Source organism: Eleutherodactylus coqui, chromosome 8 (genome assembly GCF_035609145.1).
Source record: "Eleutherodactylus coqui strain aEleCoq1 chromosome 8, aEleCoq1.hap1, whole genome shotgun sequence".
Taxonomy (NCBI): domain Eukaryota; kingdom Metazoa; phylum Chordata; class Amphibia; order Anura; family Eleutherodactylidae; genus Eleutherodactylus; species Eleutherodactylus coqui.
In genome coordinates, this window is record NC_089844.1 from 62,740,636 (window position 1) to 62,812,724 (window position 72,089).

The 72,089-nt window shown below is 43.4% G+C and overlaps 1 protein-coding gene and 1 long non-coding RNA gene across 4 annotated transcripts; one reads left to right on the forward strand and one right to left on the reverse strand.

Moving 5' to 3' along the window:
- Window positions 1-292: 292 nt before the first annotated feature.
- LOC136576453 (uncharacterized) lies at window positions 293-8,706 on the forward strand. Of its 2 annotated transcripts, XR_010786375.1 has the most exons (5): window positions 312-414; window positions 1,096-1,173; window positions 2,104-2,134; window positions 4,341-4,555; window positions 5,324-8,706. It is a non-coding gene; the product is annotated as an uncharacterized lncRNA (long non-coding RNA). The 2 variants fall into 2 exon arrangements; XR_010786374.1 differs by lacking the exon at window positions 1,096-1,173 and having other exon boundaries at window positions 293-414.
- Window positions 8,707-11,496: 2,790 nt separating this feature from the next.
- COL6A2 (collagen type VI alpha 2 chain) lies at window positions 11,497-52,278 on the reverse strand. Of its 2 annotated transcripts, none has more exons than XM_066575732.1 (28): window positions 52,105-52,276; window positions 47,162-47,256; window positions 45,318-45,943; window positions 41,416-41,436; window positions 40,111-40,176; window positions 39,030-39,083; window positions 38,903-38,947; window positions 38,778-38,804; window positions 38,667-38,693; window positions 38,535-38,579; window positions 36,960-37,013; window positions 33,917-33,979; window positions 31,869-31,931; window positions 30,476-30,565; window positions 30,222-30,284; window positions 30,066-30,128; window positions 26,959-27,021; window positions 23,922-23,984; window positions 23,651-23,701; window positions 23,280-23,315; window positions 22,139-22,201; window positions 21,923-21,985; window positions 21,579-21,614; window positions 21,255-21,300; window positions 20,150-20,302; window positions 17,901-18,353; window positions 16,564-16,602; window positions 11,497-12,902 (listed from the first exon to the last, which is right to left on the reverse strand). In XM_066575732.1, exons 2-28 carry the CDS (start codon window positions 47,247-47,249, stop codon window positions 12,304-12,306), a joined length of 3,060 nt encoding a protein of 1,019 aa, XP_066431829.1. In that variant the 5' UTR covers window positions 47,250-47,256; window positions 52,105-52,276; the 3' UTR covers window positions 11,497-12,303. The 2 variants fall into 2 exon arrangements, with proteins under 2 accessions (XP_066431829.1, XP_066431831.1); XM_066575734.1 differs by lacking the exon at window positions 11,497-12,902 and adding an exon at window positions 14,033-15,949 and having other exon boundaries at window positions 52,105-52,278.
- Window positions 52,279-72,089: the final 19,811 nt, after the last annotated feature.

Here is a 72,089-nt window from a genome sequence, read left to right on the forward strand (position 1 = left end):
GTATACGCATTTCTATAGCTGCACTCATAGGGTTTAATGTTCATTTGTTGCTTAGGTCTACATATATATGGGAAGTATGGCTCATGCCATGTCTTAGCTCCACGAACCAGTTATACATGATATAGAACTGTTTACACAACAATTATTAGAATTGCACCCCTGAACTGTGTTTATTTCATCATATTTGTACGGTGGGACTTGTATCATAGCGAGTTTTAGGGAGTGTCTCATCAGGGTGTGGGCTGTTGCTGAAATAATGGCCAGCTTGATGTCAGTGGAAACCTACAACCTGTATGTTTTCTTTAAGGTATTCCATTTTTACCGTCACCTGACATATTCTCTAGCTCTTCTACTCAACTATAACTTCAGCAGATCATCCCCGAGCAGTCACCGATCTCCCTACACCGGTGGAAGGTATGTGCTATGCTGTGGGCCTATGTTATATGTTCTGGAAGCCTCATTCCATTCTGAGTTCAATATTTCCCTCATATATAAAGAGATTGGTTATAATACGTTAGAACTTATTTTAAAGCAATCTTTACATTAATTATGTAAAATACAAAATAGGTAAATTCTAAAAGAGAAGAGGCATGTACAGCAGTATAAATGGGCTAAAATGTGTGTGTGTGTATATATATATATATACACACACACACACCCTGTTTCCCCCAAAAATAAGACTTATATTAGTGTGTCTTATATTAGTTTTTGCTCTAAAAGATTTCACTTTTTTACTTGTACAACTGCCTGGACACTATTTAAATTTCCTTTTTTATTAACTGTAACTAGGGCTTATTTCTCAAAAATCCTGAAAAAGCATTCTACATTCTCAAAAATCGTGAAAAATCATGCTATGGATTATTTTAGGGGTAGGTTTTATTTTCAGGGAAACAGGGTATAGACATATGTATATATGTATACACATTTTAGCCCATTTACACTGCTAAATATATATATATATATATATATATATATATATATATATATATGTAATTTGCATGCTTTTCATATTTTCTTATGTGCTCCAGTAGATCAAAGAATATCTGATGGTGTAAAATTCCCATAATATTAAATGTTTTTCTCACCACTTTGCAGTTGCAAGGAAAAGTAAGTGAACCCTTTACAATTAGGGTCCATTTTCACCAAGTTCGCTCAGGCAGCCTGTTTATACAGGTACTTACATTTCTTTGTTGAAACAAGAAATCGCTCACTAACTGTTTAAGTGAATGAGAACGACTGAACAACCGGTATTTAAACTGAAAGATTAGTGAACGAGCCAACGATGATTTTTATGCCTGCATGGAATGAATGATGAATGAAAAGTGAACGGGTTATTGTTTATTGTTTGATCATTGGCTGTGTTTACACATAACAATTATCATTCCTATTTGCTCGTTTTGAACAATAATTGTTCCATGTAAAAGCCCCCTAACTGGACTTCTCCATTGGTTACTAACAAAATATATGATTGTGTTTGTCTACAATTGTAACTTAGATAACAATCTAACTAAACTGATAACACACACAGGTGCATTCATGTCTTTTATGGAGCACATTGAGTAATATCCACAGTGCAGGGAGAAAAGTAAGTGGACCTTTCAATTAAATAGCCAGCAGATCCTCCTTTAGCAGCAATTTAGCAGCCTTTGTTTAGTGAACAAGGCACTGGTGAAAGGGAAGGACACATGGTGCGGTCAGGATGTGGGGGGAACTTGCTTGAGATTTTCATTACCAAGTTTCTGCAGTTGCAATCTGTTTTTTAACTTTGTATTTAAAGACCAAATTAACCCTTTCTAATCCACTGTCTGACGTCTGAAGACATTATGATTTAAGGCTGTACAGCTCCGATGTTGGAAGACATCCGTCGGGGTTCTCTTACTGCATATTGCCAGCCTCTCTGTTGTCAGAGCCTATCCAACATGTCACCTCATGCAGTACTGGCTTTAGCCAGCATATAGTGCCATTGTATAACGGCAGTAAAAGAGTACGCCCCCTAGGAAAACCAGGATACAAATTGGATTGGAAAGGGTTAATGATTCATACAGTTCCTATGAGTGGCAGAAACACAAGTGTATGGCTCATTGTTTTTTTTCTTTTTTGCAGAATCCAGTCATAATGGGAAATTCAAACCAAGGTTAGGATCACTAAATATTTGGGTTCATGTGATTTATCTACTGTATTTTCTTACCTACGATTGCTAGACTTTCACTACAAGCTTGGCTCGCAACTCTTCAACAATGAAAAGAGGGACATTTTTTGCATTGTATTATGCTATTCTTTTCTGTTGAGTCATGCCCCCTTTACCCCAAGACATGCCTTTTGTGTCTCCTCACAGTAATGTTGCCCATTAGTGATGTTGTCCCTAAGTGAGTAATGGTGTCCCTAAGTGAACTCTTCACAGTAATGGCATCCTTAAGTGACCCCGTCACATTAATGGTGTACCTAAGTGACCCCTTCACAGTACTGGTGTCCATAAGTGACCCCTCACAGTAATGGTATCCCTAAGTGACCCCTCACAGTAATGGTATCCCTAAGTGACCCCTCACAGTACTGGTGTCCATAAGTGACCCCTCACAGTAATGGTATCCCTAAGTGACCTCCTCATAATAGGGATGCCCCTTTTATGCAGTAAAATTTTAAAAAACAGCATTCTTTTACCACTTTTTCTCCCTCTATTTTTGTTTGTGCCTCTCTATTCCCCCTCTCAATTCTGGGTAGCACGATCATGTGAATGCCGCATCCAACCCCCAGCCTCAGCATTAGTACAGCTGAGGCCAGTGATTGGCTCCAGGCATCATGTGCTAGATGGCATGTAATTATGCTACATGGAAATGAGCTGAGGATCAAAGCGGTGTGGACCGAGCAGTGGTGAGTATAGGCTGTATTTTCTTTTAGTTTCCTGCATTCCCGACTGCCTCTACAGGACATGTTTCCTATCTCACGGGATGGAGAGCTGCCCCCAAAATCCAAGACTGTCCTGTTGAATCAGAAACAGCTGAGAGATATGCAAGAACAAATATTCTCTTACTTCAGGATTTGCTAACACCTTCTGGTTTAGGCCTTTCTGACATCTGTTATAATACTTGTGTATGTGTATACACAAGTGCAGAACTACCAGGCTATCGGGCACAGTAGGTTCTATGGGGCTCAGCAAGTAAGGCAGCCTTATTCACACGACCGTATATGCGCAGCTAGTTAGCTGCATCCAAAAATCGGGCAAAAATCATGACCATCTGAAGCATTGGATTCCAATGTATTCATTCAGATAAGCAGATCATTTTTAGCTGCGTAAAAAAATTGCGTCGGCAAAAATAGAATATTGGCGTCCGTTTTCGGTCTTTGATTTTATATGCTACGTTCAAAGATAGGTCTTGTTCTATCTTTGGCTGAAAAATGCTGGAAGCTCCCATAGACTCCTATGGGAGCTGAAAAAAAAGAGAGGGGGAGGGACTCTAGCTGCGTCCAATACTGGGAAAAGGAAACAGCTGCCAATCAAGAGATTTCCGCGCTGCAGTGTATTTATTTGCCGATATGCTTCAGCCGCCCATGTGAATGGCAGAAAATATGCGGCTAAAGATAGGGACTTGATCGTGGCTATTCTTCATTCATGCAATTTTTCAGCACGTACAGCCAACGTAAAAACTCATACGGTTATATAAAAGAGGCCTCGGATGAATTTATGGTTGATTGAAATGGAACTTTGAAAGTGTAATGCAGATGACATTATTGCTGTATTGTTACATCACTATATATGTTATTGATTCTGTAATTTGTGCATGCTCCTTGTACTAGGACTAGAGATGAGCGAGCATACTCGCTAAGGGCAATTACTCAAGCGAGTAAGAAAAGATTCGGGTGCCGGCGGGGGCCGGGAAGCGGCGGGGGAGAGCAGGGGGGAACGGAGGGGAGATCTCTCTCTCCCTCTCTCCCCCCCGCTCCCCCTGCTCACTCACGCAACTCACCGCTCACCCCCTCCAGTACCCAAATCTTTTCTTCCGAGCGGGCAGGTACTTGCTAAGGGCAATACTCGCTCGAGTAATTGTCCTTAGCGAGTATGCTCGCTCACCTCTAACTATAACATCACTTCATGGCTCTTGAAGCTGTAACTTTGTGGAGTCGAATAGCACTGTATCGTGATACTGCTGGGTTCATTATTTCTAGGCTGTGACATCACTGTTTTATCCCTGTACTATGACGTATCTGTGACCTAACGTGACATCACATACTGAGTGAAATATCAGTATTTTCTGGACCACCTGTTTGCTCTCTATAAATGTTAACATTAGAAATGCTTGTGCATTATTTTGTAATTTAACATCATATTGATTGACTTGTTTCAGGTCAGAGCAACTCACAAGAACATCCCCAACATCACTTTCATCCCCACCCAGAAAATCCTTCCCATCCACAAAAAGACCATGACCACCATGGACACAGTGGACCACAAGTACACCCTGGTCCACATGGACACAAAGTACATGATGAACATAAGGAACATCATGGGCATCAAAGCCATCATAGCAAACATTAAGCTTGTCTAGCTAGCTATGGCAAGGTGAGTCTTATTTATGGAATATTTGTTCTGATAACGGAACTGAAGCAAACTGAAAAGTTTCTGTTTTTTTGAAAACCCATTGAAATCAATAGAGGAAAAACAAAACTGTTTAATTCCACTTTAAATTTGTGTCTCTGCTCCGAAAATGGAACAGAAATGGAAAGCTTGAACCCTGGTGCTTACATCTTATATTGTTTGATAAGTTAGAACATTTAGGACTTTTTGACTGTAGATAAATTATGAAAGTGTGGGGCAGATGTACCAAAACAAGTAAAATGGAAAGACTGAGGAGTAATCCATGATAACTAATTAGTGCTTTCACTTAGCAAAAACCCTCCAAAAATAAGAGGTGGAATTTGATAGGTTTTGAATAGAGATGAGCGAGCACGCTCGGATAAAGCAGTTACTCGAGTGAGCATCGCTCTTCTCGAGTAACTGCTTACTGGTCCAAGCAGGCTCGGGGGGGCGGCGGGGGTAGCAAGGGGGAGAGTGAGAGAGATCTTTCTCTCTCTACCCCCCGCTAACACCTACCGCCCCCCCCCCCCCCCCACCCGAGCCTGCTCGGACCAGTAAGCAGTTACTCGAGAAGAGCGATCATCGCTCGAGTAACTGCTTTATCCCAGTGTGCTCGCTCATCTCTAGTTTTGAAGCATGCCTAGAAGTGTATTTCGTGGGTATTTTATCTCTATGTGTGTAATAATAGATATAATTTACATAATTCATGATATTACATATGTTGTGGACTGATTTGAATTTTTGTATTTGCAGAATTGAAGTAAATGAAAAATGATTCCTGCTGACGGCTTTCAAGAAGATTGTTAGGCTACATTTATATCACTATATAAACAGACAAATATACAGTACTGTACAAACGTTTTAGGCAGGTGTGGAAAAAATGCTGCAAACTAAGAACGTTTTCAAAAATGGAGGGCAACTGTTTGTCCCCACATTTAGGCCTTATTCACACGAGCCTTTTTACGTGGGTATTTAGCCGCGTAAATACATCGGCCAAAAATCGCGACCATCAGAGGCATTGGTTCCCAATGTATACATTCAGATGACCAATTTTTAGCCGCATAAAAACATCATGCCGAAAAAAATAGAGCATAGACAACTGAAATCGGCAACTGAAAGAGATAGGTCTTGCCCTATCTTTTGGCCGAGATACACTGGAAGCTCCCATATACTCATATGGAAGCTGGAAATAAAGGGAGGGGAGGGAGTTTAGCAGCGTCTAGTGCTGGGGAAAAGAAGACAGCTGCTTCTATTTAATCATTAGAAGTCATTCCGAGGATTTCTGCCAACCAAGGCATTTTCGGGCAGCACAGTATTGTTTTGTCATGATGATGCTGAATGGACTCTGCTTAATATCGGGACTCGATCGCGGCTTTTCTTTATTCACGTGATTTTACAGCATGTGCGGGTGACTGTAAAAACACATACGCTCGTGTGAATGAGCCCTTATTCTGTGGCAGTACAGCAACCCCAAACATACAGCCAATGTCATTAAGAACTATCTTCAGTGTAAAGAAGAACAAGGAGTCCTGGAAGTGATGATATGGCCCCACAGAGCCCTGATCTCAACATCATCCAGTCTGTCTGCAGCTATATGAAGAGATAATGATTTGAGCAAGTCAACATCCACAGAAGATCTGTGGTTAGTTCTCCAAGATGTTTGGAACAACCTCCCTGCTCACTTCCTTCAAAAACTGTGTGCAAGTGTATCTAGAAGAATTGATGCTGGTTAGATGGCAAAAGGTGGTCACACCAAATATTGATTTGATTTAGATTTCTTTTCTGTTCATTCATTCTACATTTTGTTCATTGACCAAAAAACTATTAACACTTCTACTTTTGAAAGCATTCTTACTTTGCGACATTTTTCCACCCCTGCCTGAACTGTCTGCACAGTACGGTACAACTTAATAATTCACTGATATATTGACTGCATTATTGCTATGTGAAATAACAGCTAACGTTGTGATTGATTAACTTATTGATTATATGCAGATTAATTCCATTTGCACTGGAGGGTTTGTTCAGATCCAACACACAATCTCAAACAAAATGGTGCAGCATGGGAAAATGACAAGCAGCATGTGAGAAGCTGCATGGACCCCAATATGCTCACTGGGGTCCGTCTAGCGCCATTTGAATCCCACATGTACCCCATCTAGCATGTCTTGTATTTTTGCTGTTTGGCTCTTATAACAGAGCCAAACAATGGAAATCATACCAGATCTCGAAAGAAAATGTGACTGTGAGCTAAGGCTGGATTCACACATTGTGGCAACACTGCAGCTGGGGTGCACCCAAAATCACTGCAACTGAAAGCTGTTTCATTGTTAATGGCCATGCAGTTATGCAGTTAATGGCAGTTCCCCATGCTGCCATTAACAATGAAACTGACTTTAGCTGCACCTCAATTTGAAAGCTGTACCAGTCTCTGTGTTGGCACAGTTTCAGGGTCAGTATGGGTGCACCTCAGCCTCAGGGCTTATTCACACGAGCGTATATCAGCCACTGTTTTCTTGGCCGGCCGATATACACTACCATCTGATGCATTGGATTCCAATGCATCAGATCACTGAGGCGTACCCCTGCGGCATAAAAACGCCTGGCCGGGCGTTTTTACGCTTGGCAGGAAGGATAGCCCTTGGAAATATCTTCCTGGCCGGACCACGGCCGCTGCCATAGACTCCTATGGGAGTTATCCTCTCTGCCCCTTGCCGCTGTTTGCAATGGGAGAGGTCGAGACAGGGCAGAGCTAAGCTCTGCCCGCCCATTACTGGCTGTGGACAAGGGTGGGAACTTAACCCCGCCCCCTCCAATTGCAAACATCCAGAGGGGAGGAGAGAGGAGGTGAGCCGAGGAGGGAAGTGGTAGACAGCTTAGCGCAGAGGTAAGCTGCCTTCCCATGCCCGACGCCATATACTCCGTGCATTACATGGTAGCGTATATTGACTGGCCTTGAAAACACCGACCGATTTATGCTCATGTGAATAAGCCCTAAAGAAAATTCATATGTATCACTTTTGTGTTTTTTCAGCCATACAAAAAAAACCAGCAGCACAATAGAACACGGCTCATGACTTGCCTACTTTTGACAGGCTTACAGTCATTTGGATGCACTTATTTCCCTTTCGTATCTTCCACTAACCATTATCTCCAGATACCTCTAGTTTTGCAATTCTCCTTTTTGCAACACCAGTAATGGCGGCAGAACGGTGTCCTGTATGGTACCTTATCTTGGTGCCTCCCCTGTATGCTGTCATATAATATACAAATAACCCCTCAGTATGGTGCTCAAATAGCAGTGCCATGCATTGGCTGAATAACGCTCCCATACTGTTACCTATATAATGTTATGCAGTACCGCCACCAGCGTACACTACAAAAATGATGCACTTTAAAGAGCCCAAATAGTAGTGCCACACAATGTAATGGGGCAGTTTACCAAGGGGATAATTGCTTTGGTCACACACACCTAAGGCTGGCTCTAGGAAGAGTTCTGTATCTACACTTCATGGTTATGCACCACTGTTTGCAATGTATTGCCTATGATGTAATTCTAATTTTTCTAATACTTAAAGGGGCATTCCAGGGATTCAAAGTGAAAGTTATACGCTTTATAAAATAGCATGTAATTTTGCAATATAGTGTTATAACCTGTTTTACAGCGCTGCAGAGATATTGCGTTTCCTTTGGCCTCCACTAGCTTTGTTCTCCATTGGTACCCAATGATCACGACCTGTATACTCTGCTGTTTTACTGGTCAGGCATGCTCAATGCCTTCAGATTTTGTAATGATGACCGTTTGTACAGTTGTGCCACTAGTCAGTAACTGGCAGCAAGGCATTGTGGGAGATGTAGTTTTTGCACTCCCTGGCAGCCATTTTAAATAACAATGTGGAAATCTGATGCTGGCTGGAAAGCAGCGGTGGTGCAGGTTGTTACAGGAGTTCATATTGATGATTTAGACGAACGCTCACAATAATGGTAGTAGTAAGTGAAAACATTAGAGAGATTTTGAAAAAATCTGGAATACCCCTTTAACTGTTCTGTAATTATTTATTGCTTGCTTTACTGGTCTGTTGTCTATGGATCGCACACCATGTCCTTCTAAGAATAAAACTGATCAAAATAAAAAATTGCATAGTAGTGTATGTAAAAGAAAGGGTATCCGTAGCAATGTTCAAAATGGGCCCTTCATTTTGGTGCCAGGATTTTATCACCCAAGAAGTGTTTTTTTTTTGCCCTTTCCATGATTCTGGGGATAGTTCTCTACCCAAATACAGTTCTTCTGGAGAGGAAAGTCACCGCCAAAGAGAATGGAACCAACTAAAACCAGTCCACCTCTCTCCGAGATCCAGAGGCGTAACTTGAAGCTCCTGGACCCCAGTGCAAAGCCTAGAATGGGGCCCACAACTATAGTGCTTTATTCATATTACTGAGCCTTATGGGCCCCCCAAGGCTCCTGGGCCCGAGTGCAACCGCATTCCCTGCATCCTCTATAGTTACGCCCCTGCTGAGATCCCCAGAACATTGGTATAGTTGGCCTCTATGATCTCTATGAGGGCATCCTCTATAGGAAATATGTTTTTTCACAGTAACATAGGAGATTCTTTACTGAGACTATGGAACTCTCTGCCAGAGAATGTGGTGAAGGTGACGTCACTGAAAGAGTTCAAGAGGAGCCTGGATGCCTTTCTTAAGTGTAATAATATTACAGGTCAAGTCTGCTAGATTTCAGAAAAAGGGTTGTTGATCCAGGGATTTATTCTGATTGACAGATTTGGAGTTGAGAAGGAATTTTTTTTCCCCTAACATGAGGAAACTTGGCATATTTCTCTCTGAACTCAGAAGGTCTCTGAACCGATGTGGGTCATTTGCATAAAGTTTCAGTGAGGCAGTTAAATTAAATTCATTATTTTATGGCGTTGATAGATATTGTGCACATTGGAAATCATCAATATGCCTTATTCCTCTTCATAGCCTATTTTCCATAAAGACATTGGGGCATATTTAGGAATGTGCTAGAAGAGTAAAAATAGTAGTTAGGTCGCATGCACACGACCAGGTCAGATTACGCATGTGGCCTAACTAGCTGTCCAAATTCTTAATTCTCAATCTCAATCGATTTCCGCTTGTGTAGAGGAAATTGTGTTTTGCCATAGCATGCTATAGCAGGCATTTGCTGCGGAATCTGGAGGCAGATACTCTCTCCGGATTCCGCAATGCAAATCTGGCCGTGTGCATTCGGCCTTAGAAAAACCACTAACAGACTTTCATTGGGCAACAGTGTAGGATCCTGGATAGTGTACAGATGGTTGCATTGCACTTACCTGGTGGTGTTGTGATCAGGGCACAACATCCATAAATCACATATTGTAAATATAGGAAGTTGGGACATCAAAGCATTCTGGTGTCTGATACCTTTTGTGATAGATACACTTGGCTATCTGCTGAAGAACTTTGCGAAGGCATCTATGATTTGACACTTTATGTACTGTGGCAAGTTGAGGTCACTTGCCTGTGGATCGCTGACCTCTCAGACAGAAAAATGGGCCACCACACGTGTAGAAATGCTTCATGAGACGTGGATTCTCTTTAAGACTGGCACCTGCCAGTATTTATTTTACAGCAAACAGCATACACAAACAAAGTCCATGTGCAATCCTTGGTTCACCACCCACTGGGTCACCGTCACTACCCCGCCCGGGGTGTCTAGAGGGCGTCTTCCTCTATCAGACGTGCGACTGACACAAAACTGGTCCGCACGGATCAGGCTCCCAGTTCCTGACACGGCATCTCCATCGCTTCCACTGGTCCACACTGGACCTCAGGCTTTCAGCCCTTCCAGCTCACCTGAGCTGTAACTTCCCCCTTACTTCTGGCAGGAACTGGCTTTTATGCAACCAATTCCTGCTACACTCATCGGGTGTTAACCCTATCTTTTACTTTTGCAGGTATCAGACTGCCTGACTAGCACCCTCTGCAGGCTAGTCTGACACTGCTCTGCTACAATACACAGAGATTTATTAATGACAGAGATGTATTGAGCCATCTGTGACAGATCCACTGAAGAAAAGGCATCTTGTTGGTTGGTCCTTTGGTCAGCACAGCATGCTGACACTCTGGGGCAAGTAACAGCACCTAGTATATGTTTTGTACTATCACTTATTTTTGATCTCAGCTCTAATTGGCCATATCAGCTGCTCCCAAAAAGATGCTGGGGTGTACAAAAGCACATTCTTCATTATGCTTGTAATAATCTAATTTTGTTTTGAAGTGCACCTCTAGTCATCAAATACATTATTTCTTACCATAAAATATTTGGAGGTGATACAATTTTTCATTGACTTCCCTGCAATCCTTCAACAGACTGCAGATTGTTTGCATAAAGAATTCTACAAATTACAATTTGATGCTCTTCTTAAGTATATTATACAGCTTACCTCTGAACTGAAGTACATTTTATTTCCCATATGCCCCCTAACACTTCTAAAGGGGTTGGGTCAAGTTCTAAAGTTATACCCTATCCACACGATAGGGAATTACTTTATGATTGGTGGGGATCCAACTGCCCGTTGACAAGTTAGCCCCTGAGTAAGTAGAGCTACATGACCTCTCCATTCACTTCAATGACATCACAGAAGACTATGGAGTTCAAACACTTTGGTAATCTCTGGCGATGTAATTTGAAGTGAATGGAGTGGTAGCCTGCCTGAACGACCTCCACTCCATTGACTTAGAGACCGACTGGACTCCTGTTCTCGGTATTGGTGAGAGTCCTAGATGTCGGACCATCACCGATCATAAAGTTATCCCCTATTCTGTGGCTACGGGTAACTTTATAACTTGGCATAGCCCTTTTAAGAAAGGTTGCTTATTGAGTGCATTTATTTCCTAGTACCCCATGAATAAATGAAGACACAATATGGCAGGAGAACATTTTATTGTCTTTACAGCAGGATATTTTAGGACAAAGAGAAGTTATTCTCCTAATTCCTAGGTTACTGTATCACTTGACAAACTGTTGTAAGGGCGACATTTCCTTTTACAGATGTACAAAAATACATTTCTATGTGACCAACCCTGTGCCCTATTCCATCTCCTGCCACAGGTTTAATATTCAGGACACGACTTGTGACCTGCAGTTAGCACCGCCTGAATGTGACATTGACCATGCCTGATCATGAGACAACGCATAGTGCACACCCAAGAATGTTTTCCTGTTGTTACACAGTTGCAACACAAAAAGATTCCAATTTTAGAAACAATATTAATTATACCCTTTAACCGGCAATCGAATGTAGATGTATATGTGTGTACAATTCCCAACCACCATGTCATGTGTTCACGATTATCGTTTTTCACTATTCACTTTGGAAGAAATATACCCCCAATTTTTTTTGAAAATCTGTCTGTTTGTGTATCAGTGTATATGTATGTGTTTCTAGTGGCTTTATGTGCGAAATCTGCATTGTAGGGCACAATTTATCGAGACATGAGAAAATATTTTGCCGTTACTATTTGCATGTTTCTAGAAATTTTGATTTAGAAGGAAAATAGTCATTGTAGCCTTTCTTCCAGCATGGGGTCAAGTTACAGACTACACAAGGCTCATAAATACTGATATTTTCCTATTAAAGAAACTGTCAAACTCAAGAGCAATGTGTAGTGGTTAAGATAGTCATGTAGGAAGATCCATATTTTCTCATTTCTTGATAAATCTAGGCTTCTGTTTAACAAACCCAACGCACAAATCTGTCCATAAATGCGCTTTCAGCGAGTCTGCCATAATCACCCTCTTTAAAGATGGCTGCGTTCTCTCCTAAACTGAGCTTCTTTAGCACCTGTGTATCAAGGTCTGATCCAACAGACACCAAAGTAGACACAACGTTGTGCTTTTTCATGGCAGTCACCGCCTCCTCCAGACCCTCCTGACCAGTAACTCCATCAGTGATAAGGATAAATGAGGCTTCTGCAAATTTCCTTGAACCTTTGGCACTGTCCCCAAGAATATTATTGATGGCATACACTATGGCACTTCCAATATTAGAGGATGAGTCATAGTAAGTAAGGCGTGATAGACCTTGGTAAATCTCTGTTAGATTATGGGTAAGTGGGAATACCACAGCTTGCTCATCCTTTCCACCATACTGTAATAGAGCCACACGAGCATTGTTAGTGTCATCATCTTTCCTTGACAGAGACAGGCGCCTAGATACCTCCTCGACAAATGTTGATGCTTGTCTGAAGTTTTGCTTTCCGATACGTTCAGAACTATCCAGAAGGAAGACAACATCCACTGGGCGCTGGGTGCATTGAGCAACTGCAAGTTCTGTAGGGAAAAGGTGTATATATGCTATGTATACAGCTGATATACTCACTAAATATACTAATTAAACCTGCATGAATGTGCAATATATAGCTCACTGGAAATGTAGGCTTTGCGGTTTATTAAGGAATTGCATTGACAATATCTCCCTAATAAATATCTTCTAGCCAAAGTCTTCATGAGTGAGTTTGATTCTCATAAAAGAGAATGGCAGTAGAGAGAAAGTAATATTCTTCACTGTTGCAGAAAGTTTTTTGAAGTAGCCTAGAAAACTGTATTATAAATGACACATGCAAGATAGAGAGCCCTGTTACAGATTCTGCATCTATATAGATGTATATTAGGGATTTAATGTGAACACAATGGCCTATAATATCAAAGTAAGTCTACTAAACAAAGTCAACTAACTTATAATAGCACTTTCTCAACAAAGCATATCAAAGGGGTATTCCCATCTCAGACTTTTATGGCCTATCCATGGGAAAGTCCATAAAGGTCTGATAGATAAAAATCCCACCATTGGAACTTACATCTATCTTGAGTTAGGGCCCCCACTACCCTGATCACCCTAAATATGGTGGTTGGGAGGGCAGAAAATGGCCCTATGCTGTTACAGTACTTCCCCTAGAAGTCAACAGGAGTTGTGCAAACAGTATAGCAGTGAGCTACACTGTTTCCATAACTCCGGAGCTGCAGCAACTGTGTCGTTCCAAATGACTTCTATGGGATTTATGGAAACAGTGCAGTTCAGCTGAGCTAGGCTGTTTCCATCAGACTCACAATGAGTGGTGTTCCCATAACTGAGATAAGAGTCTTTGTAATAATAGGCTTATAGCCCTTGTAGCAAAGATATTAAGGCTCTCTAACTGAGTAATGCTACAGTGTTATGAGTGCCATATTTTAATTTTGTGTTACATCCCTAAGTTTCTATCCAAGAGCAAAATATGATTGTTCCCAGCAAGAGAAACCAATTAATCTTGTAGATATGATACCTTTTAATGGCTAACAAAAATACATGATGGTATTGCAAGCTTTCCAACCATATTGCCTGAGGAAGAATCCTGAGAGGTTTGAAAGCTCGCTATAACATCATGTATTTTTGTTAGCCATTAAAGGTGTCATATCTACAAGATGACTTAGGTTCTCTTGCTGGGAACAATCACGTTTTGCTCTACTGGCTAATGTGGTACCAAATGTTTTTCATTATCCAAGAACAGAAATGGATCCCAAAAGTTATAGGCGGGAAAACATTTCCAGTTTCCCTTTATGCTCCAATCATGGCAAAAGGTATATGGGTGTAACACAGAATAAAAATCTAAGTGTATGAATTCCCTCTTTCTATGTATGTTGCAGTTCACAAACTATATTTCTCTGTATACATTCACACAAGAGCTCATACAAACATGCATACATTTCATAGAGCAATGAGACAGACAAAATGACAAAAAAAGAAAAAGAAATGTGAAAGTAGATAATGAAGGACCGCTACAAAGAAACCTATTTCTAAGCAATTCTTTAGAAACAAATTAAGAAAACAGATCCTTATCCATTTTAAGTTATAAGTTTTAAGTACTTTAAGAGTGGCCAGTACAGCGGAAATCAACTGATTGCAGAGCTGGCTGCTACTTACAAATGGTTGTTTAACTCCATACTAATGTACATTCTTGTTGAACACTTGGAAGCTGCGAAATGTGGAGTTGTTTACAGGGTTCTAGAACCTTATCACTGCTTCAGCTGCCCCTTTCTTTGTCCGGATTTTGTTAAGGCCCTTTTACACGAAACGATAATGGTTCAAAAAGTTGTTTAAACAAGTGAAAATAAACACTAATCGTTTAATGTAAACACGGCCAACGATTGAACACTAAACAGTGATTTGTTGACTTATCGTTCATTTCATGCAGGCATAAAAATCATCGTTGGCTCATTTGTTAATCGTTCGGTTTAAATACTGATCGCTCAGTCATTCTCATTCACTTATACAGTGAATGTGAACAACTGAATGATTTAGTGAGTGAATGAGCAAACGATTTATTTGCCTGTATAAACAAGCTGCCCAAGCGAGCAAGCGAACTCTGACATAGTTACCCAGAAAGAAAAGCATGTCTGTCAGAGACAGATATACTGCAGAGACAGCTGAGGCAGCCATTGAGATCAAAGTCCTTGCAAACAATCACTCAATGCTTTTTATTTTGAAGGGAAGGGAGAGTGGATATATTAAGATTACCTGTATTGAAATCTTAATTTTCAAGTTTTGAGTCAAGTTAAAAGGGTTTTTTCTATGACTTTTCAGTAAAGAGAATAGGACTGAGCTTGTTGTACCATTCCAGTCCGCTATGGGGCTGCGTAAGTACTGGTGCACAGTGGCTCTGGCAAACAACTGATTGATGGGGTGCCAGGTAAATGACCACCAGCGATCTGATATTGACTTTCTATTCCGAGGATAAATAAAAGTCTTCCAAAACCCCTTTAAGCATTAAGGAACTGCGCATAAATATATTGGTTAAATAAATAGCTTTGCATTAAACTTTTATTTGTAACTATATTAGATTTTATGCAATATATTTATATATTTAGTAATAATTTGGCTAAGCCAGAGTCCTGTCTGGGGTAGAACTTTATATGCCTGTGCCTTTGTACATCTACTGAATTATCAAGTTTACATGGAGAACATTCATTAACTTCATCATATATGCCTGTTAAACCTGTAACAGGTAGACACTTTCTCTATGACCAATGTGCAATAAGAAGACTGCTTTAACAAATTCCAGTTAGTGCATTGGCATCGCCTATAATGTCTGCGTAAACCTTTCTAAAAGAATCAACAAACAGCCCGGTCCAGTTCTGCCTCTCGTCTCCGTTGGAGAATTTGGCTCTTTCAGCCGTATAAACCATCATAGCAATGAGCTGGGAATGCGTTGGGGGCTCGGAACTCGCCTTCTGAGACTCAAGGAAATCAGCAATCTGAGGGACGGTTTTAGGAAAGGCGATCTCCACACCCTCTTCATTAAGGTCGTAATTAACGATAGTTTCGGGGTTATGTCCCATCCCACCTGCAAGTGAGGGCCAGAAGGACAGGGTCAGGGTTCCCTTTACCCTGAGACAAAAAAACATTAAACTGCTTATAGAATTAAAGTCTGTTCTGACTTTCCTTATTTTATCATCCTTGACCACTACATTTTAGTTAGTCACTTCTACTTATTCAAACTAGTTGGGTCTGGTAGTTACCATATGAGTTATATCAGAAATGGCATGATAAAATTATTTTCTGGTGTTCTAGTTGTAGATGCAGTGATCAGAAGTGTAAAAGAACTAGAGTATCCTGCAATTCTATGGTGTTATGGTGCAATTATTTTGCTGTAAAGGCTTCCTTTGTGCTACCAAGGAAATGTTTCGTCCTATCTGATATCTAGGTGAGATTAGTGTTATTCAGCTCCTTGCTGCCTTAGAAGTTGGAATTTGTCCCGAGAGTGGTCATGTACATATACAACTGTTATATAATAAAATTCACATACTTATCACATGCTGCAGCAAAGTAAAGAAATGTAAAGGGAAGGTAAAATGTGAAGTATGATCATAGGACATAAGACAATTGCTGACGCACATACACACAAGAGCATGTTCTTCCAATTACTAGAACTAGAATGATCAAAGTAAAACGTCTTACCTGCTTGACATGGCAGATCCGGACATACAACCTGAGGGTCTAAAAAGAAAAACAAGATAAAATAGTTAAATTGAAATTCAGGAATGCAATGACTGTGTTATTCCCCTCTTGGACTATAAAAGTCTGATGGATACGGTTCCCTGCTCTTTGGAGATCTGAGCCCGAACACCCCTGGATAGGTTGTATGTGATGGCTGGGCATGATCGGAAGCCAAACTCCTTGTGCTATGCTATTTCTGTAACACCTATTCACTTCTATGAGAGTTAAAGTGGTTATTCCATTGTGCACTGGCCATGGTTGGTACTGCAGGCTGAATCCCATTAACTTCAATAAGATTCAGCCTGCAGTACCAACCTGGGCCACTGTGCAATGTACAGAGGTGTCTGAAAACAGCTAGAAGTTGGACAAATCCTTTAACGGATAAAGTCTGTTTAGCTGTATCTGTAATCCCAGCCATGTTGGCTCTGAAGTACCGAGCAGTATTCTAATCTCAGCCATGGTGGTACGAGATGGAAATACCCTTTAAGAGCACGTGGTGCAATAATATTTTTTATATGCAAATCAATATTCCTGGATTCCAGCAAGAAGAACATTTATACAATAAGGCTGTCTTATTCTAGGCTACTTTAAGGCCTCATGTCCACGGGGAAAATCAGGCCCGCTACGGATTCTCCATAAAGAATCCGTAGCGGTTCCCTCCTGCCCCACGGACATGAGGCATAAAAATAAGAATTAACTCACCTCTCGTCCGCTCCGGATCTTCCCTTCGCCGCGGCTTCATCTTCTCTCTGTCGCGGCCGGATCTTCTTTCTTCGGCTCGGCGGATGCGCAGGGCACGGCGTTGCATGCCCCGCGCATGCGCCGGCCTGAAGAAAAAAGATCCGGCCGCGACAGAGAGAAGATGAAGCTGCGGCGAAGGGAAGATCCGGAGCAGGTGAGTAAATTCCAATTTTGGTCTCCCGTGGATTCGGACGGCTTCCATAGGCTTCAATAGAAGCCCGCGGGAGAACCCGCATGAAAATGGAGCATGGTCCAGATTTTTTCATGCTCCATTTTTAAAAAAATCACTTTTATTGACCATCCGCGGGTATTTATCTACCCGCGGGTGGTCAATGCATCCCTATGGGATGCGGATCCGCGGGCAGGAGAAGAGTTAAAATCCGCTGCGGATTTTAATTCTTCTTTTGCCCGTGGACATGAGGCCTAAGACTAAGCTACAGTTCTAATCATATGCAGGTCTGTTTTACCGTATCTTAAATTTCTACATATACTCATACGTTTATACATATATCAGTAAACCTTGGGTCCAGATACAGTTTCTAACTCATGTCATGTACCTGGACACAGCAGTTGTTCCATGTTGTCGATAAACTCATCAGCTACAAGTTCAGAGAACAGTTTCATCTTCTGGACTTGCTGCTTATTGTCACAGGCGATGGAAGTCAGAGTTTCAGAGTCATCTTCTTTGTTAAACATATCACCAATACCAATAGCATTTACTATGACATTGCGGTTACACAGTGATTGTAGACGATCATCAGGGTCTCTTGGATCATGACGTCCATCAGTAATGACCACGGCAAAGACTTTAGCTTTGTCTCGTCTCGTCTCCTTGATCAGCTGGTTGTATGCAAACTGCAAAGCAGATGGGGTCCACGTTCCTCCAGCAATCCATTCAAGACGCTTTACTGCCTCCTTGAAGCTTGATAGAGAGTCAATGCGAGGGTCATTCAGCTGAATGGCCTCAAATGTGCCTTCATGACTGTATTGAACAACACCAACTCGAGTACCTACAGGGTAAAATATTTCTTAGTTATGAAGCATTTCAATTACTAGCTTAATATTAACCCTTTCTAATCCACTGTCTGACGTCTGAAGACATTATGATTTAGGGCTGTACAGCTCCAATGTTGGAAGATGTCCGTCGGGGTTCTCTTACTGTATATTGCCAGCCTCTCTGCTGTCGTGGGGCCTATCCAACATGTCACCTCATGCAGTACTGGCTTTAGCCAGCAGATAGAGCTGTTTTATAACGGCAGAAAAAGAGTAAACCCCCTAGGAAAACCAGGATACAAATTGGATTGGAAAGAGTTAACCTCTCAAATGAGATCTGATTTTTTTTTTAAAATTAAACTCAATTAAATAAAATACAGTAATTTAAATGAACATAATCTTATAAAATATGGAAAGACCAATTAAAAAGATTCATACAAAGGCTAATTTGAATGTAATTTGAAAGGTAACTATTATCACTAAGTCTTTTTGTTTCCTATTGTAATTATTCAGTTGTGGCTCATTCCTTAATGACAGTTTCTGTTCCCAGTGGCTGACATGTCTGGCTCTACATGCTCTGTGCAAATCCCTCTGTTACTCACTATATATTATAGTTACATACTTTGAATAGAGAGATAGGTCCACGAAGTTCAACCAGCTATGTTGGAGAAAGACTTTTGGCAACCTCATTGAATTAGTAGCCAATTCAAACAAATAGCCAATAGTCTCCAGGACCGAATTGGATTGCTAGATGTTTTTATTTCCTTAGATGGGGTTGAAAAACCTAAGCTAATCAGAAAAAAATGTTAAAAAATAAAAAAAAACAAATTACTAGCTTAATAAATCCCCACTGCACCAGCGCAGCCCACCGGTGTTTGCTGATTTTCCTGCAGTGATGATGTACTGTATATCCACTGCAGCCAATCACTGGCCTCAGTGGTTTAATGCCATATATGCAGGCACCACCACTACGGTCAGTGATTGGTTGCAGCAGTCATGTGGGTGTAGGGCATGTCACCAATGAAGGATAAGCAACAAAGATTGATGGGAGCACCAGAGTAGCAATTTTTCAGATGACTAATATTTTTTTAATTATTATTATTTTTTCACGTCTTCTCCTTAGCTTTGATTTTTCAAATCGCTTTTAATTCTGCAATTTAGAAGAGGGCAGTGAGTGACAATATGGGTGGGGGGTGGTAGGAGTAATGAGAAGGGACCTTATGTATCCCTAATAGGGTCTCTTATTAAAATAGGCAACACGAGCGAGTAGAGCCTTAGCCGAGTATCTTCCCGCTTGTCTCTAAAGATTAGGGGGCTGGCGCCGGTGACAGGTGAGTTGCAGCGGGGAGCTGGGGGGGGGGGGAGAGGAAGAGAGAGAGATTTCCCCTCCGTTCCTCCCCGCTCTCCCCCGCCGCTCCCCGCCCCCGCTGGCCCCAAATCTTTAGAGACGAGCGGGGAGATACTCGGCTAAGGCACTACTCGCTCGAGTAATGTGCCTTAGCGAGTATACTCGCTCATCTCTACTGCTTTCACATCTGCGTCAAAGGTTCCGCTTTCCTGTTCTGTTATGGGAGCAGGAAAGGTACATCCTCTGGCCAAACTGATCCATTTTTGACAGAACCAAACAGCACCAAATGGACCCCATTGACTATAATGGGGTCCGTTTGGTTTCCGCTCAGCTGTCCGTCATTTTACCATGCAGGACCTTTTCGTTCTGTATTTTGTGCCAGATCTGCGATGAAACCTCCCAATGGGAGTGTTAGAGCAGCTTTAGATACTTAATTAGTTTCCTACATGGACAAATATCACTTACCAGTATCAGCACTTGGATCTTTAGCAATAGATCCAAGTTTGCTTACAACATTGATGACAAAGTTCTTCTCCAAAGTAAAGTTTGTGTATCCAATACTCTCAGAGCTGTCAATAATAAACACAATATCCAGAGCCCCGCAACGCTTCTCACAGTCTGCAGAAGAGCAAGCAAGAGCGTTAATGTCATGTAACCACTAAGACACCAAAACTATGATGGTATAGGGACTAAATCACAAGTGACAATAGCATAAACCATGTAAAAGAAGTGTGCAGGTTCTAGTCCTGCAGATAAGACAACTAATGGGTCATTATTAGCGGGAGAAAGTTAAGCCAATCATCTGACCGTCAGCAAACTATTTTGCACGTAGACTATAAGTACTTAACCCCCTTAAATTGCTGCTGTCTAAAACTTTATTCAATTGAAATTGAAAAGAGAAGAAATGGCTGAAATACATATTCATGATGTGCAGTCCTTGGTGGGATGATGGTGACCACTGAGCTGTAAGGCCCCTAAACATATAATTTGTATATATCTAGGGGACCAGCCCGGCCGACTATTATATGTATGTAGGGACCTCCCAATTCTTCCCCAATAATAGAGGTCAGCTGAAAGAAAGATCAGGCACGTTGAATTTCAGCGCCAGATGCTTTTCTTCTCTTGGAGATAAGCCGCTGCCAGAGCTGTCTGACAGCAGCTTTCTCCACTCTCCCCATGGGAAACACATGAGCACTGAACCAAGCGTTAAAGTGTATGGCAGAGTCTGAAGTGGCTGTCAGCTAATCGAGAATTCGACTGACAGCTTTTGAAGGTGTTTGGGCACCTATAATATTACTCTGTTCGAGTACTCATGATCCACCTTAGAATCAGGCTGCTATTTACAGAAAGGCATTTTTTCTTGCAGCGAAGCAATTATAGCATAGATTCACTATTGTAAGTAAAGGCAAAAAAGTTTCACCAAAAAACAAATTTAGTAAAACTACTGGTTGACCATCTATATCATATTAAACCGATTATCCTCCAGTGTTTTCATATTCCTGGAAAACATACCGTAAATTACAAGTATAAAGATAATAAGAAGTCGTATTTTACATATTTCCTAACTAACCACAGCATCCACATGTCTCTCGAACGTAGCTCATGACATCGCATTCCTAGGAAAGACAAAAGACATAGTTATATCATGAGTATATCATATCACATTATTACAATGCAACATGTCTTATAAAAAAACTTTCTAAGGTGACCTGCAGTTGCCACTTGAAGCAATGCCGAGTCCTGGTGCAACCCAGCAATTAGCAGCAATCCACTAGAGTTATCATATATCATCCCAGGCATGTACAGGCACCCTATTAGTTTCAAATGATTGCATTCTTACATAATTACAGTATAAGTAATCCCTTCTGCTTAAAGAACATCACACAATACTCACTGTCAAAGCAGGGTCACCAGGAGGTCCCAAGTCACCCTAAAATGAAGAAAACAAAAAGTTATGCAATTTTAAGACTACTTTAAAACTAGAGTCATGCTCTAAATGAAATAGGCCAAGGTGACTGATGATCCATGCAAAAAAGCTGAAAAACTTGCTTCTAATTGGGCACATTGATAAGTATGACCAAAACTTGGCAGTGATTTCTATAATGTGAGTTCTCATACTTTATTAATCCTAGTCGTCAAGCCTGTACTTTATAGATAGATACTAAAAAATACAGCAGATACATGTGATGAACTAAATTGGTTATACCAGTACATATAAAAGGTGGACATAAAATATACCGGAAGTCCAGGGCCTCCATTTGGTCCACGGGGGCCTGGTTCTCCTACAAGTCCTGGGTCACCCTGTACAAGAGGAAATAAGATTCAGTAACTAAATTATGACTATTTTGAATGATATTATGATCATACTACATTTCTCTTCCATAAAATGGGAAGGCAGAGAATCTATCAGCATAGCGAGATTACTGTAGCATTCATACGTTAATGGCTACTTACAGGTTCTCCTATGTCTCCTCTTTGTCCTGGTGCTCCTTTAAGACCAAAGTCTCCTCGTCCTCCCTGCAAAAATATAAAGGTCCTTGAGCATAAACAAATAATATATTATTTGATGGGCACTAATGGAGTCCAAGTACCTTGAAGAATACCTGATCCTGCTTAAATAAAAAAGGGGCATACACTCAGCTTAACTGATTTTGGCACAAGGACAAATACTAATTAAAAAAAACCAAAACAAAGCATTTTAAGCCCTTAACCCCTTGAGTGGCACGCCTGGAAATTTTCCGGGACGAGCTCCACTGCTCATAGCGACATAGCCCGGAAGATTTCTGCTGTAGCATTGTGCTCTGCCTGCACAGACCCACAGAGAACAAAGCAAGGGCTTTGAAAAACCAGCAGAAGATATTGCCGATATGCCGGCAATCTCCTGCTTTGTTTACAGGTTGCCATAGAGACCATCTGCTTGTCAGAAGCAATCCGATGGTCTCTGTGGCAGGGAGAGCTTGGTGCTTGGCTGTGAGAGGACAGCTAGGTACCACCTCTTACAGCAGAGATCAGAGAAAACCTCCGATCTCTGCTGTGTTAACCCTTTACATGCTGCAGTCTATGTGACTACAGCATGTAAAGGGCTGTCACTGCAGCATGTAAAGGGCTGTCACCATCGGACCCCCAAAATGTGATCAGGGGTCCTGATGGGTCCCTGTGGACAAAAAAAAAAAAAAAAGGAAAAAAATTATTAAAAAAATAATAAAAACACTTGTCTCCCTTTACTTTGTAAAAAATCAAAAATACAATCACACATGTGGTATCCATGCTTCGTAATGACCCAGAGAAGGAAGTTAATAATTATTTAACCCCTTAATGACATGGCCCCTTTTTTTCTTTTTTCCCCATTTCTTTTTTTCCTCCCCCCTGTTTAAAAAATCACAACTTGTCCCGCAAAAAAACAAGCCCTTTTATGGCCATGTCAATGGAAAAATGAAAAAGTTATGGCTCTTGAGACGCAACTGCAAAATTAGTTGAAATTCAATGATTAGACCATTTTAAAAAACCTGCCCTGGTGGGCACGACAGGGTGGTAGGAAACCCGCCACTCAAGGGGTTAAAGGTGCTATTATGCGTAAGATTAAATGGTGTCCTACCAGTGGTCCTGGAAGTCCCTTGTCTCCTTTATCACCCTAGAATAATAAATAAGAATGTCAATAATTATCTGCAATCACATCTACATTATTTTCTTACATATTAACCCTTTCCAATCCACTGTCTGACGTCTAAAGACATTATGATTTAAGGCTGTACAGCTCCGATGTTGGAATGCGTCCGTCGGGATTCTCTTACTGTGTATTGCCAACCTCTCTGCTGTCGGAGCCTATCCAATGTGTCATCTCATGCAGTACTGGCTTTAGCCAGCAGATAGCACCGTTGTATAACAGCAGAAAAAAAGTAAGCTCCCTAGGAAAACCAGGATACAAATTGGATTGGAAAGGGTTAAAGAAATAGATAGCATACTTACTGAAGGACCACGTGGTCCTGGGTAACTAATACCAGGTCTCCCTCTGTCTCCCTGGAAGAAAACAACACAATATTAATACAATCCTTTTATACAAGATATCCCATACAAAAAAAACCTGTTTGCTTGTAGGTCAACATTTTAAATTTAGTTTTGGGAAAAATTCTTGTTTTAAAAGTCCTTCACAAGTTCCAAGGAAAGGAAAAATTCTCTAACTAATTAATTACAATAATACTTTTAATAAACATCCTAAAGTATTGTTACACTAATTTACCTTAGGTCCCGCTAGCCCTGGGTTCCCTCTTTCTCCCATGTCACCTGGGTCACCTCGTGAGCCCTGCAAAGAAAAGCAAAAGCATTAATCACAGGACTATGGACAACTTCAAGCAAATAGAATGGCCAATATGTTACCAACCCATATAATTATTTAAAATACAGAAGCAAAAATAAGCCAGGGTAGATGCTGAATTTAATGAGTTATAAAAATTAATCCGTATAGCTAGACTGTGCCACTTTTTGTTCAATGGGGTCCAAGTTCTGGAACCCTTCCACTGTTTTTCTCAGCATAAACACCATACAGAGTACTCTAATACCACCCTATTAAAGTGAATAGGACTATGCAGCTGTTCCCGGCACAGTCCATGGCCATGAGCGCAACTATGCATGGAAAACTTCAGATTCCTAAAATTGGTAGGGATTTCTAAAGTTGATCATAAAGTGATGGCATATCCTACCAATATGATACAATAATATATGATATTATATTAGGAGATGGAAATATCTTTTTAAGTGTTGAAGTAACCCATGGCTGAAAAATCCCTTCCCCCTGCCTTGCTGCCCACTGTCTGCTAGCCCCTGTTTGATGAGGGGATGCTAGGACTGTAGAGCAGGTGATTAGTCATCAGTGCTCACTGAACTGTATGCAGAGAGCAGAGAGGAGAGGAAAGAAAAGTCACACAGGGAGAGCTGCAAGTAGAGCTAATGATGAAATATTCTGTTTACACACATGTACACTGCTAAATATTTATAAACTCTTCTACATGATGAGGTTATGTCTCTGTGTGTAACAGACAGATAGAAAACAAGATCTCTGCAGTTCTCTGAGAACAGTCTATGGAACACAGCATAGGATTGTGCTTGAAAAAGTTGTCCTGCATGACGACGAAACGCGTCGCACAGAGTCTATTGGTAATAAAACTTGACAATAAGAAGTGTGTGCAGCCTGACCCTGGTGTCTAGGTCCGGGTAGCGTGGGCATTTTTTCTATCAAGTCTTCATCCGAATTTCTTCTGAGTGGGTCCTGCAATCCAGCAGGACACAGAAGCCCAGCAGCCTATCGGACACACCGGGGGATTTATAAGCCTACGAGGCAGTGGACGTGTTGGTGAGGCTTCTTAACAGGGGCACTCGCCATACACCGGTTGAGTCTATTTCAATATTTTCAGCAATAATACTCCCACAAAGTATAACGTCACATGTTGCATTGTAACTCCAGGCCATCACGGGTAACGCCTCCCTGACGTGTTTTTATGGAACACAGCAGGCAGGCTCCTCCCACCAGGCTTGAGAGGACGGAGAAGCATATACATCCTGCACAGGAGAAAATCGGGAAAAATGTAGGATACAAGTCATATTATGGGCAGAAAAAGTGTTATTCGTTGTGTATGCATAAATAGCAACTTATTCTGAAAAGTTATCTGAAAACTCAGGTATACTTTCAGGAAGTACAAAAGAGATCGGACGAAATGTGCATTTATAGCAATCAGGAATTGCTTGTGAAAACTTACAAGGTCTCATTCTGCAACATAACTTGACAATATAGAAGTGGAGAACAATTTTTCATTTTATTTTCTGTTTATTTGAAGAACTTCAGAGACAAAATACATACTGTAAAGTAGTGTTCTGTAATAGTGGCTCAGCAGCCACATGTTGGTCATGTACCCTCTATATGTGGCAGCTAAAGATACTACTGTGCACTGCTGGCAGCAGGAATATCACGTCATTGCTGGAACTAACGTTAAAACAATACAGCCTAGTGCTCGGTGACACCTGAAAACTGGGATGTTTTTCAATATTTTTTTTCATTTAGATATTAATATGAAAAATCATGGCACTGTAAAAATTCTATGTTTAGATTGAAATTTGATTCGAGCAGAAGTTAATTACCTTTAAATATTGGAGATAATTCTTTTTGTAAGAGCTATTTTCCATCATAGTATCTGCACTGTTAAACTGCACCTCTAGTTTCAGAAAACTTCTGACATGATATTATAGTGACAGAGGAAGAACCCTAAGTAGGTTCGAAAGCTCGCTGTAACATCATGTATTTTTGTTAGCCATTAAAAGGTATCATATCTACAATATTACTTGGTTTCTCTTGCTGGGAACAAACACATTTGCTCTACTGGCTAACACCGTACCAAACCTTTTTCTTTTTACATAGTGACATGACAAACGTTCTGAACAGTGCTGGGTCTGGGTACAGTATCATTGAAACGAAGGGACAGAAGCGCTCAGCCAAGTGTAGTGCCCCTTGTGGTGTGCCACGCTGTGTGTGGCTCTCCTCGGAGGTGTGAGCAGAATGGTGAACATAGCAATATACTTTCTATGAGCCTGTACACCACTGAGTCTACGTCCCTGAGGATCAGCCAACCAGAGCGCTTCTACCCCATTGACTCAGTGGCGGCCTCAGCATCCAGACCCACACTGATTAAAACTGCTGACATGTCACTATAACATGACAAAGGTTTTTGAAACTTGAGGTATAATTTAGGTTATTGTTAATTGTTTGAAAGCACTAATTTTAACATATAGCAATGTAAACCTGAAATTTGCCCACAAATCATACATTGAAAAGAAATACGAAGAATCATAGGGACATAAACTTAGTTTTTAGCAGGAAATGCCCATCGTAAAGCACTTGTTAATTAAGGAAGACATCACATTTTTTGAAGGTGTAAAAGGAGAGAGAAAGCCAAAAATGCCATAAATGCAATTGGTAGGCCCACAAAATTCTTTGCAGTAAAGCATTCCTAAACATGTTATAGACTCAGAACAGGAGTCTAAGGCCAAGACTCTCGCGCAAGACTTGTGCGTAGCAAATTGCACAAACTTGTATGCACAAATCTTGCACGAATATCAAACCTAATTCTTTTGACTGGCGTCATACACATGAACAATTCTTTCCTTGTGGCCAGAAGAGACGTGTATGCTGTGGGCTTGGGATACAATCCATTATTATAGTGCTAGGTATTACATCACAACAAGAATGGATAGAAAATATATATAATGTAACTAATGGGTAAACTTACATTTCTACCAGGTACACCAGCCGTTCCTTGAGCTCCTCTTGGGCCTGGAGCGCCACGATCACCCTTTTGAAACAATGGTGGATGAATGAATGATCATATAATTACTAAGGTTGAACATAGCCTAATATCTATATGCCTATTTCACTACTATCGTTCTGTCTTCCTATTTTCTCCCTCATATTTTACCCCACCCCCTTTCTGTTTTCATCCTCATCATTTTCATTCATTCACCTTTTTACTAACTAGTTATACTCATCTTACATATTTTATTCTTGGTTTCTTGATCTTTCTCACTTATTTCATATTAGTAAACTAATACACATCAATACATTACACATTAATACACTGCAATTCTATCCCACTTTAGCTCTCCTCCAGCCCTTATACACTACGTTTTCCATCACTAGCAGTGCACATGTGCTGGATAACAATGTCTATGTTACATTAAGTGTGTGCTCTCTAGGTGCCACTTACCCACGCCAGTCGCTATCTTTTGCGCCACCTAGTTACATGTATTTTTTGTATCCTGCTCCACTGCATTTTTTATGTACATGATATATACTTTGAACATATTTTTTATATTTTTACCAATTTATTGCACTATCCCTCTCTACTGACGCGCAACGGTCGGCCCTTTGTGTCTTATAAGCATACTTCTCAAAAGTTTTATTTTTTTTAATCACAATATATCCTGTTTTTGCTCTGCTAGTGTCACAGGTTGTCAGTAGGTGCTTCCTGTCTTATTGGTGCTAGGCAATAACTGGTATACCTCTTTACAGGTGTTAGGTTGATTTGGTTGGAGAACAGCAGAAAAAAAGAAGGGTAGAGCAATTGTAGTGGCCCAGACCTAGAGGCTACTTCAGAATGTCTTTTGTATGTGTCTTGTACCTTTGTATCGTCTGCAACTTCTGAGTGCATGAAGTATGTATGGTGCACCTCTGCAGCACTGAAAGAGTTAGGCCTCATGTCCACTGGACAGATAGATTTAGGAAATCTGCGCGGGTGTCCCGCACTCGTTTTCTGCGTCCATATGGATGCACTGGACACCTGCAGGTAAGTAAATACCTGCGGATGTCAATTTTCCCTGCCGGACAGATCGCACGTGCGGAAAAACACCCGCAGCATGCTCCATTTTCTGCGGGTCTCCCACGCGGACGGCTCCCACAGGCTTCCATAGAAGCCTATGGAAGCAGTCCGGTCCTGCGGTACACCCGCAGTTGAATTTCTTCTCTCCTGTGCGGAAGCGCGGGAGAGCAGAAGTTTAAAAAAAAAAAAGAGTGCACGGCGTATGCACTCGGCACGTGGCGTGCCGAGCACATCCACCGGGCAGAGGGAAAGAAGATCTGGCCGTGACGGACGGGAACCCGCAGCGTCTGGACAGGTGAGTTAAATCAATTTTTAGGCCTCATGTCCGCGGGAGAGGAGGGACCCGCTGCAGGATTCTGCATGGAGAATCTGCGCGGGCCCGAATTTCCTAGTGGACATGAGGCCTTAATATCTGCATGAACCATCTCTGTCTGGGAATGTATCTTTTTTGTGTTGTGAGTCAGTGGTCACCTGACCATGCTATATCTTGATGTTTGCAGAAAGGGAGTGAGAGAGTCCATGAGTCAGTCTGCAAGTAGTCTGGCCTACACTACTCAGAATGGAAGAGAAGGAAAGGTACCACCCATCTCCATTGGACTTATCTAATCTCAGGAGACCGTGGGATAGCTTACAAGCCTGTGTTAGTGAGAGGAGTTTGCCATGCAGCATTGAGAAACGTCTGACAAGTGAGTGTTGACAGGTCGAGAGTTTGGAGAGGAGAGAGTGTGTGGTTTTTCCAGGAGCAGAGCTATACAGATAACTAAGACTGTGGGCCCGGTATTCATCCTCTGTTCTGCCTCCCTGTCTCACCCCTAATTCTGTCTAAAGCCGTTTTGTATTGTACTTTGGGACTGTTAAAGTTTGCATTTCAAGTAAAGCAACATTGCTGACCATTCCAGGCTTTGTTTTCAACTACTCTGTGTGTGGACTATCTTTCCGTAACCCAACATCACCACAGAGGAAGGAATGGTGGCATCACCTGTGACACTTCAGCAGAAGAAACCAGGTAACCAGATCCCCGGTTACCCCCACTTTAATAGCCTGCCTGAGGCTCTGTTGGATTGGCCCCTGGCTACCCTCCGGATGGGAGACGGTAGAACCGCCTTGACAAGGACCTACTACCAATCCCCGCTTTCTCCTAGGCTAGGGCCCGCTCTTCAGACGCTGCGCAATCTCAAGAAGAAATGGATGGGTCCTTTTGTCAGAATTATTTTTTTTTTTTGATAGGGTTAAAGTTTTTATAACATGTACCCTCCCAACAAGACGGACGTGTATGTGACTAGGCCAAGTAATGGTAAAAAATTGGGTGTAGGCATGACCTTTTAGAGAATTGCAAACTCAGAGAATTATTAGCTCAACTTCTACGTTTTATTGTAAACCAGCATAAATTTAACTGCATTCCGGGGTTACAACGCCCTTTCCTCAGTATTTGCTGGGGACACACGTCAGGAATGTACAGTGCTGCTCAGATGTGCGCCCTGCTGTTCCTAAGGGCTGTGCTACCTCCTCCCCAAATATGAGTCTGAAGTCCAACTCGTCAGAACCACAATATGTGGCACTCATCGTGCCAGCAGCCTGTACTCAGGTTTTTGTTCTTTCCACGCCAGTTTCAAGATTTTTGCCTGGATTCTTACCCTTTTTCCTAAGTCTACACCAACTTTCTCAGTTTCTACAGTCCAGTCCGAAAAGCTGAGTGCAACAATAAAACAGAGAAGTTAAGCTAATCATTTTATGTGTTTGGTCATCTCTAAAAGGGTTGCGCCTACATCCAATTTGTAACCATTAATTGGCCTCAGTATGATTTGGTTGGGGGTGGGGTGCATTAGCTCAGTCAGCCAATCACCGTTAGTGCACATTTATTCTACAGCCTCTTCTCAAAGGGTCCCAGTTATTCTCTTTCTTCAGTCTGACTTGAGCAATGCATGCTGGTCAGATATCTATCTGTCTGTTTCCTGTCTGTTCGATTATTAGTGTGTGTAAGTTTGATCAAATAGTATCCCCAATAGTCATTTTTATTTTACCTTTCCTCCTTTTACACCAGCTTCCCCACCAAGACCTCGTGGACCCTCTGGTCCTGGATCACCCTAAATACAAAAAATAACAAATTAGTAAACAGAACAATTATGAGACATCTTGAAATTAATAAACAAAAACCTCTTGGCCATCAGTTTGTTTACCTTCTCTCCTTTGGAGCCATCGGTTCCTGCACTTCCTTTGGTACCAGGGTCTCCTCTACGACCCTAAATAAAAACAAATTTTAAAAAAGTGTCCAAGAAACCAAAAGAGTAGAATGAGTTATCATAGACCATGCTTATTATTATATTGCTAAAGTATAATCCAGAGAAAGTAGATAACATAAGTGTTAGCAGCAACATATAGTGAAGATAGAAATTATAAATAAAATCGGGAAAAAAGACAAATTTGGTCTTACTGGCTCCCCTTTTGGTCCTGGACCTCCAAGTCCCCCTTTATTCCCTTTCACACCTGGAGACCCGGGAGCTCCAACACTTCCTGCAGGACCCTAACAAATAGAAAAAAAAGGGTCAGGATGGTGATACATATAGGGCAATTGATGAATGATAAGTTAAGACACCAACAGGCAAACTGGACTGTGTGGATGGAAGTAAGGAGTTTTAACATATCATATGTAACATACAAAGAACAATTGTCGATCAAGACACATAATCCTTGCCCAAGGGTGATCGGGTGATGCCCAAGGGTGATCGGGTGATGTGAACACTTAATATCCTGCTCACTTTGGCTGGTGATTAGAAGCAGTAGTCACATGTCCCTGTGTCTGGACATTATGGCTGTAGAGAACAGTGATGGACTTGGCACCACTGGAACGGGAGGTGTTGGGCGATTGGTTGAAGTAAGTATGTCATATTTTATGTTTTTATTACATTGTAAGCCACTTTCAAAATTTTTCATGTACTTGGATAACCAAAGTTATATATGTTTCAACATTGACTCGCTAAATGCAGCAAAATTGAAACATTGGAAATGAACACAAGTACATACAGTATATCCTATCAGGGTTATAGTAAATACCATATACACTCGAGTATAAGCCTAGTTTTTCAGCACATTTTTTTTGTGCTGAAAAAGTCCCCCTCGGCTTATACTCGAGTCAGGAAAGGGTTTTAAAAAAAAACCTCCAAACTCACCTCCCAGATGGCGTCTGTGTCCCTGGCAATGGTGCGGCAAGCTGCTTGAATTCCTGTGTTCCCGGCAATGATGCCGCAAGCTGCTGGAAGTCTCCCCACTGTCATCCCCCACTGGCGTCTCTGCTCTGTCATCCCCCACCATCAACGCTGTGATTGGATCGAGTGCCAGCCAATCACAGCCAGCACTCGATCATTCACAGCCAATCGCAAGCTGCTTTATAATTCTCCCCGCTGTCATCTCCCTGGTTCGGCTTTCACATTCCCCGCTGTCCGCGCTGTGCAAGTAAGCGCTGTGATTGGATCGCGCTCCGGCTATAATTGGCTGGCGCTCAATCCAATCGCAACGCTTACTTACATAGCCCTGCAGAGCTGACAATGGGGATGACAGCGGGGGGGGGGGGGGGGGGCATTCACGCAGGTTGCTGCACAGACACAGATGCCAGGTGGAAGGTGAGTATGGAGGGTTTTTTTTTATCCAGTATATACTGGAGTATAGCTCGGCTTATACTCGAGTCAATAAGTTTTCCCAGTTTTTTGTGGTAAAACTTACTGACTCGGCTTATACTCGGGTCGGCTAATACTCGAGTATATACGGTAATACATTTTTGGACTTCACTAAACATTTCCCATGTAAGAATTTGTTTTTATGTTTATTACCTTATCTCCTCTCTCTCCAAAAGCCCCAGGTAGTCCGCCACTTCCAGGCCGCCCAGGGTCACCCTAAAATCCAAATAAAGGCAATTTATAAATTGCATTATAAACCTATTCCAAAGCAAATAACAATGAAGTAAGCACTAAATAGTAATTTGTTCATATCAGACTATGATAGATTATTTTCCATTTACATCATATAGTCTGATGTTGCAGTTACTTTGTAAGCTAGCCAAATAACTTAACTCAACAGTTTAATTAACCACTTTGAGTGCCGTGATATCCATGTGTATCATGGGAAGTGGGAGATTAATGTGAAAAGCCGTATTTTTATGGCATGTAGATAGTGCGGGTTTAGAAGCTCAGCAGGTGCCATTCATAGCAGCAGCTGGCCGTCACTGAAAGCCAGGGTCCCACTGCAACAATGGGGATCGGTGAGAACACTGATCCACACCATTAACTTTTTTAACGCCATGAACACTGTTGATCACTGCAGGTTAACAGAGGGAGGACGCTTCTTCTGTGACATAATCATGGAGGGCCAATGTGTTGCCCTGGCAGTTGGATGTCAGTCAACGGTGTCTGGGTCTCCCATGGCTTGTCCTGAACAGGAATAATAACAATACATTGCAGTACTTCTGTACTGCAGTGTATTATCTAAGCGATCATGAGATCACAGTTTCAAGTCTCCCACAGGGACATAAAAGTTGTAAAAAAATATATAAATGAGGAAAATAAGAAGCTTGTATACTTTTTTTTGTTTTGAAAAAAAAGTTTGATATTGTTGGATCTTCAATGACCCATATAATAATCGGAATGATCTTTTGTAGCAAAGGCTATAAAAGAAAGGAAAAAGATAGAGGCATCATTTTGCCTTCCACAAATGCAATAAAAGCGATAAAAAAGTCAAATGTAAGTCAAAATGATACCAATAAAAACTACAGCGTAGCGTAGTGAGCCTACGCTATGTGCGTAAAGTGGCCACCATTCGTTTTCCATTACAATGGCTGTGCTACACAACTAGCCGATTGGATTAGCACTATATGTGATTAATCGTTGAACTCCACAAAAAAATGATCAACAAATGATAGAAATTCAGGAATACATTTAAAATTTTGTACGATTCTACTGTGTGATGTACGAATTTCATAATCTCAACTACATCCATCTACGTACGCGCACTTTTAAATATTCCCCTAATTTTCCTTAACCGGCTGACTATAATCAATTTCACAGCAGTCTGCAGTAAGAGGCCTATTAGCAAATTATGGGCTGCTGAAAAGTACCAGATATACTTGAGTAAAAGTCTAGTTATTCAGCATATTTTTTTATGCTGAAAAAGCTCCCCTCGGCTTATACTCGAGTGAGGAAAAAAAACTAAACAACAACATCTGTGTCTCCGGCGCGATCGTCTGCCCGGCGGTGCGGCAAGGTGCTTTAGAATTCTCCCCGCTGTCATCTCCCTGCTCAGCTTTGAATTCCCCGCTATCAGTGCTCTGTAGGTAAGCGCTGTGATTGATCATTCACAGCCATTCAGTGAATGACATCACTGAATGGCTGTGATTGGTTTATCAAGCACCAGCTGTGATTGGCTGGCACTCGATCCAATCACAGCGCTTACTTTCACAGCGCTGACGGTGGGGGAATTGAAAACCGAGCAGGGACATGAGAGCGGGGAGAAGTCGGAAGCAGCTTGCCGCACTGCTGGGAAGACCATCGCGCCGGGGACACAGATGCCGGCTGGGATGTGAATATTGCGGGTTTTTTTTACCTAGTATATACTCGAGTCTAGCTAAGCTTATACTCGAGTCATTAAGTTTTACCAGGTTTTTTGTGATAAAAGTTATTGATTCGGCTTATACTTGGGTCGGCTAATACTTGAGTATATACGGTACTTTACATTACTATGGAAGAGAAGGAATCCTTTAATGTTTATTCAAATACTTTACAAATTTCCATTGTGTGATCAATCTCCATTTGCTCCTCCACTAAGACATCTTTACATTTAAATCTCGAAAAATGTTATAGTAGAATACTTAGAGCTAGCGGCATACTTTAATTCCACGGTCTCCATCTTCACCTCTGTCTCCTGCGTCTCCTGGATAACCATCAGGACCCTAAAAAACAAGTTACAGATATTTCACATACATTATCGCTGTACTCACTGATGCCATTAATAAAGAAATAAAATTCCTACTAGATGGACATTGTCTTCTTTTAGCCTAACATACTATGTTACTATGTATGTTGGTTCCATGTAACTTTGTGGAATTATTAATGTACCGTATGCACTGCTTATTAGGAGACTGTATGTATTGTTTTTTCCTGGACTCTATATGAACTATTTATCTGAGCATTATTCATCTAAGCCCTGCATAACATTATCTGTTACATAGTAAATGTCAAACTGCACAGTATAGCACTATTTAATTTGGTACTTACAGCAAAATATGAACTTTTGCTCAGGGTTCTGTAACAGTTTTTTAACTGCCCAATGTATTACTGAGTATACATTTTCTATTCAGCTATATACTTTTTTTGGTGCACTATACCTTTGTGCAGATCTTGCATTATGGGGTGGAAAACTCGGCAATTGACCGCAACATGAAAGCGGGCCTGAGCTTATGTCACTACTTCAGTCTAGCCCATGTGACCGCAGCATACGCCCTGTCATCTATCTGTTGGTGTGGAGTTTGATTGTTTGGCGCAGAGGTGGTTTACCCAGGTGAAGAATCACCCATTATTTTGGTATATACAGTATATTCTGGTCCCTTCTCTGGTCCCTTCTCTCAAAGGGCGCTGGTTATTCCTCTACATGGTGGAGTTCTGGTCCGGTCCACGTCTTCTTGGTGCCATCCCTCTGGATAGGTCCCTAGTGTTCATACTTTTTTATTGGTGTTGTACATCTGCTTTTTAGTACTGTTGTGACTATGGTTATTTACATCTGTCAATTATTACCCTTTTCTACATCAAGGGATAGTCTAGGTGGTCTCCAGGGTCCAGTCATGGGGCTGCCCTTGTGAGGGCTATTGCCCTGATTTTGGACAGCGATTTTCTGTATTAGTATGATAGAATAAAAATTCCCTTTCCCCATTGTTTAGTTTCATTATTATAAAGGTAAATTAATAATTTTGTTCTCATAGTTCTCTAATGGAGTGTTCATTAATTCTCTAGCATGAGTGTTTTTGGCATCCGGCTTGGATGTAACACTCCTTCAGCAGCAACCTAAAAGTGGGGCAAGGAAAGAATTCTACTGCACTGCCGGTGCAAACTGTTCCTCTCTGTCTCTTGCTCTGATCTGTAACTGAACTGTATGAAATTATTCACTCCGGCAATATTTATCTGTGAAAACAATGTCTCTGCAGCTCCATATATTGGTTGGCAGCATTCCTGCAAATCAGTGTCCGACCCTTTATACAGGTCTTTAGTACAATGATTGGGAATGGAAAACCAAGCCAGAAGCCATATACAGACAGCTGTTTTGGGGTTTTTGCCCCTCATCAGTGTGCAGTAGGATCCTGGCTTGGCTAGTGGGAGGACTATGACGGGGGTCATGAGGGGTATCATCTCATCTTAAGGAGAGCATCTAGAAGGTGAGGAGATACCTAGGAGGTGACCTATAAGGCCATGTTGCTCCTCTGGGAAATATATGCAAATAAGGAAATTGAACAATGTTTCTAGGTGCTCTCCTTAAGAAGAGATGATACCCCTTCTGACCCACATCATAGACCCCTCACCAGCCAAGCTAGGATCCTACTGCACACTGATGGATTCTGACTTAGTTTTTAATTCCCAAATCTTTGTTATAAAGACCTGTATAAAGGGTCAGACATTGATTAGCAGGAATGTTGCCATTCATTAGGTGGCGCTGCAGAGGCATTGGCCCATCTTCCTTATATGAATATATTTTCTAGAGGAACATGCATGGCCTTATAAGTCTCACTCACCTCCTAGCTGTCTCCTCAAACACCTCTTAGGTGCTCTCCTTAAGGAAGGACGATACCCCTTCTGACCGACTAGTTATTTGGGCACTGTATAACACTATTCAACCAGGTACAGTATGCCACTTTTAATAGGGAACCATAGTCACTATACAGATTTGGTTTTTTTTGGCAATTTTTATCAGGACACCGTACAAACCTTTTATTGTTTCATTGCATAGCATTATTTAATTGGGCTCTGTGTAGTACTATCTTTACACTGTATGAATTGGGTTCTGTATAAGGATGGTTTTAGACAGCACAAGGGAGCTTAATTCCCTGACAGCCATTCTAACGACTATCGCACCTTTACTTTCACATGGGAGCAATAGTCATTCAGTGAATGGAGATCACAGGAGATCTCTTCTGGCCATCCATTTCCATTCACTGCAAACAGGCAGTCATCCAAAGATAAACAATTGCGTTTCTTCCAACTGAGCGAGAAGTCGCTCACAAGTTGTTCTATTTCAGTCAGCTGAAAAGAAAAGACTACAGACAGACTATTCCCTCAGTACCATCTTTACATGGTGCCATGTTTACATGGGCCAACAGTTGGCTCATTTGACCGATTATTCGGGTGACTATTGGCCCATGTAAAAGAACCGAAAGCTATTTATCTTGGAACTGCTTTTCATCTGAGCATTATAGAACACTTATCAGCATGATAAAATCACTCAGCCAGTCAAAGAAAAATAAAATAAGGATATTTAGCGCCAACATCTCTGTCGTATTCCTTAACCTGCTAGTGTGTGACAACCTGTTCACAACTGTATGTACCATTTTTCTGGGCACTGTATGACACTAATCATCTGGGCACTGTAGAACACAATTGAACAGAGTATTGGAAGTTACTAGATATCTGGACACTATATGAACTATGTATCTGGACACAGGCTGTGCTAATTATGTTGGTACTGGTTTCACTATGCATTTTAACAGCATATGCTATTCTTTATCTGGGCTCTTTATGCTCTACATTCATCGTCATTTTCGCATCTTTTTCATGGACATTGCATGCACTATTAAGGCTCCACTCACATCTCCTTTTCATCATCTGGACATTGTGTAGCACTATTCAATGACATGCTGTATCAGCAAAATGATAGGTAAAACTTACCTTGTCTCCAGGATCTCCTTTACATCCAGGAGCACCAATCCGACCTATTTTGCCCTAGAGATGGAGACAGTTATGGTGTTAACATCCTATTATTTATTTTTTGTCCTAATTTTCTTTAATGCAGTATATATAAGTGGGTTAGCGTTACCTTGGTTAGTTATTTCTTTCTTTCTGAAACTCCAAGCCTCTTTTAGCTCAGATTCAGTTTTTAGTCAGTTTCACAGACTGTCTTATCCTGTTACATGGATCTACCACAGAAACTGCTTAAAGGGGGATTTGGCACTTCTATCACAGTTACTGATGATAATCACACAGCTCCTGTCACACAGTTATAATAGAGGAGATCACAGCTCATGCTCCTGATTGTATACTTATGCTCTGTAGCTTATTTAGGTGAATATAGAAGGTAATGATAATTGTCCACCTGGCGGCCGGTGAGTGACGTTTCTGTGTGAGGCTCTGCGAGCCCCGCACAGAAATATAGCATGCCGCGGTTTGTTTGCCGTGCGAGATTTCGCGCGGCCAAATCGCGGCCATCTGCATAGGATTGCGTTTGTTAACACAATCCTATGGCAGCTTTCAGGGACAGAAATTCCGCAGGAAATCCAGCCACGGAATTTCCGCCCATCTGCAGGCGGTCTTACTAGAATAAAAAAGGCTGTGGAGAGAAATAATGGCACTGTTCTCTTTTGTCAAGTTGTTAAAAATTCTATCCAGCCATTTCTCTTATTTTTGCATTTTAGAAAGCTTGATGACAACCAAGGTGGTGGTCATTACAGCTCCCACGGGGTTTGGCATTCAGCTTTTCTAGACTCATGAAAAGCATTAGAATATATGTAGTTTTGCAGTGACACATCCTCGGTACAGTCTCTCAGAAGCAAAGATGGTTCACCAACTTGTGAGAAACCGTGTCTAAAAATTGCTCCGGCAATTGGCCTCACTTGGACGTTTACAGCCGTTGTTAAAAGAGTAGGGGATGTTACAAAATGGTAGACATGTCTATGGCCCAACTTTTTGGAGATGTATTGCTGCCATCAATTTCTTTAATTTTTTAAACTAAAATAGAAAAATGTCTCACTTTCCAGCTCTGATATGTTCTGTGTTCTATTGTGAATAACATCTGGTTATATGAGATGTCCAAATCATTGCATTCTCTTTTTCTTTACATTTATTTACATTTTACACGGTAAACTTTTTGGAATTGGGATAGTACTTTAAATAAATGTTTCCCAATATGTTTTAAACGTTCTAAATAATGTGCATCTAGGGCCAGGAGCACAACTCGCATCAGAGACTACATAGACACTTGTCCGTATGCTGTCTAATACACGGACACCCCACACATTGACATGCATTCGCATGTTCTAATTCTCATCTGCGATACAGACAAGAATAGGACATGCAATGATTATTTTCATGCAGACTGTTAGTCTGTGTGACATGTGACAGGGTTTATAGCCCTATAGCCTATAATGGGTCTGTGTGCTGTCCATGAATTACCCCGGACCCAAATACCCCAGTGTGCCGGAGGCTTAACTCTTCTTACATCAATTTAACATAGTTTTAGCTTTGTACCTTTTGCCCATCTGTTCCATTTCTTCCATGAAGACCGCCTAAACCCTGACATAAAGAGAGACACAGTGATTAGTTTTCAATTCACGTCATGCTTTAAAACATGTATATAGAAGTATAAGAAAGCCAGCTTACCTTCCTTCCATCTGCACCAAAGTCTCCCTAGGGCAAAAATAAGGAAACGTCATGTCATGAACAAATATGGATGCCAAATCAAATCTGATATTCTATGGATTATGTGGTTACCTTTTCACCTTTAGCGCCAGGAACACCCTAAAACACAATAAAGGAAGAGGTTACACGAGGCATCACTTAAATGGCATAACTAGAAACAGCTTACATAATATGCATCTCTCAGGATTGCAATATACCTTAGGTCCTGGATATCCAATTGGTCCTTCAATTCCAGGATCTCCCTAAAAATAAAACAAAAGAATGTGAACTCTTCAAACTAAAAGTGATACAAGGGCAAATCATTTACAAAGCAACACTACTCACCTGCCGGCCTTTTAGACCAAGAGCTCCAGGCTCACCAGCATTACCTTTGGCACCCTGAAATTAAGGGAAAAAAATTAAAATAAGACTTTTTCAATCAGGGAGAAATAAACATATTCTCGACTGTTTCCTATTTAGTGTAATACAACATATATTTTTCTGTTTTTAAAGACCTACCGTAAGGGATAAGTAGATGCATATGCTCAAAGAAATGTATGTTTTTTTTAATTAATAATGAATTCAGATTATTTTTTAATTCCTGGCCTAGGTTTAATTATTTTATATTGCCCCAATCTATAATTATACGGGCCTCTAGTGTAACATTGGCCCCTTGTTCGGTTCCTCTTGTGAAACTACTTGTGTTCTTGTTATTAACTCAAAGAACAAGAACAAAATTAACAAGTGTTAGAGCATTATAGTACTAAAACAATGGTAATCAGCAGAGGCTTAGCTAAAAGCTCATAGGCCCAAATGCAAAAAGTTTTGCATGATGCCCCCCCCAAACTTTCCTCATCATTGTTGGGTCTCTTAAAAAGCCATCGATACAACACTAGCATCAGGGGACATTGCTAGATTCTTAATAGATTAGGCAGAGGCTAAATGTAGGAGACTCCAATGCAAAATCTGTAACATGACACCCCCGCAACCATCATTTGGGCCCCCTAAGGCTCCAGGGCCTGGTGTCGACTGCTACTCCTGCACCCCCTATAGCTACGCCCCTGGAATCAGGTTGAATCTAAGTATTATGACATGACAGGGAAATATAACCAGTGCAAAGATGTGGCTGCTAAATGCTGGGTTATATACATGTTGAGGTGTCAACAGCACATTTTGGGTATGTGTGTATATGGATCCATATTTGCCTAATAGAAAATAATAGCAATGAATACAAATACGGAGGCAAAACTAGAGAAAAATGAAGCATTCTGCGCTTTTAAAAAGTGGCTGTATAACGTGTTCATGTAAATAGATACATAGATTTACATTAGCTTCGTATTACAGTCAACAAAGCAAATGTGGAGTAAAAATGCGCTAGTCTGAAAGTGGCCTGACAGTATCACAAAGTTAAACAATTTTTGCTTACCTTCTGTCCTCTCTGACCCTGTGGACCAGGAGGTCCTGGAAGCTGCAGACAGCTCAGTTTGTAGCACTGCAAGAAGTCAAACATTATAGTGTATATGTAGAAGAGAACAAACTTAATAAAAAAGCATTTGTATAATATTACATTCTACTTCTACTAGTTCCTACCTGCAGTATATGAAAATAGCCATCATTCTATATCATCCACACTGCTATGTCTAAGCATGATAGCTTTAAAAGCGTATTCTGGAACTTTTTAACATTTCCAGGGCAACTTCTGCTGAGGTCAGTGCAGGAAGCAGAAAGCGCTGACCATAGCACAGTGGCCCTGGTTGGTATTGCAATGCAGCTTCCGTGAAATTCAGTAGAAAAAAATAAGAAAAGTCCCGGAATACTCTTTAATTTTTAAATATCACAGCTACAAAAATATTAAATTTCATACTCTTGGAGCCCTTCTATACAGGCAGATCATTGTTCAGATTCTTGCTTGATCACGGAATTCGGAATGATAGTGTAAATGCCGACAGCAACCGAACTTCGAATGATAATTCATTTGTTGTTCAGTTTTTGCAAGCATAAAAACCGAACAACCATGTAAACAGGTCCGTCTGTTTAATGTGAATGGAGGCAGGCAGCCGGAACGTTCTTCGCCTCCAATTCCTGAGCGATCCTCGCTTATGCACTGATACAACAATCCAAGGAATGAATTATCCTTTACATGTCTATGAATTGAACTCTATTAAACCCATATCCTTCTACTCGTTTTCTGTAACTTCGTAGTTGTTACAACCTTTCCTTGGGTTGGAACGTACTAGCAACACTTGTACGTTGGCATATTGTACAAGGTTTTTTACAAAAAAATGGACTTTAATGTGGAATTAATAGTTAGTAAATAGAGATGAGCGAGCATACTTGCTAAGGCAAACGTCTCAAAAGATTCGGGTGCCGGCGGGGGAGAGCGGTGAGTTGCGGGGGTGAGCAGGGGGGAGCGGGGGGGGAGAGAGTGAGAGGGAGATCTCCCCCCCCGTTCCCTTCCCGCTCTCCATCGCCGCTCCCAGACAGCACCTGAATCTTTTGAGACGAGCGGGCAGGTAATCGCATAAAGTACTACTCGCTCGAGCAGTTTGCCTTAGCGAGTATGCTCACTCATCTTTATTAGTAAACAAAGAATAATTGATAGTTAATAAATAACGAATAAAAAATAGTTACAAATTTTATATAACATGACTTGGAAGCCATGCCATGCCTGCATGAAAATCCTACTATAATGAAAGACAACCAAAGGACATATAAAGAACAGTTTACGTACCTCTCCATAGGCCTCGTGTTTCTATGGAGAAAAACAAGCATAATGAGAGAATTAGAATAATGTTAACATAATAAAAGATAGATAGATGTTAAACAGTTAGATAGAATTGTCATAAACAAATTATTTGTATACATGGATATAACACAATGTATTAACAGTTTAAACCCCTTATGGATGCGGCGCTTTTTTGCATTTTCCTTTTTTTGATTTTTCCTCCCCACTTTCAAAAAGTCTTAACTCTTTTATTTATCCATTCATGTTGCTGTCTGTGTTTTTTTTTTGTGGGATGAGTTGTATTTTTCAATGGTACTATTTAATGTATTATACAATGTACTGAAAAACTTTTAAGGTGGAGTGAAATGGAAAGAAAAGAACTTGAAATTGTTTGATCGCTCCTGCAGTATAATGTAATATCGTAGTATTATATTATACCACAATCCGACAGTCAGTCTATTAAGCCATGACACATGCTTGATAAAGACCCCAAGAGGGTCGAAACGTAGCAGTCATATGGAGGAATAAATCACTGTTTTGCAAATATGCCTGGGATGCTGCCGCTCTATTGCTGTGACATTGAAATATACTGCTTGGGGTTTTGACGGCTCTGACCCCTCTATTTGGCGTGCATTCCATAGACTTGGTAGTCTTTTTTTGCTGTCAGGTTTAAATATCCAGAAGTGTGCTGTAAGTTAGTAGAAGTGGATTGATGGCTTGATAGGCAAACAGCCATGGCAGCTCTGGGGAATCGTCTTCCAATCCCTTTCCATACAAACCCGGACACATAGGATGTAAATGTATGTCCTGTGTCGTTAAGGGGTTAACGCCATAAAATTAACTTTATTACAAGGAAAACCTTTAGAGCCAAGGAACCAGTAACTAAAATGTAGTGTTAAATTCACTCTCTATGTGCATTAACATTTTTAGTTTAGATAAGGGTGTTAAAAAGTTTTATTGTACGAATTGCCCACTTGCAAACAAACAAATAGGGTTTTCTGGTGCTGATTCATGTCACCACATCCATCTCATGTGGTAGTAGGCGGGCTTGATCAATGTTCAATCATTTTGGCCCTGTATAGATTGTTTTTATCTCCTCCATTTAATATGTGTGTACTTTCAGTAAAGACAAACAGTACAAGTGCTCTATTTCCCCAATGATTTCCCTGATGAGACAACTTCATCATTAATAGTTGGCACTTGCCTGTAGTCAAGAGGAACCTAGCAGTTGGATCTCCACTCATTACATTTTTATGATACAACTAGTTTCCTCTTCTAGCTTACTCCACTAAAAAACTTACAGTCCAGCTTGGACTATAGTTTTCAACAACACTGGTGTCAAAGGCAGACATGGAAGAAACAACATGAGACAAGGACCAAAATACTGTTGGTAGTGTTGAGTGAACCAAATCAGTCAAAGCCTGTTTTGGGTCAATTTTGCTAAAAGTTCAGTTCGGGGCGAACCAGAACCTCAGGAGATTTGTCTTGGCATCTGCAACATGGCGGAAAGGAGAAGGATGAAAGATCACCTGACACACATCATCATCGCCAAAAGGATGTTCACCACCACCACCTGAACAACCACCTGTACTTGGACTGGACCCTTTCTCTGACAGATACCCCTCTAAGCCTAGACCCCAGGGACTTCTGAGCAGAAAGGAACATTGCAAGAATTGGCCCAGTTGATAAAACAAAATACACAACACCATCACTTTCAGGACTATTATAGAGATTCTCAGATTCCGGATTCCTGGAGGAATGTGATATTACAGATAACTGCCATCACAACTGAGTTTCAAGGTTAAGTTAGGACTAGAGATGAGCGAACACGTTCGGCTCCGCCCCTTTTTCGCCCGAACACCGAACTTTGCGAACACTTCAGTGTTCGGGCGAAAAAGTTCGGGGGCCGCCGTGGCAGCGCGGGGGGGTGCGGCGGGGAGTGGGGGGGAGAGGGAGAGAGAGAGGGCTCCCCCCTGTTCCCCGCTACTGCCGCCCGCGCCGCCGCGCATCTCCCCGCCCCCCGGCGGCACCCGGACCTTTACGCGCGAACACTGCAGTGTTCGGCAAAGCCGGTGTCCGGGTGCGGATGTGTCCGTAACGGACACGTTCGCTCATCCCTAGTTAGGACTTAAGGGGATGTCCCGAATGACAAAAATTGTTGTTTTCTTTCCAAAAACAGCACCACATGGTGACTTTGACAGATGGCAGTGTCATCCTGCCTGCTTCACAAGTAAAGTAAGTAAATATGGTTACATTGCAACTTACGAGTTGCCACAACCTGGCAGTTGCAAGAAGTCCAAATCTGTTGAATTTCTTGCTACTGCGTGTGGTCACATCAACTTATTACTTACAACGTGACCACATTCAGTTACATTACTTGCAATGCAGATAGGGCAACATTGTGATCTTTCACTATGCGACTTTTGTTGCATCCAAAGTAGCCGAATTGGCTCATCCTACTTTAATCCTTCTTTAGCTACCTGAATATCTGATGCATGCTTAAGAGGGTTGTCCCACAAAAATATAGTTTCTAGTTAAATCCAGACCATAATTATAAGCATTTTTTATTTACACTAATTTACAAAAATGTTTCTATCCCCAGACATCCAGGACTAATGTGGAATAGCGCCGCCTACTGTTATATCCCCAGATATTCCAGGACTAATTGTAGAATAGTGCCACCTCAGTAATTGTTTCAAGGTGGTCACACATGCTCAGTCTTGCTTTCTTCACTGTTGAGTATGTGGAGAGATCTCTGGTCTGGTGAGCGGCTGCTTCTGAAGTTGCTGAGTCTTCTGATGTCAGAGGAGATGCTGAGCAAGTGATAAGAAGTGAGACAGCCTTACTGCAGAGAAACAAGACTGAGTAGATGTGACCATCCTTGAACATTTACTGAGGTGGAATGGACATTGGACACATAAAAGGTTCTTCAACAGAAACAGCAGGTGGCGCTATTCTAACATTAGTCCTGGAATATCCGGGACTAAAAACATTTTTATTAAGTGTAAATGCAAAAAATGTTTATAATTATGGGCTGAATGTAAATATAATATTTTTCATGGAACAACCACTTTAACACACGAGTAACCTAATTAACATTTAACACGGTTACATGTAGTATTACAAATTAACCAGCTAGATCATTAGCACATTTAAGGGAAAGAGGAAAAGCGCCAACTTATTCCACAGCGCTTCCAGGTAATTTATTTATTTATTATCCCCCTAGCAAGCTGGGTACTCATTTTACCAACCTCGGAAGGATGGGAGGCTGAGTCCACCTTGAGCCGGCAACCTGAACCAAGCAGGGATTGAACCTGCAACCTTCAGGTCATAAGCAAGAGCTTAGGACTGCATACTGCTGCCTTAACACTCTGGTACACTTCATTTAAAGACACCTGTCATACCCCTGGCTGTCATACCCTGTCAGACCTAGCTGCATAGTTTGCGACTGTGTCCCAGCTGAAACTACCATTGCTCTTCTTTTCTCCCTACTCGACTTGTGTTGTTACAAACTTGGTGTCAGAATTCCTCCAGGCACAATGTGAATTTTTAGGGTTGTTTCATATCTGCGTCAAAACCTCCAGCCGAAACCTACAGATGCTGCTGAAAGTACTGTCCAAAAGCCGGCCAGCTTGGCAGAATGCGAGTGGACCCCATTATAGTCAATGGGGCCTGCCCTGTGCTGTTCAATTGAAGCCAGAGACAGAACTGTTTGACCGTGGGATTCCACTTTTCTGCTCCCCAAATGGAGCAGGAAAGTGGAATCCCCAGCACAGATGTGAAACCACCCTAACAGCTAGCAGAATGATTCATAACTCAGTATGAAATGTATTGAAATGTGAATCTCTTGAATCTAGATATCCTGAATTTTAATAGGTTGAAATGTAATTGCCTTTCTAGACACTTACCATAACTTGAATGATTTTATCAATGGTTCTCTGATCGATCTCGGTTTGGTCTTGAGGGTTGGTCACGGAGTAGGCATTCCTGAACAGCTCATGTGGCATGTTAGCGATCTCTCGTAGACCAGATTCATAAACATCACGACTTGCAGCTACTGAGAAAAGCTTGATACCAGCGAGCTGTGCCCTGTCCGCCTGTGTCTTCATTCCTCCGCATGGATTACCAGTCACATGGCCATCAGTGATCACCACGGCAAAATTAATAGGCTCGCGTCCGTCTTGCGCAGCCAGGGTCTGCGAATGTGCCTTTATCATAGCGGTCATGTTAGAGATGGCACAATCTGTAAAGGTGCCTCGTCCGATATACTGGACACCTCGTAGTTTTGAAATATATTCATTCTTGTCAGCGGTAAATTGGCTGAAGATCTGGACCTCATCTGAATAATGCAGGCCTGCATATTGCCAGTTCAGAAACACCTGACCTAGGTATGCCTCATTTTCTAGCTTTGCCAGGAAGGCAGGAATAAACTTCTTCATGTGATCCAGCAAGCTCTGGATGGGAGCAGTCTGAAGAATTATACTCTCAGATGTGTCAATGATGAAGAACACATTGATTGGGCATTTGGTCTTGTCTACAAGAAATGTTCACAAAAATGTAAATGTAGAAGAGCAGATGAAGGCTGTTATGCTACAACACCATGATTATAGTAAGCATACCGTCCTCAGTCTATATTTCAGGATTACGAAAGCATTTTAAATGTCTATTAGGGTATATGGTGAGTAGTGTTGAGCGAACCAATCCAGGAGAACCCTGGTTTGGGTAGAACTTTGCTAAAAGTTTGGTTCGGCACAAAACCAAAGTTCTACCTGAAACTAGGCTCTCCTGGTTCGGTTCGCTCAACACTAGTCCTGAATACTAATGCATAACACTCTAAAAGCATTATGCAGGGCATTTATGACTCTTTGACAGAGTTTTACACCAGTTTTAGGTGGTTTTGGTGAATTTCCGATTTGGTTCAAACTAATTTGAACCAGACCAAACTTTTTGCACAACCTCGGCGAACTGACCGAACATAACTTTTCAAAAGTTCGCTTGTCATTAATTGTGAGGTATTGTATGGGTAATGTGTATTGGAAAGAAAGCAGAAAATGTTGATAGTCTGACACAAAACAACACAATAATCTGACATCTCATTATAACAGAAGACTAATTACAGTAGAGATCACCATATAAGAGAATTCTTTGGGTTAAGAGTTTGTCCCATTAGGACAATACCTATTGATATGAGGGGATTTATCATTTGTGACCCCCAGTTATGAGCCAGAGAAAAGAGATGCTAAAAGGCAGTAGTTTTGATCTGGTGTGCTTCAACCATCCATGTACAGACATTGATTTAAATGGCTGCCATGTAGTTCTCCATTTACAAAGCAATGGCCACTGAAGGGGAAATGTCTGATTAGCTATGGCCTCCCTGGCTTAATTGTCTGTTTCCCATGGTGGGTTGTCTGTGAAGACGCAACCGCCTTTCTTGACAGCAATAGATTAATAGGAAGTAGCGAAAAATGCCTTATAGTGTGAACATGGGAGAATAGGGTGCTGGAAAGCAGGTCAATCCCAGAAATATCTTTAATACTGTATGCAGTGGATCTAGATACACTGGCACCAAGCTGTTTACATTCACATTCAACAATTCGTGGTACAATGGAAGAAGTTATTATTCATGGATGGACCATTATGACTATCATATTTTAAAGGGTATTCTATAGCCAAAGCATTTCCATTTCACCACATAACACTTTAACCACTAGTAGTACTGAGGGGTACGTGATTATCTATATTAACAGGTTACCTTCACATGTTTGTGTGACTTCATTCTGCGCCGATATAGAGCCAAAGGTAAAGCAGAGGAGCAAACACAGTACTTGTAACTTGGCCATGGCCACTCTGCAATGAAATACATAGAAATACCATGAAATAGTCTGTAGGACATCACAATATGTGAACTATATTCCATTATATGGACTTTGATTTTTTTTTTCTAACAGCGGCATGCTCTATCATTGGGTTTCTTTCTGGTGTTTTTCAAGTATTGACTTCAATTAGGAAGGAACGTGGCTGGGAAACTGCACATTTAACCACAATTATGGTTTCCCATAGAAGCATTTCTAGGAATATTTCCTAGAACTACTCCTTTAAAGGAGTTTTCCCACCACAGTAAGTAATGGCGCATTGCTAGAATATGCCATCAGGTGGACTGGGAGGCACTAGGCAAAGATCTGCCCCTTTACTCTCTGGTTCAACAGTTGTACAAGAAATGCCCTCTACACCCACACCCCCATTAGGTTATGGAAATAGCACTGGCTGCATGTATTAGCAATACCCTTAAGATTAGTGTAGTCCCTCCATTCTTCACATTACCTGAATGCATAAAGCAAACTTAAAATTCTGTCCACTTTTCAAAGCTATTATAATTATTATAAATGAAGTCATTTTGGAAGTAGTTTTGTTTAAAAATATCCTCCTATTATTCGCCTGCAGCTACTATGTAGACCTTTGCTTTCCCTTATGTAGCCTGATCCTGCAGTCATAAATTAATCTCTTCAATGTGCTTCTTCTCCTAGTAAGAAGAGGGTCAGAGGGAGTGGATTAACACATGACTACACAATCAGACTACACATAGGATTTGTTTGTAGTCTGTAACCATGGAGACTCATATGTCTGCCTATGTGCTGTATAGACAAAGTGGTAGGGTATTTTGAATCAAGCTGCATTGGAGCAAAACAAAATCTTTGCAAAGTTGGACCTTTACATATTGGTTTTCATAGCATGATAACTTTTTTAAAATAAGGCTGAATTCACACTTTATCTTTCCCTCCAGTTTCTGTCTCAAAATGTTGTCTCAAATGCCAAAAACGGCATAGGGACGGAAGCCAAGATGGAGCCACAGGCATTAATTGTGAAATGGAGACCTCCTTGGTCTTTGACAAGTTTTCCATCCCTTTCCGTCTTTTTAGGACAGACTAGTAATTAGGAAATTATAGTACCGGTGTTTTTGGTGGCGCAATGTGCCACACAGCTCTGCTACATGCTGCATCCATCTTAATCCCCAGATATCACACACACAGCTCTACTCCATCCATCCTGATCCCCACACATTACTCACACAGCTCTGCTAGATCCTGATCCCTTCAGCTCATCCAGCAGGGATCACAACCTGCACAGCAGACTCCTGCATACACTGATCAGCCCCTGGTCATGTGATGCCTGACTCTACCCACACAGGTGACTGATCACATGATGGTGATGTCATCTCAGGTCTGTGAGTGAGTGGTAGCTGCTGTTTGGCTCTATAGGTGGCTCTTTGGGTTGGTGCTTATCCAATATACAGTACTTTCCACCAAACTCCAGAATGGCTCCTCCCACAGCAGTGCTGGTCACATGGGAGTGATGTCACCACAGGTTCTCCAGATCTCTGTGGTGGTGGTAGATCGGTGTCCTTGTCAGGGCCACTGACTTGTGTAAAAATGACTGCTTAATTGTATTCTGATTTTGTTATTTTTGTCCTCCCCTTCCAAAAGCCCTACCTTTGTTCTTCTTCTGTCAGCCTATGTCATGAGAGAAAGGACCTGTGATGTCGTCACTGTCATGTGATCAGAGGCGGAGCATGTGAACCACTCACTCACTCACTCACTCACGGACAAGTGGTCATTAGCACTTTGAAAGGTGTAGTCAAACCCACAGACAGAAAGTGGAATGAATGAAAGACAAAGTGTTAACTGAGCCTTATTCCCTGATGCAAATGATATTTTCCACGATGTACAGTTACCACATTGTGTGATTATTCACTACAAGGGCCTACAATCTCTGCCACCCTTACTTCTTTGCCTTAGGTACAAAACCATAACATAGTAGGATAACAGTAGATAACTATAAGAAACTTAATCACAATTGATAAGTGCTGCAGAAAAAGAGATATTGTAAGGTATTGCTATTATGTTACTAGTGCTGTCTTATTATACAACTGCGTTCTCTACCGTGGTCATAATAACTGTCCTTTAGGAATTGGGGAACATTGGCCCCACCCATCCCGATCTTTTGTTGGCTGTCATAATGATATGGTGTTCTATAAATGGTTGTACTCACTGCTACTAACAAAGTACATCATTTATAGCATATAATGCCATGAATTATAATTATAGATTAACCCCTTAGTGACTAGTCTATTTTGTGTCTCAACGACCAAGAGATTTTCATAGTTGCATTGCAATTGTCATTGCTCGTTGACATAGAATACTAGGGCTTGTTTTTTTGTGAGATGAGTTGTATTTTTTAATGGCACCTCTCTGGGGTACATATAATGCGCTGCATAACTTTTATTACATTTTTGGGGGGGAGAGATGGAAAACAAACTGAAATTCTACCTTTTTTTGGGGGGGGGGGTGTTGTTTCTACTGTGTTCAGCATTTGGTAAAATAATGTGATAACTTTATTATCTTAGCATGACTACTGCAATAGCAAGATCGTATAGATTTTTTTTACTACTTTAGCACCAACAAACATGGTTTTAAAGAAAAACAATTAAATCTGCATCACTGCATTCTAAGATCCAGAACTTTTTTATTTTCCCAGTAATTGAGCTTTGTGGAAGCTTGTTTTTACATGAAGAGTTGAAGTTTTTATTGCTACCAGTTTGAGGTACATGTGACTTTTGGATTGCTCTTTATTGCACTTTTTGGGTGGCGAATAAAAGAAAAATAGCAATTCTGGCATTACTTTTTAAAATGATTTCTTTGGTGTTCACGATAAACACAATAAATAACAAGATATTTTCCTTGCTTGTGTCCTAATAACTATTCTGTGCTGCTTTTATGAAACTTTTTTGATACTTTATCCATTTAAAAAAGTTTTTTTGTTGGGAAAAAAAAGCATATTTTTCTATAACTGGCTTTTTCTCTTTAAATTAAACTGTATTGAACCTTTTTGGCACAATTTTTAGTCCCTCAAGAGGAAATGAAGATGTGATCGTTCAATCGCTATGATAGTACACTGCATTACTTACGCAGCGAATTCTACATTGCCTATGACAGCAGCCTATTAGACTCTGCCAGAGGTGGGGTCTAAGAGGCTGAGTTACATGGTGGGCAGGAAGGCCTTTGTACAGGCCTACGGCTGCCATGGAAACAAATTGGTTCCTTGCAATTACATTGCTGGGTGCCGATGGAACGAGCCATTCTTCCTTGCCATCTGCTTACGTGCAGCAGTTATCAATTGTGGCATGTGAGGGGTTAAACGGCCAGCATCTGAGGTTTCTCCTCCACTGACATTTAGAGCAGGAGCTTGGCTGTCAGTAGTCAGCCAAGCCACCAGCTCTTAAAAAGATGTATATTCAAACCTAAAGCATATTAGTGACTGCTGTTAATAGATATGTAGATGGTCACTAAGGGGTTAAGAAATAATATAAATACAGATGAAGATACAAAAATATATACAAACGTACTATATATATATATATATATATATATATATATATATATACACATATATATATATATATACACACACACACACACTTTGTTTATATACTTTATATATATAGAGAGAGATAGAGTTCATATATATATATATAAGCTAAGCTATATGTGCAAGCTGTCATTGTACAGCTGGCGTGCTTCAGTCTGCTTGCTACACATGTCATGGCCCAACAGTCCCCACCTGAGGCTCTTGGGGGTCTAAAGCATAGTCGCTGTACAATGACAGCTTGCACATATAGTCTGGTTCCTTGACATTATACAGGGTCAGCCATGGAGTATTAGCCCTGCACCACATTCTTATGAAAGCTGTCTAAAAGAAAATCTGGGTTGTCCATAGCAACCAATCCCAGCGCAGCTTTCATTTGACCTCAGCAGTATAAAGAATGTAAGCTGCGTTGTGATTGGTTGCTATGGACAACCCAGATTTTCTTTTAAATAGCTTCCATAAGACTGTGTTGCCGGGTTAATTTTCAATGGCCGACCCTGTATTACAGTATTTAGAATGAAAATAAATGATCAATAAAATAGGTTTTGATTGATAGAGTCTGCAGTCATGGCAGCACTGAAGCACTTCTATAGTGCCCGTCTACAGTGGACAGTGCTGATAGAATCATACATATCATGTATAAGGCAGGAGAACTTAAGAATCTACGAAGAAAGTTCCAAGAAGTGAACAGAATTAGTACGCAACATTGTTCCATTGCTCCGTGGAGCCACAGCTGTTAGTGCTATAGCATGTATAGGTCCGATCTCTATCATATGACACATTATATACAAACTGATACCCACATTAAAAAAAATTGGAATGGCACACTTCATATTACTGCTCCTCCTTTCCAATAAAAAACAATTTTAAATCACTTCTTTTTTTCAATGTGTAGAGATTTTCTCCAATGAATTGGCAGCGATCCTCATCAAATACATCCGACCGGTAAATTATTACATTCCCTTTAATGATCATAAGTGCTGCTACATTCTAGTACGTAATCTACTGTGGTCCGCCAACAGTAGGGCTACCATGGAATGAGTTCCCCGCTTTGGAAATGACCAGCTCAGATAATAGCCAGTCCAGTAATAACAGTCTGAAGCCAAATTCTCCAAGTTTCTCCAAGTTTCACCCCAACTTACTTAAGTTCTGATTCTATTACCTATTGGCATGCTGAAGCAATCCTCTCGGTAATGTGGATTAATCCCTTGTAACATTTGCTGATCTCCCGAAGCCAATGCTGATATTTTACATAAAACATTAAAAAAATCTTACCTTTAAGGAAGTACCAAAGCAAAAAAAGTTATTATTTTCTATACTGTCAGCTGCTGGCCGGACCTGAGCATTCTCTGTAGTAAGAGAGAGGCTGATGCTGGAGATGGGACCTTCTTCTCAGGACAGAAAAGTTTCCTTCCTACACCCAAGCTCCTTCTAGCTCTGCAAATTTTTTTTTTCTACCCCAGTTTGGGTCAGCCCCTTCTAGTCAGTTATATGCAAGCGTGATGCCAACACTCACCATGGGGTGGCACTGTGGATCCACTGAAGGGTGTGGAAGTCACTTCAGTGCTTCATGCTAGCGGAATGTGTCTGATCTACAACAGTTTTTCCAACAAACCGTTTTTTTTCTAGAGAAAAGTCATATTGTCATACCGCAATTAATTCATTTCCTGTGGAATATGAAAGAAAAGAATGACTAAAAGTTGGGCTATTGATTTTTTTTTGCTATGACAGTGTTGTGGGACTATAAGTCACAGCATGCCTTGGCTCCTATGTGGGCCCTTCTAATGCTTCTATATTTGATATACAGTACAGTGACGCTTCTTTGAGATGGTCACCCAAAATTGCATTGGTTTTCTAACTGGTCTTCTAAGGGGTGGTCTTCTCAAAGAAGATGCCCGGTATATATAAAATATGACGGAACTGAAGATCTATCTGGCTTGGGAGTGGTCGTCTTATGGAGATGGTCATCTGCAGGGGTTCTACTGGACCGAATCGCATATGAATAGTTTCTTGTTACAATCTTGTATTGACCTGCGGTATGATCGGCAGTCATATATAGTCACAGTCTGCAGAGGGTGTTGTAATAAAGGCAGCCGCATGACAACCTGTACTGTATAAGAGTTCGGTGATATATACAGTACTATGCAAAACTTTTAGGCAGGTGAGGAAAAAGTGCTGCAAAGTATTAACCCTCTTCAATCCACTGGCTGTCGTCTGAAGACATTCCAATTGAAGGCTGTACAGCTCCGATGTCGGAAGACGTCCGGCAGGGTATTCTTACTGTATATTACTGGCCGTTCTGTTGTCGGTGGCCTCTCCAGCATGTCCCATACAGCAGTACTGGCTCTAGCCAGCAGACGGCGCCATTGTATAATGGCAGAAAGAGAAAGCCCCCTAGCAAACTCTGAATCCAAAATTAGATTGCAAAGGGTTAATGCTTTCAAAAATAAGTGTAAGGCTGCTCTCACTCCTGCATTGGGGCTCAGTTCAGGGTTTCCGTCTCTCTGCTCCGTTTTTGGAAGAGAAAAACTGAAATAAAACAGAAAAACACAGATTAATTTTTTTCCTATTGACTTCAATGGGATTTAAAAAAACCCCCAGAAAGGCTTCAGTTTGCTTTTGTTCCATCAGATTCACATTTTTTTTTGGACAGGGAAATAGTTCAGCCTGCAGAGTAATTATACTATCCAAAAGAACGGAAACCTGATGGAATGTAAGCAAACGGAAGACTTTCCGTTTGCCTTCCATTTTCTTGAAACCCCATTGAATTCAATGGGAAAAAAACAGTTTCTCTCCTCCAAAAACGGATCAGAAAGAAGGAAACCCTAAACTGAACCCAAACGCAGGTATGAAAGCAGCCTTAAGGGCTTCTTCAGACGGAAAGTGAATGAGGTAGATTTGCATGCGTATCAGCGCAGTTTACTGTACTTTTTGTGCTTTTTGCATCTGCGGGTCTAATAAATGCACATTTGTGCACTTGTCATAGACTTTTATGGAGACACTTGGTGCGCAAATGCGCACAAAGATAGACCATATCCTATATTTTTTCTGCAACAGTAAAATGCATGCACAAAAAAAGGATATGAGAACAAACTCATTAAAATCAATGGGTTCTATTGTCTGTATATTGCGTGCACAAATACGTCCGTGTAAACGAACGCTAATAATAATAGTTTTTTTAGTTAATTAGTCAACAAAATGCTAAGTGAATGAACGGAAGAGAAATGTAAATCACATAAATATTTGGAGTGATCACCTAAAACAGCATTGGTTTTTCTAGGTACACTTGCACACAGTTTTTGATGGAACTCGGCAGGGAGGTTGTTCCAAACATGTTAGAGAAAGAACCACAGATCTTCTGTAGATGTAGCTTGCTCAAATCTTTCTGTCTCTTCATGTAGTCCCAGACAGACTGGATGATGTTGAGATTAGGGCTCTGTGGGGCCATATCATCACTTCCAGGACTCCTTGTTCTTTACGCTGAAGACAGTTCTTTATGACATTGGCTGGATGTTTGGGGTTGTTATTCTGCTGCAGAATAAATTTGGAGTCAATCAGACCCCTTCTATTTTTGAAAAGAAAATCTTGCTTTGCTGTATTGTTTCCACATCTGCCTAATGCCTCATGTCCACAGGCGAGTCAGATTCTGCATGTGGGAGCCGAGGACACATATTTACCTGTGCCGGTCTTCTGCGTCCCGTCTGGATCGACTTTCTTTTTCCCTGTGGATGTGTGCAGAAGCACCGGCCAGCGCGCCACGCAAATGCGCAGTACTTTTATTTTTAAACTCCTGCTTTCCAGAAGAATCTGTGGGCTATCCGCAATTCAATTGCGGACGGGCCGCGATCGGTCGGCTTCCATTGACTTCAATGGAAGCCGCCCGTGCCGCTGCAAAATGGAGCATGCTGCGATTTGTTTTCTGGACCGAAAGATCCGCAAAACAAATCCACATGCTTTAATACACTTGCAGATGCCAATGTACCCCTATGGGCGGCTTGATTTGCGGAACACCCACGCGGATTACGCAAATCAAATCCGCCCGTGGACATAAGGCCTAAAACTTTCACACAGTACTATAAAATATAAAACAACATACTGTACATGCACCGATTACATACTGTAACACTGATAGCATTTATAGGATAGAATGTAGGCAAGAAAATCCCCATTTTTACTATCATCAGTGGTTACAAAATAATGCATGTCATTCTTCCCTGTGACCATGGGTTCGCTGTGTTATACAGCAATCTGTAGTCAGAAACAAGAAATACAGTGATCCAAGGAAGGACATGGGGAGCGTAGCCTAGCCCAATTGATACAATACAATAGAAGAGCTACTGTAGCATAACCTACTGAAAACTGATCATTGTCTTGCTGTAATATGAACCCCTGACTAACTAGGCGTACACCAGAGGGTATTTCATGGTGTATCAAAATGCTGTGGTAGCCCTTTTTGTCCAGTGTACCAGTCACCCGGTGCAAGTTGCCAATTCTGGATCCAGCAAAAGGGGTCCACACTAATATTTGATAGAAAGGTACCAGGACACACAGAGCACCACAGCTTACTGCATTTGTGGTTGAGTAGCCATAGGCCAGTCAGAGTGCCCATATTGACCCTTGTCCACCACTGAAAGCATCTACAATGGGCAGATGGGCATCAGAACTGGACCATGGATCAGTGGTGGAACGTGGTCTGGTCTGATAAATTATATTTTCTTTTACAACACATGGAGGACTGGATGCATACATAGTCATTGTTTTTTTTCATGTGTGCAAAAAGCCCGCAGGAAGGTCCAATTGATGTCACTATTTTTTTTAACCACAGTCTCCTGCAACCATGCCTTAAAACACTGTGAATATGCTTGCAACATGCTGCATTTTTACGCAAACCCAAAGACTTCAATGGGCGATTTTGGTCCATGATACAGACCAGAATAGGAAATTTTTTCACATGCTATGCGTGATCATACCCTGAGAGTGTGTCAAATTAAGTAATCAATTTGTATATTCACAGAAATACCCGTGGACTCCCTGTCTATGAGGTAAGTTGAGCGCTCTTCCCACGCAGCTCTGCAGCGAGCAGAAGTTGGCAGGAGCAGTCCGAGTGGATGCGTCAACTATGACCTTGTCATGGTGGTCCTTAGTAAGAACAATTGGTAATTGGTATAAGTTCAGTGTGACGTCAGTACCTTTTAATACAATGTGACAATGAAATAAAGAGACCAGTCCAGAGAGCTTTAGGGAAACCAAAGGCACACAGTTCACTGAAGCTTGGAAAACAGGGCACAATCCAGCAGAGGCAATATTAAACTTTTACTCCTTGATCCACTACTGGAGACAGAAATGAGGAAGCCAGGTGGAGGCAAGTGGTAACTGGACCGGGAGGTTGTTTGTTGAGGAATGGAGAGAACAGTGCAGTCTCTTGTAGACACTTTGACGTCTGACTATGCAGGGACAAGTTAAACTCACGGTTGTGGAGGCTGATTTTCTTTCGACTGACAAGCAGACCTTCACGGGTAAGAGTTCCTCTGGGCAAGGTTGAAGAAGACTTCTCTCTCTCCTGCTGACCCCCCCTTCCTGCTGACTCCATGACTAGACTAGACTTGACTTCACTCAGACTGACTTAGACTGAGACTTAGGACAGTGGCCTCCAGCTTAGACTCTCTCCAACTCTGGAACCCTCTAACCCAGGGGCGTAACTATAGGGGATGCAGAAGATGCGGTTGCACCCGGGCCCAGGAGCCTTAGGGGGCCCATAAGGACTCTCTTCTCCATATAGGGAGCCCAGTACTATGACTAAAAATTATAGTCGGGGGCCCAGGTTACAAATTTTGCATGGGGGCCCAGAAGCTTCAAGTTACACCTCTGCTCTAACCCAACCCACATTCTGTCTTTTATATTCTCATAACTAATCAATCCTGAGCTAAGGGGACTCTTTCTACCCAACCCCAGTCCTAGCTAGGGGTGATTGACAAGTAACAGAGCATGTTAGGGTGAATTCTGCATAGTCACGCAGAGTTAGACAGAGAAGACACCAGAAGTTAATATATACAAACATACACACTCCACATGAGGTAGCTAATAAAATGCTGTGGGACCCCAAGTTTGTGGTACTACAGCTCCCCTTCATTACTGCAGGGAGGAAGGGGGACAATTTCCAGCTGCTATCTGACTGGGCTCAGTGGGCTGATCCCCTATGGCAGGATTTAAAGTTAAAGGGGTTCTGACATAAAAAAAAAAAAATTTTTACTCACTTTGCCTGGCCTGGCCCGATCGCCAGGCATGTCCCCTCCAGCCAGCATCTTTTTCTGTGCCTTTAAAGCAGAGCAGGAGCGGTCAAAAAGACTGCTTCCTGCTCTGGTCCGTCCGTCAGGCACTTCCGAGGTGAATGGACGGACCGCCCACAGCAAGCACGTCACAAGCCGTGCTTGCTGTGGGCGGCCCGTCCGTCCCGCTGAACTCCGAGATTCTGCGCATGCGCAGTGGAGACGCGGCCCGTCCTGACTCCTGTCAGAGGGCACCTCTCCACTGCGCATGCGCGCGAACTCGGAGCGGCGCGGCTCGTGCAGGAAGAAGAGGATGACCCCGCTGCTGACAACAACAACAGAGGAAAAGGTAAGTATAACATTTTTATGCTTTAGCAGCCATTACACCATGGGTTCCCTGTGTCCATTAGGCAGACCAGGGAACAATGGCTGCTAAAGCATAAAAAAATTATTTGTGTCAGAAGAACCCCTTTAATGGTATCCACATCTTTAAAATACAGATACGATTAACAGTAGCAGCGCCAGTGCCAGGAGCCACGGTGGGCACCCTGCACTACCAACTGGCACCTTGCCTTCTATGTGATGCAAGCAGCACAATTATGACATTGCTTTACCTTCATTGTTCCAAAGGATGTCTGCCAGAAAAAGCTGGGCAGTGAATGGAAAACTCAGTAGGACCATGGGGAATGGGAGTGACTTTATTATTTTACTATGGAGGACAGTATGGCTACTACAGGGAATAGTATGACTATTACTAATGTAGTGGAACATTGTGGTTGTTTATTACTACAGGGTGTGTTATGGCTATTTTTAATACTACAGGGGGACAGTATGGCTATTTATTACGACGAGGGGCTTTATGCCTATTTATTACTATAGAGGACATTATGCCTGTTTATTACTACAGGGGCAGCATAGCTGTATATTAATAAATGGGAACAGTATGGCTATTTATTACTACATGGGGACAGTAATGCTATTAATAGAGATGAGCGAGCACCAAAATGCTCGGGTGCTCGTTACTCGGGACGAAATTATCGCGATGCTCGAGGGTTCATTTCGAGTAACGAACCCCATTGAAGTCAATGGGCGACCCGAGCATTTTTGTATATCGCCGATGCTCGCTAAGGTCTTCATTTGTGAAAATCTGGGCAATTCAAGAAAGTGATGGGAACGACACAGCAACGGATAGGGCAGGCGAGGGGCTACATGTTGGGCTGCATCTCAAGTTCACAGGTCCCACTATTAAGCCACAATAGCGGCAAGAGTGGGCCCCCCCCCCCTCCCCACAAATTTTTACTTCTGAAAAGTCCTCATTAGCAATGCATACCTTAGCTAAGCACCACACTACCTCCAACAAAGCACAATCACTGCCTGCATGACACTCCGCTGCCACTTCTCCTGGGTTACATGCTGACCAACCCCCCCCCCCTCCGCACGACCCAGTGTCCACAGCGCACACCAAACTGTCCCTGCCCAGCCTTCAGCTGCCCTCATGCCACGCCACACTCATGTCTATTTATAAGTGCGTCTGCCATGAGGAGGAACCGCAGGCACACACTGCAGAGGGTTGGCACGGCTAGGCAGCGACCCTCTCTAAAAGAAGCGGGGCAATAGCCCACAATGCTGTACAGAAGCAATGAGAAATCCAATCCTGTGCCACCTCCATCTGGAGCTGCACATGTGGGCATAGCAATGGGGAACCTATGTGCCACACACTATTCATTCTGTCAAGGTGTCTGCATGCCCCAGTCAGACCGCGTTTTTTTTATAAATAGTCACAGGCAGGTACAACTCCGCAATGGGAATTCCGTGTGCACCCACAGCATGGGTGGCTCCCTGGAACCCACCGGCAGTACATAAATATATCCCATTGCATTGCCCATCACAGCTGAGGTAATGTCGTGCTTAATGCAAGTGGGCTTCGGCCCACACTGCATACCCCAGTCAGACTGGGGTTCTTTAGAAGTGGACACATGCATTTACAACTCCCTGTGGACCCACAGCATGGGTGGGTGCCAGGAAGCCACCGGCGGTACATAAATATATCCCATTGCATTGCCCATCACAGCTGAGGTAATGTCGTGCTTAATGCAGGTGGGCTTCGGCCCACACTGCATGCCCCAGTCAGACTGGGGTTCTTTAGAAGTGGACACATGCAGTTACAACTCCGTGTGGACCCACAGCATGGGTTGGTGCCAGGAAGCCACCGGCGGTACATAAATATATCCCATTGCAGTGCCCAACACAGCTGATGTAACGTCAGCTGTAATGCAGGTGGGCTAAAAATTAATTTGATTACACTGTAGGCGAGGGCCCCCAAAAATTGGTGTACCAACAGTACTAATGTACCTCAGAAAAATTGCCCATGCCCAACCAAGAGGGCAGGTGAAACCCATTAATCGCTTTGGTTAATGTGGCTTAATTGGTAACTAGGCCTGGAGGCAGCCCAGTTAAAATAAAAATTGGTTGAGGTGAAAGTTTCAACGCTTTAATGAGCATTGAAACGTATAAAAATTGTTTACAAAAATTATATGACTGAGCCTTGTGGGCCTAAGAAAAATTGCCCGTTCGGCGTGATTACGTCAGGTTTCAGGAGGAGGAGCAGGAGGAGGAGGATGAATATTATACACAGATTGATGAAGCTAAAAGGTCCACGTTTTTGATGGTGATAGAGAACAATGCTTCCATCCGCGGGTGCAGCCTACGTATTGTTTAGGTATCGCTGCTGTCCGCTGGTGGAGAAGAGAAGTCTGGGGAAATCCAAGCTTTGTTCATCTTGATGAGTGTAAGCCTGTCGGCACTGTCGGTTGACAGGCGGGTACGCTTATCTGTGATGATTCCCCCAGCCACACTAAACACCCTCTCTGACAAGACGCTAGCCGCAGGACAAGCAAGCACCTCCAGGGCATACAGCGCGAGTTCAGGCCACGTGTCCAGCTTCGACACCCAGTAGTTGTAGGGGACAGAGGCGTCACGGAGGACGGTCGTGCGATCGGCTACGTACTCCCTCACCATCCTTTTACAGTGCTCCCGCCGACTCAGCCTTGACTGGGGAGCGGTGACACAGTCTTGCTGGGGAGCCAGAAAGCTGTCAAAGGCCTTGGAGAGTGTTCCCCTGCCTGTGCTGTACATGCTGCCTGATCTCTGCGCCTCCCCTGCTACCTGGCCCTCGGAACTGCGCCTTCGGCCACTAGCGCTGTCGGATGGGAATTTTACCATCAGTTTGTCCACCAGGGTCCTGTGGTATAGCATCACTCTCGAACCCCTTTCCTCTTCGGGTATGAGAGTGGAAAGGTTCTCCTTATACTGTGGGTCGAGCAGTGTGTACACCCAGTAATCCGTAGTGGCCAGAATGCGTGTAACGTGAGGGTCACGAGAAAGGCATCCTAACATGAAGTCAGCCATGTGTGCCAGGGTACCTGTACGCAACACATGGCTGTCTTCACTAGGAAGATCACTTTCAGGATCCTCCTCCTCCTCCTCCTCCTCCTCAGGCCATACACGCTGAAAGGATGACAGGCAAGCAGCATGTGTAGTCTCAGCAGTGGGCCAAGCTGTCTCTTCCCCCTCCTCCTCATCCTCCTCATGCTCCTCCTCCTCCTCAACACGCTGAGATATAGACAGGAGGGTGCTCTGACTATCCAGCGACATACTGTCTTCTCCCGGCTCTGTTTCCAAGCGCAAAGCGTCTGCCTTTATGCTTTGCAGGGAACTTCTCAAGAGGCATAGCAGAGGAATGGTGACACTAATGATTGCAGCATCGCCGATCACCATCTGGGTAGACTCCTCAAAGTTTCCAAGGACCTGGCAGATGTCTGCCAACCAGGCCCACTCTTCTGTAAAGAATTGAGGAGGCTGACTCCCACTGCGCCGCCCATGTTGGAGTTGGTATTCCACTATAGCTCTACGCTGCTCATAGAGCCTGGCCAACATGTGGAGCGTAGAGTTCCACCGTGTGGGCACGTCGCACAGCAGTCGGTGCACTGGCAGATTAAACTGATGTTGCAGGGTGCGCAGGGTGGCAGCGTCCGTGTGGGACTTGTGGAAATGTGCGCAGAGCCGGCGCACCTTTCCGAGCAGGTCTGACAAGCGTGGGTAGCTCTTCAGAAAGCGCTGAACCACCAAATTAAAGACGTAGGCCAGGCATGGCACATGTGTGAGGCTGCCGAGCTGCAGAGCCGCCACCAGGTTACGGCCGTTGTCACACACGACCATGCCCGGTTAGAGGCTCAGCGGCGCAAGCCAGCGGTCGGTCTGCTCTGTCAGACCCTGCAGCAGTTCGTGGGCCGTGTGCCTCTTCTCTCCTAAGCTGAGTAGTTTCAGCACAGCCTGCTGACGCTTGGCCACCGCTGTGCTGCCATGCCGCGCGACACCGACTGCTGGCGACTTGCTGCTGCTGACACATCTTGATTGCGAGACAGAGGTTGCGTAGGAGGAGGAGGAGGAGGGTGGTTTAGTGGAGGAAGCATACACCGCCGCAGATACCACCACCGAGCTGGGGCCCGCAATTCTGGGGGTGGGTAGGACGTGAGCGGTCCCAGGCTCTGACTCTGTCCCAGCCTCCACTAAATTCACCCAATGTGCCATCAGGGAGATATAGTGGCCCTGCCCGCCTGTGCTTGTCCACGTGTCCGTTGTTAAGTGGACCTTGCCAGTAACCGCGTTGGTGAGGGCGCGTACAATGTTGCGGGAGACGTGGTCGTGCAGGGCTGGGACAGCACATCGGGAAAAGTAGTGGCAAATGGGAACTGAGTAGCGCGGGGTCGCCGCCGCCATCATACTTTTGAAAGACTCTGTTTCCACAACCCTATTCGGCAGCATCTCCAGGCTGATAAATTTGGCTATGTGCACGTTTAACGTTTGAGCGTGCGGGTGCGTGGCGGCGTACTTGCGCTTGCGCTCCAACACTTGCGCTAGCGACGGCTGGACGGTGCGCTGACAGACATTGGTGGATGGGGCCGAGGACAGTGGAGGTGAGGGTGTGGGTGCAGGCCAGGAGACGGTAGTGCCTGTGTCCTGAGAGGTGGGTTGGATCTCAGTGGCAGGTTGGGGCACATGGGGAGAGGCAGCGGTGCAAACCGGAGGCGGTGAACGGCCTTCGTCCCACCTTGTGGGGTGCTTGGCCATCATATGTCTGCGCATGCTGGTGGTGGTGAGGCTGGTGGTGGTGGCTCCCCAGCTGATCTTGGCGCGACAAAGGTTGCACACCACTGTTCGTCGGTCGTCTGCACTCTCAGTGAAAAACTGCCAGACCTTTGAGCACCTCGGCCTCTGCAGGGTGGCATGGCGCGAGGGGGCGCTTTGGGAAACAGTTGGTGGATTCTTCGGTCTGGCCCTGCCTCTACCCCTGGACACCACACTGCCTCTAGCAACCTGCCCTGCTGCTGCCCTTGCCTCCCCCTCTGAAGACCTGTCCTCAGTAGGCGTAGCAAACCAGGTGGGGTCAGCCACCTCATCATCCTGCTGCTCTTCCTCCAATTCCTCTGTGCGCTCCTCCCTCGGACTTACTGCCCTTACTACTACCTCACTGATAGACAACTGTGTCTCATCGTCATCGGCCTCCTCACCCACTGAAAGGCCTTGAGACAGTTGCCGGAAGTCCCCAGCCTCATCCCCCGGACCCCAGGAACTTTCCAAAGGTTGGTCATCAGTCACGATAAACTCCTCTGGTGGGAGAGGAACCATTGCTGCCCCATCTGAGCAGGGGCCCGAGAACAGTTCCTGGGAGTCTGCCCGCTCCTCAGAATGTGTCATTGTAATGGAGTGAGGAGGCTGGGAAGAAGGAGGAGCAGCAGCCAGAGGATTCACAGTTGCAGCAGTGGACAGCACAGAACTCTGGGGGGACGATAGATTGCTGAATGCACTTTCTGCCATCCACGACAGGACCTGCTCACACTGCTCATTTTCTAATAAAGGTCTACCGTGTGGACCCATTAATTGTGAGATAAATGTGGGGATGCCAGAAACGTGCCTCTCTCCTAATCCCGCAGCAGTTTGCTGCGATACACCTGGATCAGGAGCTCGGCCTGTGCCCACACCCTGACTTGGGCCTCCGCGTCCTCGGCTGCGTCCACGTCCTCTAGGCCTACCCCTACCCCTCAGCATGCTGTATTACCAGTAATGCAGAAACAGAACGCTGTAATTAAATATGCCGCTTATTGGCCTGTGGTTGGAGGCTGACTTCGCTTACGGAACGCCAGGAAATAATTTTGCGCAAGCCTGCTGTAACACTTAGCTGGCTGCGTATGAATTAGGAGAACAACTACACCCAGCACAGACCCAGAACACTGAGGACAGTCACAGGCAGCCCAAATAGATTTTTTTCCCCAAATGTTTTTGCAAAGGCCCACTGCCTATATTCAATAAATATATCTCTTCTCTCTCTGCGTCACCGCTACTGGCCCTGGAGTATGTCAAATAACTGCAGAGTGTTGCACTGTGGACTGGAATACAGCGGTGATTTAACAGCCAACACAGAGCCAGGAAATAATTTTGCGCAAGCCTGCTGTAACACTTAGCTGGCTGCGCATGAATTAGGAGGACTACTACACCCAGCACAGACCCAGAACACTGAGGACAGTCACAGGCAGCCCAAATAGATTTTTTTCCCCAAATGTTTTTGCAAAGGCCCACTGCCTATATTCAATAAATATATCTCTTCTCTCTCTGCGTCACCGCTACTGGCCCTGGAGTATGTCAAATAACTGCAGAGTGTTGCACTATGGACTGGAATACAGCGGTGATTTAACAGCCAACACAGAGCCAGGAAATAATTTTGCGCAAGCCTGCTGTAACACTTAGCTGGCTGCGTATGAATTAGGAGGACTACTACACCCAGCACAGACCCAGAACACTGAGGACAGTCACAGGCAGCCCAAATAGATTTTTTTCCCCAAATGTTTTTGCAAAGGCCCACTGCCTATATTCAATAAATATATCTCTTCTCTCTCTGCGTCACCACTACTGGCCCTGGAGTATATCAAATAACTGCAGAGTGTTGCACTGTGGACTGGAATACAGCGGTGATTTAACAGCCAACACAGAGCCAGGAAATAATTTTGCGCAAGCCTGCTGTAACACTTAGCTGGCTGCGTATGAATTAGGAGGACTACTACACCGAGCACAGACCCAGAAGACTGAGGACAGTCACAGGCAGCCCAAATAGATTTTTTTCCCCAAATGTTTTTGCAAAGGCCCACTGCCTATATTCAATAAATATGTCTTCTGTCCCTGCCTCACAATATATGTGTTCTGTCCCTGCCTCACAATATATGTCTTCTGTCCCTGCCTAACCACCACTTCTGGCCCTGGAGTATTACTGCAGGGCGCAATGCTCTGCACGGCCGATATACAAAAAAAAAAAAAGTGCAACACTGCAAAAAGCAGCCTCCACAGTACTGCACACGGTTAGATGTGGCCCTAAGAAGGACCGATGGGGTTCTTGAAGCCTAAAATACTCCTAACGCTCTCCCTATAGCAACTCCACCAAGACAGCACTTTCCCTAAACTATGTCAGAACACATCTGTGGCGAGCCGCGGGAGGGGCCGATTTTTATACTCGGGTGACACCTGATCTCCCCAGCCACTCACTGCAGGGGGGTGGTATAGGGCTTGAACGTCGCAGGGGGAAGTTGTAATGCCTTCCCTGTCTTTCTATTGGCCAGAAAAGCGCGCTAACGTCTCAGAGATGAAAGTGGAAGTAACTCGAACATCGCGTGGTACTCGTCACGAGTAACGAGCATCTCGAACACGCTAATACTCGAACGAGTATCAAGCTCGGACGAGTACGTTCGCTCATCTCTAGCTATTAATTACTGCAGGGGACATTACGGCTATTTATTACTACAGGGGACAGTACAGCTATATATTACTACAGGGAATATTAAGGCTATTTATTATTATAGGTAAACAGTATGTCAACTCACAGCACATAATCTTCAAGCGCAGCTTAATGCAGCAAAAAATAAACAAGTTTCCATTTCAACTGTGAAGAGAAGACTTTTATCTGCATGTTTGACAGGTGGAGTATCAGTAATAAAGCCACTGCTAAGATTGTAAAATTTAAAAAAAGACTTGCCTGGGCCAAGCAGCACCTCCAGTGGCCTACTGAAGAGTGGAAGAAGGTTTTATGGACTGATGAATCAACATTTGACGTTTTTGATACAACATGCAGGGTTTTTGTACGCAATCTAGAAGGTGAAAGGATGGTTCCTGAGTCTGTGATATTAACTGTCAAACAAGGAGGAGGAAGTGTGATCGTGTGGACCTCTTTTGCTGGATCCAGAATTGGCAACTTGCACAGGGTGACTGGTACACTGGACAAAAAGGGCTACCACAGCATTTTGATACACCATGAAATACCTTCTGGTGTACAACTAGTTAGTCAGGGGTTCATATTACAGCAAGACAATGATCCAAAACATACTTCTAGGTTATGTCAGAACTACTAAAGAAGTCAAGAAGCCGGTAGACTTCAAAGACTGGAATGGCATGCACAGTCTCCAGACTTAAACCCCATTGAGCTTGTTTGGGATGAACTGGAAAGAAGGGTGAAAGCAAAGCAACATACAAGTGCAGCACATTTGTGGAAATTTCTGGAACAATGTTGGTAAGAAATTTCTAAACAGTATTTGAATTCGAATAAGGAAAGTTGTTATATCAGCTACAGGCGGCTACTTTGAAAAGTCAAAAATCTAGATATAATTTGTTGAATCTACTAAAACTAGTAGAAACAAAACAGGGTGTGTCTGGTGCTCTCAGAACTGTGTTGAACAATTGTATTGTCATTTAGATTGTGCCAAAATTATATCTGGTTTTTGCTATATTTCTGGCCCCAATTATGATCCCACTGTGGTAACCACGATGCGTCATCTGTCGGAAATAACATGACACTCTTGATTACAATCTTTTTCCAATGAACATGCCCTTTTGGCTCTAATGAACTTCTCAAACTATTATTATTGTGATAGGAAAACAAATCAGAAACCAAACTGTCAAGATATCTCCCATACTTATGGATCTACTAGTTTTAGGGCTTAAACAGATGGGCGTGATTTCGTCCCATCATGCGGCTGTGATACTAACATGAACCAGCGCGGAGTTTGAAAAGTCTGAGAGGTTCGTGAGCAACTATGCTCCACAGCAGTGAGCGTAGTTGCGCATACGCCCGTGTAAACAAGCCCTTAGTGTGGATTTTTTTTATATTAAACAAATGATAATAAAACAATCTACCTATATTTATGCAGGATGATTCCCTTGTGCAAATTCTCCAGCCTGGTATCAAATTTGTTACGATCAGCAACACGATAGCTCCCAGCTTCTACAACAATACCAATTGGACATCTCAAAATTGGCTCATGACTAGAGATGAGCGAGCACCAAAATGCTCGGGTGCTCGTTACTCAGAACGAAATTATCGCGATGCTCGAGGGTTCGTTTCGAGTAACGAACCCCATTGAAGTCAATGGGCGACCCGAGCATTTTTGTATTTCGCCGATGCTCGCTAAGGTTTTCATGTGTGAAAATCTGGGCAATTCAAGAAAGTGATAGTAACGACACAGCAACGGATAGGGCAGGCGAGGGGCTACATGTTGGGCTGCATCTCAAGTTCACAGGTCCCACTATTAAGCCACAATAGCGGCAAGAGTGGCCCCCCCCCCTCCCAACAACTTTTACTTCTGAAAAGCCCTCATTAGCAATGCATACCTTAGCTAAGCACCACACTACCTCCAACAAAGCACAATCACTGCCTGCATGACACTCCGCTGCCACTTCTCCTGGGTTACATGCTGCCCAACCCCCCCCCACCACCACCACAGTGCACACCAAAGTGTCCCTGCGCAGTCTTCAGCTGCCCTCATGCCACACCACCCTCATGTCTATTTATACGTGCGTCTGCCATGAGGAGGAACCGCAGGCACACACTGCAGAGGGTTGGCACGGCTAGGCAGCGACCCTCTTTAAAAGGGGCGGGGCGATAGCCCACAATGCTGTACAGAAGCAATGAGAAATATAATCCTGTGCCACCGCCATCAGGAGCTGTACACGTGGGCATAGCAATGGGGAACCTATGTGCCACACACTATTCATTCTGTCAAGGTGTCTGCATGCCCCAGTCAGACCGCGGTTTTTTATAAATAGTCACAGGCAGGTACAACTCCGCAATGGGAATTCCGTGTGCACCCACAGCATGGGTGGCTCCCTGGAACCCACCCGCTGTACATAAATGTATCCCATTGCAGTGCCCATCACAGCTGAGGAAGTAATGTCATGTTTAATGCAGGTGGGCTTCGGCCCATACTGCATGCCCCAGTCAGACTGGGGTTCCTTACAAGTGGAAACAGATGCATTTACAACTCCCTGTGGACCCACAGCATGGGTGGGTGCCAGGAAGCCACCGGCGGTACATAAATATATCCCATTGCATTGCCCAACACAGCTGAGGTAGTAATGTCGTGCTTAATACAGGTGGGCTTCGGCCCACACTGCATGCCCCAGTCAGACTGGGGTTCTTTACAAGTGGACAGATGTAGCTTAAACTCCGTGTGCACCTACAGCATGGGTGGCCCCCTGGAACCCACCGGCGGTACATAAAAATATCTCATTGCATTCCCCAACACAGCTGAGGTAGTAATGTCGTGCTTAATACAGGTGGGCTTCGGCCGACACTGCATGCCCCAGTCAGACTGGGGTTCTTTACAAGTGGACAGATGTAGTAACAACTCCCTGTGGACCCACAGCATGGGTGGGTGCCAGGAAGCCACCGGCGGTACATAAATATATCCCATTGCATTGCCCAACACAGCTGAGGTAGTAATGTCGTGCTTAATGCAGGTGGGCTTCGGCCCACACTGCATGCCCCAGTCTGACTGGGGTTCTTTAGAAGTGGAAACAGATGCATTTATAATTCCCTGTGGACCCACAGCATGGGTGGGTGCCAGGAAGCCACCGGCGGTACATAAAAATATCCCATTGCATTGCCCAACACAGCTGAGGTAGTAATGTCGTGCTTAATACAGGTGGGCTTCGGCCCACACTGCATGCCCCAGTCAGACTGGGGTTCTTTACAAGTGGACAGATGTAGCTTAAACTCCGTGTGCACCTACAGCATGGGTGGCTCCCTGGAACCAACCGGCGGTACATAAAAATATCTCATTGCATTCCCCAACACAGCTGAGGTAGTAATGTCGTGCTTAATACAGGTGGGCTTCGGCCGACACTGCATGCCCCAGTCAGACTGGGGTTCTTTACAAGTGGACAGATGTAGTAACAACTCCCTGTGGACCCACAGCATGGGTGGGTGCCAGGAAGCCACCGGCGGTACATAAAAATATCCCGTTGCATTGCCCAACACAGCTGAGGTAGTAATGTCGTGCTTAATACAGGTGGGCTTCGGCCCACACTGCATGCCCCAGTCAGACTGGGGTTCTTTACAAGTGGACAGATGTAGTAACAACTCCCTGTGGACCCACAGCATGGGTGGGTGCCAGGAAGCCACCGGCGGTACATAAATATATCCCATTGCATTGCCCAACACAGCTGAGGTAGTAATGTCGTGCTTAATACAGGTGGGCTTCGGCCCACACTGCATGCCCCAGTCAGACTGGGGTTCTTTACAAGTGGACAGATGTAGGTTAAACTCCGTGTGCACCTACAGCATGGGTGGCTCCCTGGAACCCACCGGCGGTACATAAAAATATCCCATTGCATTGCCCAACACAGCTGAGGTAGTAATGTCGTGCTTAATACAGGTGGGCTTCGGCCGACAATGCATGCCCCAGTCAGACTGGGGTTCTTTACAAGTGGACAGATGTAGTAACAACTCCCTGTGGACCCACAGCATGGGTGGGTGCCAGGAAGCCACCGGCGGTACATAAAAATATCCCATTGCATAGCCCAACACAGCTGAGGTCGTAATGTAGTGCTTAATGCAGGTGGGCTTCGGCCCACACTGCATGCCCCAGTCTGACTGGGGTTCTTTAGAAGTGGAAACAGATGCATTTATAATTCCCTGTGGACCCACAGCATGGGTGGGTGCCAGGAAGCCACCGGCGGTACATAAAAATATCCCATTGCATTGCCCAACACAGCTGAGGTAGTAATGTCGTGCTTAATACAGGTGGGCTTCGGCCCACACTGCATGCCCCAGTCAGACTGGTAATATGTACCTTAACAGTAACCTCGTTGGTGGTAATGTGGTGGTGACTGTGGACCTGGTAGCGCGGTTTTATGTAGTTGGTTTTCGGAATGTGGCCAGGATTAAGTGGGCCGTGGCGGGGGGATGGTGGTGGTGCTCTCTTGTTGTGTCGTTAAAGGTGAAATTCTTGGACTGCCACCAGACGGACCAATGCAAAGGTATTTGCCAAGTATGTTTTCATTGTTGGAGGAGGAGGGGGATGTTTTGGAGGCACTATGTGTCCTCTACATGTGTCCGTGGTTATATGCACCTTAACAGTAACAGCGTTGGTGGGAAATGGCCTCGCCGCCATCATGTCTTTGTGAAGCCTCTGTTTCCACACCCCAGTGACATACCATTAGCAGCGGTATAGGCAGAGCCCAGAATTATTAACATTTCAGCGGTACTATTAGGGACAGGCCCCACTAACATATCACTAGTAGCAGTATAGGGGGAGCGCAGTCTTAGTTCCATTTCAGTAATAGTAGCACTCAAGACAGGCCCCAGTAACATTCCCATTGCAGCAGTTTAGGGAGATAACAGTCTCTTTCACATTTCAGTAGCTGCAGTATAGACAAGGCCCCAGTTACATTTATGTAGCTAAAGTGTAGGCCAACCCCACACACCTTTCTGTACCATGAGTGCAGGCGAAGAACATAGAAATTACTATGATTACACTGTAGGTGAGGGCCCAAAAAAATTGGTGTACCAACAGTAGTAATGTACCTCAGAAAAATTGCCCATGCCCAACCAAGAGGGCAGGTGAAACCCATTAATCGCTTTGGTTAATGTGGCTTAAGTGGTAACTAGGCCTGGAGGCAGCCCAGTTTAACGAAAAATTGGTTCAAGTTAAAGTTTCAACGCTTTTAAGACCATTGAAACGTATAAAAATTGTTTAGAAAAATTATATGAGTGAGCCTTGTGGCCCTAAGAAAAATTGCCCGTTCGGCGTGATTACGTGAGGTTTCAGGAGGAGGAGCAGGAGGAGGAGGATGAATATTATACACAGATTGATGAAGCAGAAATGTCCCCATTTTGGATGGTGAGAGAGAACGATGCTTCCATCCGCGGGTGCAGCCTACGTATTGCTTAGGTATCGCTGCTGTCCGCTGGTGGAGAAGAGAAGTCTGGGGAAATCCAGGCTTTGTTCATCTTGATGAGTGTTAGCCTGTCGGCACTGTCGGTTGACAGGCGGGTACGCTTATCTGTGATGATTCCCCCAGCCGCACTAAACACCCTCTCTGACAAGACGCTAGCCGCAGGACAAGCAAGCACCTCCAGGGCATACAGCGTGAGTTCAGGCCACGTGTCCAGCTTCGACACCCAGTAGTTGTAGGTGGCAGAGGCGTCACGGAGGACGGTCGTGCGATCGGCTACGTACTCCCTCACCATCCTTTTACAGTGCTCCCGCCGACTCAGCCTTGACTAGGGAGCAGTGACACAGTCTTGCTGGGGAGCCATAAAGCTGTCCAGGGCCTTAAAGACTGTTGCACTGCCTGTGCTGTACATGCTGCTCGATCTCCGAACCTCCCCTGGTACCTGGCCCTCCGAACTGCGCCTTCTGCCACTAGCGCTGTCGGATGGGAATTTTACCATCAGCTTGTCCGCCAGGGTCCTGTGGTATAGCAACACTCTCGAACCCCTTTCCTCTTCGGGAATGAGAGTGGAAAGGTTCTCCTTATACCGTGGGTCGAGCAGTGTGTACACCCAGTAATCCGTAGTGGCCAGAATGCGTGTAACGCGAGGGTCACGAGAAAGGCATCCTAACATGAAGTCAGCCATGTGTGCCAGGGTACCTGTACGCAAAACATGGCTGTCTTCACTAGGAAGATCACTTTCAGGATCCTCCTCCTCCTCCTCCTCCTCAGGCCATACACGCTGAAAGGATGACAGGCAAGCAGCATGGGTACCGTCAGCAGTGGGCCAAGCTGTCTCTTCCCCCTCCTCCTCATCCTCCTCATGCTCCTCCTCCTCCTCCTGAACGCGCTGAGATATAGACAGGAGGGTGCTCTGACTATCCAGCGACATACTGTCTTCCCCCGGCTCTGTTTCCGAGCGCAAAGCGTCTGCCTTTATGCTTTGCAAGGAACTTCTCAAGATGCATAGCAGAGGAATGGTGACGCTAATGATTGCAGCATCGCCGCTCACCACCTGGGTAGACTGCTCAAAGTTTCGAAGGACCTGGCAGATGTCTGCCAACCAGGCCCACTCTTCTGAAAATAATTGAGGAGGCTGACTCCCACTGCGCCGCTCATGTTGGAGTTGGTATTCCACTATAGCTCTACGCTGCTCATAGAGCCTGGCCAACATGTGGAGCGTAGAGTTCCAACGTGTGGGCACGTCGCACAGCAGTCGGTGCACTGGCAGATTAAATCGATGTTGCAGGGTCCGCAGGGTGGCAGCGTCCATGTGGGACTTGCGGAAATGTGCGCAGAGTCGGTGCACCTTTACGAGCAGGTCTGACAAGCGTGGGTAGCTTTTCAGAAAGCGCTGAAACACCAAATTAAAGACGTGGGCCAGGCATGGCACGTGCGTGAGGCTGCCGAGCTGCAGAGCCGCCACCAGGTTACGGCCGTTGTCACACACGACCATGCCCGGTTGGAGGCTCAGCGGCGCAAGCCAGCGGTCGGTCTGCTCTGTCAGACCCTGCAGCAGATCGTGGGCCGTGTGCCTCTTATCTCCTAAGCTGAGTAGTTTCAGCACGGCCTGCTGACGCTTGCCCACCGCTGTGCTGCCACGCCGCGCGACACCGACTGCTGGCGACGTGCTGCTGCTGCGGACACATCTTGATTGCGAGACAGAGGTTGCGTTGGAGG

What these genes read in the sequence shown, in the direction of transcription:
- COL6A2 (XM_066575732.1), bottom strand. Translation starts at nt 47,249, where the DNA reads ATGGCCAAGTTACAAGTACTGTGTTTGCTCCTCTGCTTTACCTTTGGC. An exon ending in TTGGTGCAGATGGAAGGAAG is followed by an intron (nt 38,580 to 38,666) that starts GTAAGCTGGCTT and finishes TCTTTATGTCAG; the next exon opens with GGTTTAGGCGGTCTTCATGG. An exon ending in CTGGTGACCCTGCTTTGACA is followed by an intron (nt 21,301 to 21,578) that starts GTGAGTATTGTG and finishes TGTCTTTCCTAG; the next exon opens with GAATGCGATGTCATGAGCTA.